Genomic DNA, 56670 nt, shown 5'->3' with positions numbered 1-56670 from the left:
GGAGGGATGCAGTGAGTGCCTCTCTCCTCTCTGCTCATCTCCAAAGTCACTGAGCTCTTACGGACTCTGGACCAAGTTGCCGAGACGCTTCGCCCCAGCCGGTGACGTCTTGATACCCAGTCAGTGACTAACTGAGTTGGTGATGCCAAGAGTGTGCTGACAGAGACGGTGCCCGGTATTGCCCGGCATGAGTCACCTCTGGGCTGTTAAAATGAGATGTAGAAACGAGCTTCACTTTTCCTTTTCCTCCCTGTTTTGCTTCTCAACCCCACACCCCAGCCTTTGCTTCTTGCTTTCTGCTCCTTCTGCCAGGACTCTCTCAGTCCCCCCCAGACCCGGCTGGGCAGTGCTGGCATCGAGCTGTGCTGTCACGCTGGGCACTCTGTGACTTCATGGCCCCGAGGGGCAGGAAGGCAGCTGGGCAGGGACTCCTCCAGCCGCCCAGGGTGGCTGTCACTGGAGGCGGAGGAAGTGACAGAGGAGGCTGCTTCTCCTCCAAAGTTCTCCCGTGCGATTTTTGGGCCGGTGAAGGAGCTGAGTAGTTGAGGAGTCTTGTTCGGAAGCACGGTGAAGGTTCAGCAGCAGCTTTAACCTCTTCATAACCGGGCAGAAGTCACTGCAGCCTGCTGAGATCCCCCAGAAAGGACTCAGATCCCCCAAAAGGGCTCAGGTAGCCTCCCTCTTGCTTCTTGGGCTGCTTGTGAGTAGCCTTGGACCACTGCACTGGCTCGATCTGGAGGAACTGGCAGTGCTGTGGTCAGTAAGTAGTTAATTGCACAGGAGGCAGAGCAGTCTAAAGTCTGTCACGGAGCAGTTTTGCCTGTCCCCATCTCTGCTGCTTGAGCTCATTTGTTTCTCCCTCTGGTCCCAGGGGAGCATCTGCTCTTCCACAAGAGAAATCAGCTCCCTCAGTGCCCTGCACAGGCTGGGTGAGCCCGGGGTGCTCAGAGACGCTGGACAGAGATGAAACCCACCTGCATTGAACAAAGCTGCTTCCATGCCCCTTCAGAAACCAAACGAACCCTTTTTGATGGCTGGGAGAGCACAAGTTTGGAGCTTTCTCCGTCCTGGAAGGTTTCTCTCCTCCCTTCCTGCACCTACAGCCTCTTCCCTTTGCTGATCCTGAGCAGGTGTAGCAGCCACCTGGAGAGCAGGGCGAGGGGGAAGCTGGTGCAAAAGCCACTTGTGTATGAGTGTGTCTTGTGGAGCTGAGCCTGAAGCCCCACCGTGTGAGTGTGTGTCCCGGCTTCACAGGTGACCAACCTGGGTCCTGTTTTAACCCAACCTGCTCTAACATGACAGCCTGTGTCTGAGAATGAAGCTGCTCTGTTTCTCCTTGAAGCCAGAGCCCTGAGTGCTGCAGGATGCCCATCCCCTGGCGATGCTGCTGCCAGAAGCAGCTCCACAGGTTGCCTGGCAGGACCCTGTCCCAGTTCCCACCGGCAGCACCGTGGGTATGGATGCTTCTGACTTCCTGCTAGCTACAGACCCATCCTGTGCAGCTCCAGTGAGCAAAGGCAAGGGCTGAGGTGAAGTTTGTTTGGTGTTTGCTTGTTCTGTGTCTGTCTCCAGTGAGCAGGGAGGGGGCATCGAGCTCAATTCCTGTTTTTAACATTCCTGTGGTGTGATTCAAACCTAACCTCCTGTGCTGTCACCTGAAGCCTTCAATAAAGAGTGCAAAACCAGTATTTGGGTGCTTCTTACCATCATCCAGGGCTGGAGAAGCAGGCTGTGCCTTTCCCAGTGGCATAGCTGATGGCTACTGCGTGCCCTGTGCCTCCCAGCTCTTGTTTTGCCTCTGTGGCCAGTGAGGATGGCTTAATGACAGCAGCAGGGTGTGACCTGCCTGTGACTCAAGCAGAAACCACAGTGCTGCTGGCTTCACCCCTGCCCAAGACCCACTAGAGATGGGAAGGGAATTCTTAACAGTGCAGGGTGAGGAGACACTGGCACAGGTTGCCCAGGGAGGTTGTGGATGCTCCCTTCTTGGAGGTATTTGAGGCCAGGCTGGATGGGATCTTGAGCAATCTGGGCTGGTGGGAGGTGTCCCTGCCCGTGGCAGAGGGTTGGAACTGGATGAGCTTTAAGGGCCCTTCCAACCTGACCTATTCTATGGTTCTATGAAATTCACCAGAGCTCAGCTGTGCCTTCATTCTGTGTTTCAGTAGCTGATAAAGAGAGTCAGATGGTGATGCTCAGCCTGGTGACAGGGGTGCTAAAAGCTCTTGCTCACAGCTGATGTTTATGGAATGCTGAAGAAGTTGTTCCTCACATCCAATCTCATTCTGCTCTGCTCTGGTTTGCAGCCATTGCCCTCATGCTGTCCCTGCAGGCCTTTGCAAACAGTCTCTCTCCATCCTTCTTGTAGCCCCTTCAGGTACTGGCAGGTTGCTATTAGGTCTCCTTGGAACCTTCTCTTCTGCAGGCTGAACACTCCAAGCTCCTTCAGCCTGTCCTTGTGGCAGAGGTGTTCCAGCCCCCTGATCATTTTCCTGGCCCTCCTCTGGACTCTCTCCATCAGGTTCATGTCCTTCTTGTGTTGAGGGCTCCAGAGCTGGATGCAGCCCTTAAGGTGAGCTCTCTCCAGAGCAAAGCAGAGGGGCAGGATCCTCTCTCACCCTCTCTACCCACACTGCTTCAGATGCAGCCCAGGCTGCCCTTGACCTTCAGGGCTGCAAATTCTCACTGCTGGAAGGATTTGAAGCGAGGCTGAGGTGTGCCCTTAGAGGACTCCACGTGCCAGGGCCTCTGTGTGCTGCCCTAAGGTTCTGTTGTCTGGTTTCAGCTGTTGGCAGGGAGCAGCCCCAGCGCTTCCGCAGCGCTCACGGAAGGGTCTGAGGCAGCTGGGGGGTAGATCCTACATGCTGAGAGCCTCACTGGAGGAGCCATGAGAGGAAGAGGAGGACATCATAAATTGTTGAAGAGGAACTCAGTGAGTTGAATGTGAGCAGGGACTTACATAATGCATCCTTTAAAAAGATACATACATATATATAAAAGGAGAGAGAGAGGTCTGCTGGCAGGAGGTTCCATTGGGAGGCAAACTTGCTCAGCCATAAACAAGACCATTTCCCAGTCTCCTTTGCTGCTTCATGATTTTGTCATTCCTCCTTTCCTTTTTTTATTTTCCCCAGGGCAAAGGAGCTGTGAGCTCAGCCTCCACCCCCAGCCTCGGCGAGGGGCAGCGGCGCAGGATGCCCTGCACCTGCTGCGCAGCTCCTCTGCCCCCTCTGCAGTGCTCACAGCGTGGCAGGGCATGGAAGGCACCTCCAAAGCTCCTCCAGTCCAACCCTCCCCTGCCAGAGCAGGATGTGACCACTGCCCCTAATTGAACAGTGAACAGACATAGAATCACAGCATGTCAGTGGATGGAAGGCACCTCCAAAGCTCCTCCAGTCCAACCCTCCCCTGCCAGAGCAGGATAATCCAGAACAGATCACACATCCAGGCAGGGCTTGAATCTCTCCAGAGAGGGAGACTCCACAACCCCCCTGGGCAGCCTGTGCCAGGCTTCTGGCACCCTCACAGGGAAAAAATTCCTCCTCATGTTTCCATGCAGCTTCCTATGTCTCAGCTTCCACCACTGCCCCTTGTGCTGGCATTGGGCATCCCCCAGCAGAGCCTGGCTGCAGCCTCCTGGCACTCACCTGCACATCTTGATAACCACTGCTGAGGTCACCTCTCAGCTCCTGCTCTCCAAGCTCCCAGCCCCAGCTCCCTCAGGCTCTGCTCCTAACAGAGCTGTTCCATTCCCTTCAGCTTCTCTGTGGCTCTGTGCTGGACTCTCTCAAGCAGTTCTGTGTCCCTCTTGAACTGGGGGCCCAGAACTGGGCACAGTGCTGCAGATGTGGCCTCAGCAGGGCAGAGCAGAGGGGCAGCAAAACCTCTCTCAACCTACCAACCAGAGCCCTTCTAATCCAGCCCAGAATGGCACTGCCCCTCCTGGTCCCCAGAGCTCATTGCTGGCTCATGGTCACCCTCCCACCCACCAGGACCCCCAGGGCCTTTTTCCCTTCACTGCCTTCCAGCAGCTCAGTCCCCAACCTCTGCTGCTCCCTGGGGTTGCTCTTGCCCAGGTGCCAGACTCTCCCCCTGCCCTTGTTGAATCCATTCCACTTCTCCCTGCCCAGCTCTCAGCCTGTCCAGGTCTGGCTGAATGGCAGAGCAGCCTCCTGCTGTGGCAGCCACTCCACCCAGCTTGGTGCCATCAGCAAACTTGCTGCCAGTGCCCTCTGTGCCAGGGACTCTGAGTCCCTTGCTCGACCCTTGGAGGAGCCATCAGCAGGCAGCAGAGCCTCGGTGGTGGCCTGGGGAGCAGATCTCCTCCCAGCCCTTCACACCTTCCCTTAGTAACCGCTGCTGCAGCCTCTGCTGGGATTGCTGCTTGCCAAAGCCTGGGGCTGGGCAGCAGTGCAAACCCCTCTGGCACTTGGGAGGAAATTCAGGGGGTTGGGAACAAAAAATATGAATTCCCAAACCCTGAGGATCTTGCAGAGGTTCACAGCTGTGAGCTGGGTGTGTTCAAGTGTCTGCAGCTGTTCCCTGCCTGGGAAATGGGGCTGGCACGGGCAGGGCCCCTGGCTGCAGAGGATGCCAAGGCTGAACATTGGATCAGACGACCTTGCCCTCTTCCCTGGAGGTGTTCAAGGCCAGGCTGGATGAGGTCTTGAGCAACCTGGGCTAGGGGGAAGGTGTCCCTGCCCATGGCAGGGGGTTGGAACTGGATGAGCTTTTAAGCTTCCTTTCAACTCCAACCCCTCTATGCTTCTAAGATCATTGAGTCCAACCAGGTCAACACTAAACTATGTCCCAGGTCAACACTAAACTATGTCACAGAAGCACAGAATCATAGAACCAAGCAGGTTGGAAGAGAGCTCCAAGCTCAGCCAGTCCAACCTAGCACCCAGCCCTGCCCAACCAACCAGACCATGGCACTAAGTGCCCCAGCCAGGCTTGGCTTCAACACCTCCAGCCACAGCCACTCCACCACCTCCCTGGGCAGCCCATTCCCAGCCACTATGTATGGATCTCTGCCTCTCTCCTACACATTCCCTCCCCTCTAGATATCATTTTAAGGGCAAAACCCCAACAGTGAGCTGAAAACAAAGCCAGAGTGGCCTAGAAGAGGGCCAGCATCATTCCCCCCTCTCCCCACCCTTGCCACAGCAGGGGGAAAAAAAAAGCTTCTCCCAGGGCATCAAATTTTAATTAGGAACAATCAGGCTGGCTCCCAAAATGGGAATAAGGAAAGAGGGGAGGGGAAAGGGAGAGGGTGGGGGGGAGGGGAGGGAGAAAAGCAAAAAGCCATCAATAAAATATTCAATGGCAGAAATGTGTTATTGACACAGCCTTTAGAGGAGATAAAAGCAGGGCAGGTATTGAGCCTGAGTTAAATAATGTGGGGGCAGGAATATAGGTCAAGCATGGGTGGGGGTCAGGAGATAATGAATGAGTTTAATTAACTCCTCTCTCCCCACCCCCACCCCCCCACCACCTCCCCAGCCTGGAGGGGGCTGCTCTTCTGCAGGCTCTCAGCCCCAGGGCTCTCAGCCTTTGCTCTTCACAGAGCTGCTCCAGGCCCCTCAGCAGCTTTGCAGCCTCCCCTGGGCTCTCTCTCCAACAATTCTCTGTCCCTCTTGAACTGGGGAGCCCAGCAAAGGGGTGGAGTGGGGGGAGAGGAGTTAATTAAACTCATTTATTACCTTTTCAAACCTTGTTGCTGCTTTATAAGCACCCCCCCAATCCCCCTCCAGCTGAAGATGCCCTCACTCAGTCTCCTCTCCCCCCAATCCCCCTCCAGCTGAAGATGCCCTCACTGTCCTCTCCCCCAATCCCCCTCCAGCTGAAGATGCCCTCACTGTCCTCTCCCCCAATCCCCATCCAGCTGAAGATGCCCTCACTGTCCTCTCCCCCAGTCCCCCTCCAGCTGAAGATGCCCTCACTGTCCTCTCCCCCCAGTCCCCCTCCAGCTGAAGATGCCCTCACTGTCCTCTCCCCCAATCCCCATCCAGCTGAAGATGCCCTCACAGTCCTCTCCCCCCAGTCCCCATCCAGCTGAAGATGCCCTCACAGTCCTCTCCCCCAATCCCCCTCCAGCTGAAGATGCCCTCACAGTCCTCTCCCCCAATCCCCATCCAGCTGAAGATGCCCTCACTGTCCTCTCCCCCAATCCCCCTCCAGCTGAAGATGCCCTCACTGTCCTCTCCCCCAATCCCCATCCAGCTGAAGATGCCCTCACTGTCCTCTCCCCCAATCCCCATCCAGCTGAAGATGCTCTCACTGTCCTCTCCCCCAATCCCCATCCAGCTGAAGATGCCCTCACTGTCCTCTCCCCCAATCCCCCTCCATCATCTGTTTCTCTCCCACCCTGCTCTCGTTGCGCTCTGCTCTGCAGCCCAGCACCATCCCCTCCGCTCGCCTCTTGTCCTGAGATGCTCCGAGCTGCTGCTGTGCATTATTAAAGTGCTGCCATGTTTCATCCAGGAGATGGCCAACCTCTGGCTGGAGATGCTCACTGGTGGGAAAGCACTTTGTGAATTGAGGAGGAGGAAAAATCCCAACCCATCCAGCAGCAGCAGCAGCAGCAGCAGAGCAGCAGCGTGGGGAAGCTGCTTTTGGCTGTAACATATTTAACAGCTTTCATTTGGCAAAGAGATGGCAGGGAAATGGCCAAGCAGAGCCTGGGCTGCAGCAGCAGAAGTGTGGCCAGCAGGGCCAGGGAGGGGATTCTCCCCCTCTGCTGTGCTCTGCTGAGACCCCACCTGGAGTCCTGCATCCAGCTCTGGAGCCCCTGGGACAAGAGGGCTGTGGAGATGCTGGAGAGTGTCCAGAGCAGGGCCAGGAGGATGCTGAGAGACTGCAGCAGCTCTGCTGTAAGCACAGACTGAAGGAGTTGGGGCTGTGCAGGCTGGAGCAGAGGAGGCTCCCAGGTGACCTTCTTGTGGCCTGCCAGGATCTGAAGGGAGCTACAAGAAATCTGGGGAGGGACTTTTGAGGCTGTCAGGAAGTGCCAGGACTGGGGGAATGGAGCAAAGCTGGAGGTGGGGAAGATTCAAGCCTGGCCATGAGGAGGAGGTTGTTGAGCAGAAGAGTGGTGAGAGGCTGGACTGGGTTGCCCAGGGAGGTGGTTGAGGCCCCAAGGCTGGAGGTGTTTGAGGCCAGGCTGGCTGAGGCTGTGTGCAGCCTGCTCTAGGGTAGGGTGTCCCTGGGCATGGCAGGGGGGTTTGGAACTGGCTGCTCCTTGTGCTCCCTTCCAGCCCTGACTGATTCTATGATCTAAATGCAGGTGGAGGGGCAGGCAAACAGCTTGGGCCTGCCCCTTGGACACTGGCCACCAGCAGCTGGTGGGGACAACTCACCCAGGGCTACAGCAGCACTCTGAGACTCACTCAGCTCAAATCCTTTCCCAGAGATTTATTGGGAAGCAGAGGCGCGGCACAGAGGGTTCCATCCGGATGGGCAATGGCAGTGTTCCGTGGCACCCCCTCTGCTTGGGCACAGTCATCTCCTTCCCCAAACCACTCTGCTTTTGTAGTTAAAAAAACCCAGGCAACCCACTAAGACCAGCGAGAAGAACAACCAAGAGCAACTACTGGCCACAGAGTGAAGCAGCAGCCAAGTGTTCACCGTCTGGTGTCACCTCCGGGCAAGGGCTGCTGCTGCTGCTTCTTCCTCTTCAAAACAAGCTGAAAACTTCAGGGGATAGAAGAAAACCACCAAGCTCCTGCTCCCTGCTCCCTGGTCCATGGCAGAGTGGAGAAGTGGAGGTTCTACTCCAAGTTTCTTAAGGGGGATTAAAAAAACCAAGAGGTGGGCAGAAAGTTGTCCCAAGCTGCTCCTGTGCTGGCAGTGCTGGAGGGTCTGAGAGTCCCCACATCCTCCAGCAAGGTGCTCTAAGACCTCTCAGCTTACTCCATCCTGGCTTCAGAGGGAGGGCATCTTCCAAGTGGTCTTCTGAGGAGGTTTCCACCAGGTGAGAGCCACCAAAGAGCTGCTGTGAGTAGCGAAAGCGCTTAGAAAAATAGAAGGAGGAGGTTGCAGCAGGAGAGGGTCGAAGGTTGCTCATTTTGGGGGCTGGTTTGATTTCTCCAGTAAAAAAAAGACTCTGTCCACATCCATCCATGGATATAAAGCAGTAAAAAATAATTATATATATATATATATATCTTATCTCTCTCTATATATATCTCTATCTTGTATGTGGTTTGTTTGTACAGTTAAGACTTGCAAGGCGACCGCCGCTCCTCCGCTGCGCTGAGCCCTTCTACCTCCAGATGCTCTGCCTGCTTGGTACAACTGCAAGAGAAGACAAAACAACCCCGTGGGGGTCTAGAGATTGATGGATTCATAGGATGGGTTGGGTTGGAAAGGATCTCAAAGGTTAGCCAGTGCCAATCATTCCTGCCATAGGCAGGGACACCTCCCATGAGCTCAGGGTGGCTCATCCAGCCTGGGCTTCAACATCTCCAGGGAGGTTGTGGAGCACAGAATCACAGAATGTGATCTATGATCATATTCTGTGCTCCACAGCCTCCCTGGGCAAGCTGTGCCAGTCTCTTCTCACCCTCACTCTGTGCTCCACAGCCTCCCTGGGCAAGCTGTGCCAGCGTCTCCTCACCCTCACTCTCTGTGCTCCACAGCCTCCCTGGGCAAGCTGTGCCAGCGTCTCCTCACCCTCACTCTCTGTGCTCCACAGCCTCCCTGGGCAAGCTGTGCCAGTGTCTCCTCACCCTCACTCTCTGTGCTCCACAGCCTCCCTGGGCAAGCTGTGCCAGTGTCTCCTCACCCTCACTCTCTGTGCTCCACAACCTCCCTGGGCAAGCTGTGCCATCGTCTCCTCACTCTCACTCTCTGTGCTCCACAGCCTCCCTGGGCAAGCTGTGCCATCGTCTCCTCACCCTCACTCTCTGTGCTCCTCAGCCTCCCTGGGCAAGCTGTGCCAGTGTCTCCTCACCCTCACTCTCTGTGCTCCACAGCCTCCCTGGGCAAGCTGTGCCAGTGTCTCCTCACCCTCACTCTCTGTGCTCCACAGCCTCCCTGGGCAAGCTGTGCCAGTGTCTCCTCACCCTCACTCTCTGTGCTCCACAGCCTCCCTGGGCAAGCTGTGCCAGTGTCTCCTCACCCTCACTCTCTGTGCTCCACAGCCTCCCTGGGCAAGCTGTGCCAGTGTCTCCTCACCCTCACTCTCTGTGCAGCAGAAGTGTGGCCAGCAGAGCCAGGGAGGTGATTCTCCCCCTCTACTCTTCCTGATCTAGGGTAGGGTGTCCCTGCCCACAGCAGAGGGGTTGGAACTGGCTGCTCCTTGTGGTCCCTTCCAGCCCTGTCTGAGTCTGTGATTCTATCCCCTGCAGCTCCCAGCTGGGCAGAGCAAGACCAGCAGCTGGCAGCAGCTGGCAGTGGCAGGGGGGCTGCCGTGGTGCCAGCTCTGCTCTCACTAATGGCCTCTATAAATAGCTCCAGCTGCCCGCTCGCTCCCCGCAGCCTGCTGCGGGCAGTGGAAGCCTCTCCTTGCTTCCAGTGCCAGGGTCCCATAGCTGTACATACCCTCAGGGTTCAGGTTGGGCACCAGGGGCTCTGGCAGGGTCCTGGGATGGCCGAGGAGCTGCTTGGTGCTGGCCCGGGGTGGTGAGTCGGTGCCGGAGCTGGGAGGAAAACCTACGGGACAGAGAGGAAGGCCTGGCTCAGGCAGGGCTCTGCGGGCACGGCCGCAGCAGCAGGGCAGCCTCAGCACCCTCCCCAGCTGCTCTGGAGGGAAATGGGTCCCTGTCTTCCCCTGGCCCACTCATGACAGACCCCACCCCACCACCTCTCAGCCCTGGGAGGGTGTGATGGCACCACGCTTGCCAAACACAGAGCCCACCCCTGCCAGCCCGCAGCCCCCCGGGGCTGATGCTGGTCATTGGCCACCTGCTTTTTGCTGGCACTGGGCTGTGCTATGAGGGAAAGCTCCCTGCAGCCAGTCTGAGCCCTGAAGCAGCAACACAGACTCTGACCCCTGAGCACCACTACAAGCAACCCCCAGGCTTCCCTTGGGAAGAGGAGCAGGAGGAAGAAGCCTGGGGGGTGGCACACTCCAGAGGCCAAGGTGGGATGGGGGGGACAGCCTCTGCTCACTGCTGCCTGGGATAGGACAAGGAGCAGTGGATGGAAGCTGTAGCACAGGAGGCTCCAGCTCAACACAAGGGGGAACTTCTTTCCTGTAAGGGTCCCAGAGCCCTGGCACAGGCTGCCCAGAGAGGTTTCTCTGGAGCCTTTCCAGGCCTGTCTGGATGTGTTCCTGTGTGCCCTGAGCTAGGTTGTATGGTCCTGCTCTGGCAGAGGGAGTGGACTCGATGATCAATTTGGGTCCCTTCCAACCCCTGACATCCTGTGAGCCTGTGGTGAGGGCCTGGGTGCCAGCACCCAACCTCCACCCCTGCTGCCTAACCTCTGCACGCCAGGCAACAACTGGCTGGTTTTGGGGGTGACCCCCATGGAGGGGGTACTGAGGCCCGTGGAGGGGAGGCAGGGGGCGGGCAGGGGTCCCACGGAGCATGCTGACCTCCATTTCTCCTGCAGGCTGGCAGCTCGCGTGGGCCAGGCTCTGGCTGGGCATCCTCCTCAGACCTAGCCTGCAGGACGGTCACCGTGGCCCCGGTCTGCTGAATGAACTGCTGCAAATTACACTGCCTCAGCTCCTTATTTAACTCCTCCAGCTCCTGGCTCTGGGCCTGCAAAATACACACCGGGGAGGGTGGGGAGGGGGACATGACGACGACAGGCTGAGCCTCATGGCGTCCCCCCAGCAACTAGCTGGCACTCACCCCTAGCGCTGCTCCCTTAGCCTGGGCTCACCCTGCTAGAGATGGGGATGGGGACCTCGGAGGGACCGCGGCTCGGCTGCTCCTCTCCGAAGGGTGGCGGTGGGGGGACGAGGGAGCGCCGCCGGACGGGGAGGGTCGAGGGACCGGCGGTGGGGAGGACGAGGGAGCGCCGGCGGAGGGGAGAAGGGAGCGCCGGAAGGGGGGGACGAGGGAGCACCGGCGATGGGGAGGAGACGAAGAGTCGGTGGAAGGCGGGGACGAGGGAGCGCCGGCCGCGGGGCCAGCCCTGTTTGCTGCGTCTCCCCAGCAGAGGGAGCGAGCAGGCGGCGGATAGCGGCCGGGAGGCGCTGGCCGTGAGCTGCGGCAGCGGAGGAGCTGGAAGCATGGCAGCTCCCATTGCCTGCCCGGCCAAAAGCTGTGCCCTTTCGCTCCGCTCAGGGGGGCCTGCTGGGTGTGGGGTGGGCACCACGCAGCACCGGGACTTCACCATGCTGGAGAGGCCAGGAGAGGTGAGCCGGGGTGTGCGTGGGGGCCAGGCTCACAGCTGCCATCAGTCCCCACCACACCAGGTTCCCCGTCCGGCTTGCGCAGGCACCGAGTGGCCCTACACTATCCACCCCCACGGCTCCTTTTATCTCGGGTGACGCTGAGCCCTGCACCAACGCCACTGACCCCACGCGTGGACCACTGGCTCCGAGGGGATGCTGTGCTCCACCTGCACCAGCCAGCAGAAAACCCCTGCCCGGCCGCAGGCTGCGTGGAGAGCGATGGGATTGTGACCCTCTGCTGGCTGGGGACGAGTGCTGCTGTGCCTCCAACGGCACTTACTGCCGCAGTGCTCACGCTGACCGTGGGACACGACCAACCCCACTCAACCCATCAGCTCCAGACTGCTAGGAAGCTGGTCCCGTCCCATCCCAAACGTCCGACCCACCCCACGGGGGCTGCTCAGCCCGGTCCTACCTACCTGCAGGTTCCTTTCTGCTTCCTCCAGGGCCTTCTCCACGCTGGCCAAGTTGCTCTCCAGCTGGGTGCCCTGCTTAACCTTGGCCTCCAGGTCCCTTTTCATCTTGGCAGCTATATCCTCCAGCTCCGTGGGGCTGGGCGCAGGGGTCTCCTTCCCCCTCTTGGCCCTCTCGGCCATCTCCCACTGGATCTCCTCCTGCAGGGCTTGGGTGCGGGCGCTCAGCTCGCGGATCCTCTGGGTGTACTCCTCCAGGCTGGCCCGCAGGCTGCGGACCCGCTCCTGCCGCTCCCGCTCGCACTCCTGCTCCAGCTGCAGCTCGCTCTGCCAGAACTCCTCCTCGCCCAGCTCCGACTCGTTCCTCCTCACCAGGTGCTCCAGGTAGAGGATCTCGTCCTCCTGGCTGGCCACTCGGTCGCGCTCCCACAGCCGCAGGTCCATCTCCAGGGTGTCCCCGTGGGCCTCCAAGGAGTGCAGCTGCTCCTGCTGCCTCAGCACCCTCCTGAACAGCTCTTCCTTGGAGGGCTGCAGGACGCCACCGCCCTCCAAGTCCAACCCTTCCCGGGTTTGGTGCCTCCAGCGGTTCACGGCCAGCAGCTCGGCAGAGCCCGTAGGGCCCAAGTTGAAGGTCATGGATTTTCTGGGCTCCCGGGAACGGGGCATATCCACGCCGGCAAGCCTGGGCTTGATGGGCAGGCTGGCCCGGATGAACGTCCTCTCAGGGGCCTGGGGGGTACCCTCCGAGGAGGGTCGCTCCACCACGCTGGGGCCGGTGCGCCGCAGGACGAAGTGGACGTCGTTGGCATACTGCCCGCACTTGGCCAGCGACTCCAGGGGGCACTCCAGCGGCAGCAGCTGCCGCTCCTTCTCCCGCAGCTTCTGCACCAGCACGTAGCGGCCGGTCTGACCTGCAGGGTGCAGAGCAGCACCTCAGCCCACACCACGCTAAGGGCTGGAAGGGACCTCCATAGATTGGGGGCAAGCCGCGGCCGGCAGCTGCCTGCTGAGGCTGCCTGCCCTCACGGTCAGCGACTGGCAACATCCTCCCCACACCCCCATCCCAGAGCAGGACCCCTCCCTGCCCACCCCCAGGGTCTCCTCTTGCCAGGAGGCGCCTGCAGATGCCTTCGCCCGCAGCAGAAGGGGATGGGACTCACCCATGGCGCGTGCCAAGGCGATGACCACTTCTTGGCAGGTGGTTTGCTCCGAGACGCCGCAGACGACCCTCTGGATGCCATCCACCCAGACCTTCAGCTCCATCCCTGCGTCTGGCGGGGCTCAGGCGCGCTGGGGCATCGCAGGGCAGGCTGCATGCGGGGAGAGAGGAAACCATGCTCCCATCCCGAGAATCACAGAATCAACCAGGCTGGAAGAGAGCTCCAAGCTCAGCCAGCCCAACCTAGCACCCAGCCCTGCCCAACCAACCAGACCATGGCACTAAGTGCCCCAGCCAGGCTTGGCTGCAACACCTCCAGCCACGGCCACTCCACCACCTCCCTGGGCAGCCCATTCCAATGCCAATCACTCTCTCTGACAACAACTTCCTAACAACATCCAGCCTAGACCTGCCCTGGCACAGCTTCAGGCTGTGTCCCCTTCTTCTGCTGCTGGCTGCCTGGCAGCAGAGCCCAACCCCACCTGGCTACAGCCTCCCTGCAGGCAGCTGCAGGCAGCAATGAGCTCTGCCCTGAGCCTCCTCTGCTGCAGGCTGCACACCCCCAGCTCCCTCAGCCTCTCCTCACAGGGCTCTGCTCCAGGCCCCTCCCCAGCTTTGTTGCCCTCCTGTGGACACCTTCCAGCACCTCAACATCTTTGACCAGTGTCCAGAGGAGCTGCAGACAATGCCTGTCTTAACCTCAAACAAAGCCTCTACCTGCACAAAACCCTGACCATAGGTGGGGTTTGGGAGGGGGTTGAGGTATGAAAGCACAGGGGGAAGCCTGAGCTGCTGGGGAAGGCTCTGCCCAGCCCCTGGGCTCCAGGCAGATTCCCACTTGTGGTTATTTCTGCCTGATCCTCACAGCCCAGAGACAGCAGCTCCTGTCTCTTCCAGCAGCTCAGCAACTGTGAGTCTTAAAAATAAAGTAGAGGATTGTAACCAACGCAGCAGAGGCTGTGAGGAACCCAAAGCTTTGGGCTTCTGGGGCTTGCAGACAGCCTGCAGACCAAGATGCACCTTCTCTACCCCTGTAATCCTGCTTTGTCAACCATCAGCTTTGGCTGAAAGCCCCAGCTGGAGGAATCATAGAATGGTTTGAGTTGGAAAGGGTCCTGAAGACCTTGAGGTTACAACCCCCTGCCATGGGCAGGGACACCTTCCACTAGATCAGGCTGCTCAAGGCTTCATCCAGCCTGGCCTTCATAGAACCACAGAGTAGCTCAGGTTGGAAGGGAGGGCACAGATCATCTGCTCCAAGCCCTGAGGGACACCTCTCAGCCAGACCTGGTTGCTCAAGCACTCATCCAGCCTGGCCCTAAACACCTCCAGGCAGGAGGCAGCCACAGCCTCCCTGGGCAGCCTGTGCCAGGCTCTCACCACCCTCACACTCAACAACTTCTGCCTCAGCTCCAAACCATTGCCCCTTGGCCTGGCTCCAGACAGCCTCAGCAGAAGTCTCTCTGCAGCCTTCCTGCAGGATCCCTTCAGGCTCTGGCAGCAGCTCTCAGGTGCCCCTGGAGCCTTCTCCTCTGCAGGCTGCACACCCCCAGCTGCCTCAGCCTGTGCTCACAGCAGAGCTGCTCCAGCCCTTGCAGCATCTCTGTGGCCTGCTCTGGCCTCACTCCAGCAGCTCTGTGCCCTCCTTCTGCTGGGGACAGCAGAGCTGGAGGTGAGGTCTGAGCAGAGCAGAGCCAAGGGGCAGGATGCCCTCTCCTGCCCTGCTGCCCACACTGCTCTGTCTGCAGCCCAGCACACAGCTGCCTGCTGGGCTGCAGGAGGGCACTGCTGGCTCCTGGGGAGCTGCTCAGCACCCAACACCCCCAAGGCTTTTCCTTCAGGACTGTTCCCAACCCACTCTGCACCCAGCCTGGATCTGTGCCTGCGATTGACCCGACCCAGCTGCAGGACCTTGCTCTGGGACTTGTTGAACCTCATGCAGTTGGCACTGGCTGCTTCTCAAGCTTGTGAACATCCTTCTGATGCCAACCCTGCCCTCAGGTGAGTTCCTTGCACCACGCAGCTTGGTGCCATCAGCAGATCACTGAGGGTGCACCTCAGAGCCACCGTCCCTGTCCCTGACAAAGAAGTTAAACAGGTCTTATACACCATGTGTAGGAAACGTTCAGGTCTTCCATCCACAGAGCCCCAAACCATTTTCCCCAGCCTACCCCAGCCCCAGCTGGCCCAAGCTGGCAGAGCCTGACCTCAGCTCAAAGCTCATTTCTTGCTCCTTTTGCTTTGTCTGCTTCAGTAATCCAAGGGAGGGCTCCAAGAGTCCCAACCTCCAGCAAGGAAGGGTTTGGAGCCATGGTGTGAGAGACGTGAAACCAGGAACTGTAGGGCTTGCTGAAACCTTTCCTCACGAGTTGCTGGGGCCCCCTCTGGTGCTCACCTCTGTGCCCACCTCCAAAACGTGGGCAAAAAAAAAGGTGGGCAGAGCTCGGCTGCGGCAAATACCTCAGCTCTGAGCTCATGTTTGCCTTGGCTGGACAGCCAGGGGAGCAGAAATGCAGGGGTGAAAGGTAACCTTGGGCTCAGCCAACCTGCCCTGGGAGCCCAAACCCAGCCGAATCTGCAGGGCTTGTCCCGGTTTCACTCCACAGCTGCCTTTTGGCCCCGCTCCCCCTCACTGTGCATTCAAGGCACGGAGCAAAGTCCGGGCACCGCCGCGGCACCACCCCAAAGCCACCATCCTCCCTGGCCCTGCCACCCCAGCGCCACCCTTAGGGGTGGAAACACATCACAGGCTCACAGGATATTAGGGGTTGGAAGGAGATCATCGAGTCCAACCCCCCCTGCCAGAGCAGGACCACACCATCCAGCTCAGGGCACACAGGAACACATCCAGGCAGGGCTGGGAAGGCTCCAGAGAAGGAGACTCCACAACCTCTCTGGGCAGCCTGTGCCAGGGCTCTGGGACCCTCACAGTACAGAAGTTCCCCCTTGTGTTGAGGTGGAGCCTCCTGTGCTGCAGCTTCCATCCACTGCTCCTTCTGCTACCCCAGTGAGCAGAGCCTGTCCCCCTCCTCCTGGCAGCCCTCAGATGCTTAGAAACATCAAATCCCCTCTAATTCTTCTCTTCTCCATCTTGGGTGCATCACATCTCAGGGTGCATCACCCTGAGCCCAGCTGGGGGATCTGGCTAGCACTGAACTGTACTTCCCCATGGCTGGAGGTGTTTAAGGCCAGGCTGGCTGAGGCTGTGTGCAGCCTGCTCTAGGGTAGGGTGTCCCTGGGCATGGCAGGGGGGTTGGAACTGGCTGCTCCTTGTGCTCCCTTCCAACCCTGACCCATCCTATGATTCTCCAGCCCCCTCCCCAGGGAGGTCAGGAGCTTGGGCAAGAAGGAAAAAGCAACCCAGGGGTGGAGCCACAACCTCTCAGCCTCACCTGGCCCCGCAGCTGCGGCGGGCACCGAACGCGGGCAGGAGCAGGAGCAGGATGGCCACCAGCACACACCAGTCCCCAGCACCTGTTTGGATTCAAACCTAGCACCAACCTGTTTAGTGCCAACCCCCAGTCCTGGCTGGGTTGGTCAGCCTGGCAATCATTTACCAGCAGCCAGCACGCTGTGTGCCCTGCCAAAAAAGCTGGGAGTGGTGGCAGACACCTTCCCTCTGGATATGGGGGAGCCCTCCCTCCCCCCCACCCCCAAAAAAAAAGGCAGCTGGTGAGTCCCTTCCCTCCCTGCTGTGCTCCCCAGCAGCCCCAGCCCCGCGGGGGTTTGTTATTCTTTCTCCAGATGCTGCAAGCACAGCAGGCTCCTCTCAACCGACTGCCTGCTGCAACTCCAGGGGGGTTGGGGTCACCCTCCCCAGCTCCCTGCCCAACACAGGCTGCCCTCTTGCAGTGGGGTGGTGAATAGGGTAGGGGCTGCTCCCTGCTCTGCCTGCCCTCCTTGTCCCTTCCCAGGACAGACTCAGCTCCCCCAGCCCACACAAAACCAGCCTGGTTGCCTCCAGTCCTGCCTGCCCTCCTTGTCCCTTCCAAGGACAGACTCAGCTCCTCCAGCTCTGCCTGCCCTCCTTGTCCCTTCCCAGGACAGGCTCAGCTCCTTCAGCCCTGTCTGCCCTCCTTGTCCCTTCCCAGGGCAGGCTCAGCTCCTCCAGCCCTCCTTGTCCCTTCCAAGGACAGACTCAGCTCCTCCAGTCCTGCCTGCCCTGCTTGTCCCTTCCCAGGGCAGGCTCAGCTCCTCCAGCCCTGTCTGCCCTCCTTGTCCCTTCCAAGGACAGACTCAGCTCCTCCAGTCCTGCCTGCCCTGCTTGTCCCTTCCCAGGGCAGGCTCAGCTCCTCCAGCTCTGCCTGCACTCCTTGTCCCTTCCACCACCTCCATGGGCAACCTGTGCCAGTGTCTCACCACTCTCATGCTGAAGAACTTCTTCCTCACATCCAATCTGAATCAGCCCTGCTCTAGCTTGGATCCATTCTCCTCTGTCCTCTCCCCACCTGACACACTAAAAATTCCTTCCTCAGCTTTCCTGTAGCCCCTTCAGATACTGAGAGGCCACAATAAGGCCTCCTCAGAGCCTTCTCTTCCCCTGACTGAACAACCCCAACTCTGTCCCCACAGCAGAGCAGCTCCAGCCCTCTGCTCACCCTCGTGGCCCTTCTCTGGACACCTTCCAGCACCTCCATCTCTTTCCTGTCATAGAGGCTCCAGAACTGGGCACAGTGCCCCAGGTGGAGTCTCAGCAGAGTGAAGTAGAGGGGCAGAATCCCCTCCCTCACCCTGCTGGCCACCAGGTAGCAAAAAGAGCTGGTTTTTTCTTGGGTTGGGGGGGGGTGGTAGAAAAGTTCCTTAGCAGCAGTCAGGTATCCAGTTGCCTCTGCTTGTTGCCTCACCCTAGGTGATGACTTTGACTGTGACCCCAGATCCTGCTGGCTGTCCCCAAGCCAGCCTGGGGGTGGCAGAGTCATAGAATCACAGAATCAGTCAGGGCTGGAAGGGAGCACAAGGAGCAGCCAGTTCCAACCCCCCTGCCATGGGCAGGGACACCCTACCCTAGATCAGGCAAACCAAAGCCTCATCCAAGCCTGGCCTTAAACACCTCCAGGTGGCTGCAAGAGCAGGAGATGTGATGGCTGCTTCCCAAAGCCTCTCTCCTTTTATACTTACTCCCTTCCCCCTCCCCAGCTCCAGGATGGCTCCCTAAATGGCTTTGATTGGAAGCCAAATTAACCAAGTGACTAATTTTCTGCTGCCTTCCCCAAGCGACGGCTCCTAAAATCGAGGGGAGGGATGATTCACGGCCACCACTCCACCACATTTCCTGATGGGGAGCTGCAGTTTCACACAACAACAATCAACAGGAACTCAAAAAAGTTACAAATTAACCATCTGGGGATTTTTGCCTCCCCCTCCCTCCCCTTGCAGCCTCTCCCTGACACTGCGCAGCAGCAGCAGTAGCAGCAGGCAACAGCAGCAGCAGCAGGCAACAGCAGCAGCAGCAGCAGGCAACAGCAGCAGCAGCAGCAGGCAACAGCAGCAGCAGCAGGCAACAGCAGCAGCAGCAGCAGGCAACAGCAGCAGCAGCAGCAGGCAACAGCAGCAGCAGCAGCAGGCAACAGCAGCAGCAGCAGCAGGCAACAGCAGCAGCAGCAGGCAGCAGCAGCAGCAGCAGGCAGCAGCAGCAGCAGCAGGCAGCAGCAGCAGCAGCAGGCAGCAGCAGCAGCAGGCAACAGCAGCAGCAGCAGGCAACAGCAGCAGCAGCAGGCAACAGCAGCAGCAGCAGGCAACAGCAGCAGCAGCAGCAGGCAACAGCAGCAGCAGCAGCAGGCAACAGCAGCAGCAGCAGCAGGCAACAGCAGCAGGCAACAGCAGCAGGCAACAGCAGCAGCAGGCAACAGCAGCAGGCAACAGCAGCAGGCAACAGCAGCAGGCAACAGCAGGCAGCAGCAGCAAGCAACAGCAGCAAGCAACAGCATTTCTGCCTGCACTGCTTTGTGCAGCTCCTGCAAACTCCATCCTGCTGCCTGCCAGGACTTGGAGGGCTTCAGTTACAGAATGGGTTAGGTTGGAAGGGATCTCAAAGCTCAGCCAGTTCTAACCCCCTGCCATAGGCAAGGACACTTCCCACTAGAACAGGTAGCTCAAGGCCTCATCCAACCTGGCCTTGAACACCTCCAGGGAGGTTGTGGAGCACAGAATCACCCAATGTGATCTTTGATCACATTGGGTGATTCTGTGCTCCACAACCTCCCTGGGCAACCTGTGCCAGTGTCTCACCATCCTCTTCCTAACATCCTCCTTCAATCTCCCCTCTGCCACTTCAAACCCATTCCTCCTCCTCCTCTCATCACCAGACCTTCTCAATAGTCCTTCCCCAGCCTTCCTGCAGCCCCCTTCACATCCTGCAAGGCCACTCCAAGGTCTCCTCCAAGCCTTCTCCTCTCCAGGCTGCACAGCCCCAACTCTCTCAGCCTGTGCTCACAGCAGAGCTGCTGCAGCCCTCTCAGCATCTTGGTGGCCTCCTCTGCACTGGCTCCAACACTTCCACGTCCTGCTTGTGTTGGGGGCTCCAGAGCTGCACCCAGGACTGCAGGTAGGGTGTGAGGAGAGCAGAGCCAAGGGGCAGAATCCCCTCCCTTGCCCTGTGCCCACACTGCTCTTGCTGCAGCCCAGCACAGGGTTGTGTCTGGGCTGCACTCACACTGCAGGCTCCTGTGGAGCTTTGCATCAGCCCAGACCCCCAGGGCCTGTTCCTTAGGGCTGCTCTCAGCCATTCCCCACCCAGCCTGGAGCTGTGCTTGGGATTGCACCCACCCAAGTACAGGACCTTACACTTGGCCTTGCTGAATGTCCTGAGGTTGGCCTGGGCACAGCTCTGCAGCCTGCCCAGCTCCCTCTGGATGGATCCCAGCCCTCTAGCAAGTCACCTGTGCCATCTGCAGACTTGCTGGACCTGAAATAAGCCACAAGGAGCCAAGAAATCTGCTTGCTGAGTCTGAGCCTCCTTACAGGATTGAGGACCAGCACTGACTCCCACTATGTCCCTCCCAGCACCTCTCAGAGAAGCTGAGCCAGCAGCTTCCAGCCAAGGACTGCAAACACTTTGCCTTTAGAATCACAGAATGGTGAGGACTGGGTGGGACCTCTGGAGGTCATCCAGTCCAACCCCCCCTGCCAGAGCAGGCGCACCCAGGGCAGGGCACCCAAGAACACATCCAGGTGGGGCTTGAAAGTCTCAACAGGAGACTCCACAACCTCTCTGGGCAGCCTGCTCCAGGGTTCTGGCACCCTGAGACCTCTGGGGATCATCCAGCCCAACCTCTGTACCAAAGCAGAGCACTCACAGCACAGTGCCCAGCAGCACAGTGCCCAGGGGGGGTTGGAAGCTCTCCACACAAGCAGACTCCACAACCTCTCTGGGCAGCCTGCTCCAGGCCTCCAGCAGCCTCACACCAAACTACTTTCTCCTGCTGCTCACAGGGAACCTCCTGGGTGCCACTTTGTGCCCAGTGCCCCTTGTGCCTTTCTCCCACACACAGGAATACAAAACCCACTCACAGTGCACCCAGCTGTAAACCCAAGCCCTGCTGCACCCCAAACACCTCCCAGCTTCATCCCAAATGCCTCTAGCAGAGCTCACAACAAGCACCCACTGGGACCAGCATGAAGGCTTGGATCTGAGCTTCCCACCAGTGCTGAGGTTTCACCTGGGTTTTGGGGGTTCACTGCGTCCAGCCCTGGCAGAGGGAAGTACAGGGCTGAGTGGGCAGGAGAGCTGCAGCATGGAGAGAGTTAAAAGTGCCTGGAAGCCAGAAGAGCAGCCAGGGTCTGGGCTGGAGGTAAGGTTCCAGACTCAAAACTTGTAGCTAGAGCTATGGCAGCAGGCTGGGAGAGTTGGGGCTGTTGAGCCTGGAGAAGAGAAGGCTCCAGGCAGACCTCAGAGGTCATTGAAGTGGAACCTCCTGGGTTCCAGTTTATATCCCTGCCCCTTGCCTTGTCACTGGGCCATCCAGGAGCCTTCAGCTGCCCAAGGATCCTCTCCACCTGTGGAAGAAGTTCTATTCTCTTCCCTTTTGGTGCCTGGAGCTGGGCTTGGTGCTGCAGCAGAGAGAAAGCAGCAGATAGCTGCTGGATGCGTCAGCACAGCAGCTGACCCCGGGCGGTGAGTCACAGGCAGCAGTGTGCCAGCAGGCAGCAGAGAGAGGCTGGCATGGGCTGCTGGGCAAATGCCCTGGTGCCACACTGCCAAAGGGGCACAGAGTCACACAATGGGCTGGGTTGGAAGGGACCTGAAAGCTCAGCCAGTTCCAAGCCCCCCCCTAGCCATGGGCAGGGCCAGGCTGCAGAGGTGGGCACAAGCCAAGCTCAGGAGGTTCAGCAAGACCAAGTGCAAGGTCCTGCAGCTGGGTGGAGGCAATGCCAAGCACAACTCCAGGCTGGGCAGTGAGTGGCTGGAGAGCAGCCCTGAGGAGAGGGACTTGGGGGTGCTGCTGGAGGAGAAGCTCAGCAGGAGCCAGCAGTGTGCACTTGCAGCCCAGAGAGCAACCAGAGCCTGGGCTGCAGCAGCAGAAGTGTGGCCAGCAGGGCCAGGGAGGGGATTCTGCCCCTCTGCTGTGCTCTGCTGAGACCCCACCTGGAGTCCTGCATCCAGCTCTGGAGCCCCTGGGACAAGAGGGCTGTGGAGATGCTGGAGAGTGTCCAGAGCAGGGCCAGGAGGATGCTGAGAGGCTGCAGCAGCTCTGCTGTGAGCACAGCCTGAAAGAGTTGGGGCTGTGCAGGCTGGAGCAGAGGAGGCTCCCAGGTGACCTTCTTGTGGCCTGCCAGGATCTGAAGTGGGCTCCAAAAAATCTGGGGAGGGACTTTTGAGGCTGTGAGGGAGTGCCAGGAGTGGGGGGAATGGAGCAAAGCTGGAGGTGAGGAGAGTCAGAGTGGATGTTAGGAAGAAGTTCAGCATGAGAGTGGTGAGAGGCTGGACTGGGTTGCCCAGGGAGGTGGTTGAGGCCCCATGGCTGGAGGTGTTTGAGGCCAGGCTGGCTGAGGCTGTGTGCAGCCTGCTCTAGGGTAGGGTGTCCATGCCCATGGCAGGGGGCTTGGAACTGGCTGCTCCTTGTGCTCCCTTCCAGCCCTGACTGATTCTGTGCTTCTAAGGGCACCTCATGCAAAGCAGCCAAGGCAGACACCTGCCCAAGAGGTCATTGTCCTCTGCTGCAGCGTGGGGAGGCAGGGCACAGGCACAGGGCTCCAGCCTGGGGCAGCAGATGGCTCACTTCATCCCAGCCCAAAGAGATGACAGGGGATTCAACAAGCTGGGGAGGTGACAAACGAGTCCTACCAGAGTGGGCAGAGCTCAGGGGAGCAGCTCTTAACCCTTCCTCCTGCACGGGCAGGGTGTGCAAGGTGCCCCAGGCCTGCCCAAGCCACCAGCTCTTGCACAAGGTGGCTGCAAACAGCCAGGGGCGAGGAAGTGGCAGGCTCAGGGCTCTAATTCACACCCAAATGAGCTATTTAAGGGTAGCCCATAATAGTCCTAGCATCCTTGGTCCACCTCCCATGCCCCATTCAGCTGCCTGTCCTGCCAGCGAGGCTCTGCCAGCAAAGCCTTGGGAAAAATCAGCAAGTTACTGAAATTGGTGGTTTGGAAACCACACAAAGGGCTTAGTGGAGGCAAATCCTCTCCTTCAGCTGCAGGAACCCCAGCTGGGGACAGGGACAACCACTGCAGACATCCCCTGGAGGGGCAGCTGCACCAGAGAGGGACCATGGGGGCCAGCCCAGGAACACTCTAGAGAGTCATGGGATGGGTTAGGGACCCTTCAGGCTCACCCACTCTGAGCCCTGCTGTGCTCAGCAGGGACATCTGCAGCCAGGGCAGGCTGCTCACAGCCCCACACACCCTGACCTGCAGTGGTGCCAGCCATGGGGCAGCTCCCAGCTCTCTGGGCAGCCTGCACCAGGTTCTGCCCAGCCTCAGGGTCAAACATTTCTCCCTTCTCTCCACTCTCAATCTCCCTCTTGCAGCTCAAACCATCCCCTCTTGGTCTGGAACAACAGGCCCTGAGAAAAACTCTGTCCCCAGCTCTCTGCTTGGCCCTTGGAGCACTGCAAGGCCACCAGAAGGTCTCCTGGAGCCTTCCCCTTTGCAGGCTGCCCAAGCCCAACTCTCCAGCCTGGCCTCACAGCAGAGCCCTTCCAGCCCTGCCAGCATTGCTGGGACCTCCTCTGGCCCTGCTCCAGCAGGTCCCTGTCTGTGCTGAGGACTCCAGAGCTGCACAGAGTGCCCAACACTGGCCCTGGCTCTTCTCCCCCTGTGCCAACAGCTCATCTGCACATGGAGCTGGGCACCACAGCAGTCATCTGGGGGCACCTCACACCTGGCAGCAAGCAGCTTCTGCTGGGGACACCTCACACCTGGCAGCAGCAGCTTCTGCTGGGGACACCTCACACCTGGCAGCAGCAGCTTCTGCTGGGGACACCTCACACCTGGCAGCAGCAGCTTCTGCTGGGGACACCTCACACCTGGCAGCAGCAGCTTCTGCTGGGGACACCTCACACCTGGCAGCAAGCAGCTTCTGCTGGGGGCACCTCACACCTGGCATCTGCATTAGTTACTCCCATGTTTGAAAAGGGCTTTTTTAACACCCAAAGGACATGGAAGAGCCAAGAGCAGGAGAACCAAGCCTGGTGACACTTGGATCACCCAAGAGCTGAAATGTCCCTTCAGCCTGAAGCCACAGCTCAGCACCAGGGGTGCCCAGCACCCCAAAGAAGATGTAGTCCATGCTAGGATCTTGCAGGAACTGCCCAGACAGAGCAGCACCAGGCCAGCAACCCCACATTAAGAGCAAAATAGAGGCTTGGGAATTCCCTGTTCCACTCCCTCCCCACAATTACAGACCCACAGTGATGTGCCCAGGGTGTTCCATGCCCAGGGTGTTCCATGCCCAGGGTGTTCCATGCCCAGGGTGTTCCGGCAGCGCTGGCTGAAGCCCAGCAAGATGGGAGGAGCTGGGGACAAATCCTGCCCAGGGCTTTGTGGTGGGATAGGGATGGGCCTCAGGGTGATGGCCTTGGACAAGGACTCAGGGCAGGGAGGCTGACAGCATGGCTGAGGCAGAAGCATCTGACCCCATGCCAGCTCCACCTGGGGGTATTCCTCCTCACCTTTCCTTCTCCCAAGCTTTTGGCTTTGCTACAGCATCAGACCCCCATGGAGGTTTCCAAAGCAGCACTGGGAAGGAGCTGAGGAGATTTGAGGTTGGACAGCAGGAGGAAGCTGTGCAGAGTGAGGGTGGGCAGAGGCTGGCACAGGCTGCCCAAGGCTGTGCTTGAGGCCCCATCCCTGGAGCCATTGGAGCTGAGCCTTGCTGTGTGCCTGTGCAGCCTGCTCTGGCTGGAGGTGTCCCTGCTGCCTGCAAGGGGTTGAGCAGGATGCCCTTGGAGGGTCCCTTCTCACCTGATGCAAGCTGTGGATCTTTCAACTTTCTTCCCCTCTTAAACCAAGATTTGTGGCCACAGTGGAGCCATCAGGGGTGACAGGCAGCAATGGCATCTCCAGGATGTTTTCTGGCCAGCCCAACCTGCTGCTGAGGAACTAACCCAAAGCTCATTAGAAATTAAAAGCAGCAACAACCTCCTCCTCCCCCCTCACCTCCAAGCCACTGCAACACACTCAGGTTACAGCCTTCCAGCCTGGAAGGGGAAGGATCACCTTGCTCACCTTCAAACATCAGCATCATCTTTCTCCCTGGGCAGCAGGAATGGGAGGGGGAGAACACAGGACCTGGCAGGAAATCTGCCATGGAGATCAGGGAATGGATTGAAGCTTGATTAAGACCCCAGATCAGCAAGAAATAGTTGGCAGTGAGGGTGGGGAGACCCTGGCTTGGCTTCAACACCTCCAGCCACGGCCACTCCACCACCTCCCTGGGCAGCCCATTCCAGTGCCAATCACTCTCTCTGCCAACAACTTCCTAACAACATCCAGCCTAGACCTGCCCTGGCACAGCTTCAGGCTGTGTCCCCTTCTTCTGTTGCTGGCTGCCTGGCAGCAGAGCCCAACCCCACCTGGCTACAGCCTCCCTGCAGGCAGCTGCAGGCAGCAATGAGCTCTGCCCTGAGCCTCCTCTGCTGCAGGCTGCACACCCCCAGCTCCCTCAGCCTCTCCTCACAGGGCTCTGCTCCAGGCCCTCCCCAGCCTTGCTGCCCTTCTCCAAACACCTTCCAGCACCTCAACATCTCTCTTGAACTGAGGAGCAATTGAACTTTCCTGGACACCAAGGCCATGAGGGGTTGAGGAAGTGTTGAGTGGTCCAGCCCTGAGCACAGAGGTGAGACTGGGTCTAGGCAGCTGACTTAGATCAGCCTTAAGGATTAGGGATTCACAGAATGGCTGGGGTTGGAAGTGAGTTCAGACATCATCTGCTCCAACTCCCTGGGCAGGGACACCTCTCAACTAGACTTTGGGTGCCCAAGGCCTCTCACCATGTCTGGTCTTGAACACCTCCAGGCAGGAGGCAGCCACAGCCTCCCTGGGCAGCCTGTGCCAGGCTCTCACCACCCTCACACTCAATAACTTCTGCCTCAGCTCCACTCTAACCCTGCTCTGCCTCAGCTCCAAACCATTGCCCCTTGGGCTGGCTCCAGACAGCCTCAGCAGAAGTCTCTCTGCAGCCTTCCTGCAGGATCCCTTTGGACACTGAAAGGCAGCTCTGAGGTCCCTCTGGAATCTTCTCTTTGGATTGGTCTTTGGAAAAGCCTTTCAGGGTTGAGCTCAAACCCTTCAAACTATTCCTTTAATTTCCAACACAACAAACATGATCTGGCTGAGAGCATCCCTGCTGCCTGCAAGGAAGCTTGGACTAAATGACCTTTACAGGTCCCTTCCACCTCAGTGCATTCCATGATGCTCTGAAAATATGCTGCTTGCCCTTCAGCTTGTGGCTGCTGCCAGCCCCAGCACAGCAGCTCCAGGATGCCCAAATAGCATCCAAAAGGTGGATGGTGACTCACAAGTCAGCTCCTGCCAGCCAGGCTCTGAGGAGGGTACTTGCCAAACCCATCCACCTGCAATCACAACTCCTGGCAGCAGGTCTAGCAGCACAGGTTCACCTCCCCCAGCAGCCAGAGCTTGGGCCAGGCTGTGAACATCTCCCTGCTGCTACACACTGAGAGTTCCCAACCTCAGGACACTGCTTCTAGTCAGTAGAGGTTCATGGAATGGGTTGGAAGGGACCTCAATGGTCAGCCAGTTCCAACCCCCTTTGCCAAGGGCAAGGACACCTCCCACTAGATCAGGTCCTCAGGGCTCCATCCAGCCTGGCCTGGAACATCTCCAGGGAGGTTGTGGAGCACAGAAGCACAGAATGGGATCTCTGATCCCATTCTGTGCTTCTGTGCTCCACAACCTCCCTGGGCAGCCTGTGCCAGTGTCTCCCCACCCTCACTGCCAACAATCTCTTCCTCCTCTCCCCTCTCACTCTCCCCTTCTCCCAGCTCAAAGCCATTGTCCCTTCCAACCCAACCCCATTCTATGCACCTTGGCTAAGGATGATGCAAGCGGAGCCAGGTCCTGACCCGCTGCTTTCCCCATCTCACCTCTAAGTGATCCAAGGATTTCATTCCCATGGGATTAGAGGTAAATTCAGGCTCTGCACCTCTCCTTTGAGCGGGATCAAGGCCATCCAAAAAGCCAAATGACCTACAAATGGTGTGTGTGTGTGTTTCCTCCCCCCCTCTCCCCTTTCCACCTGCCTTCCAGCCTGTTTCAGAAGAGCTGGCATCAGCCACCAGCTCTTTCCACTCCAATTCTCCTGCCAGGAGAGAGAAAGTCATCAGTGAATGAGCAAAATGCAAAGGGGGGGGGGGGGGGGGAAGAGGAGGAAAAAACCCTTTCCAGGTTTGATTTCCCCCCCCCAACTTCCAGCAGAGCTCACACTTTCCCCACCCTGCTCTGGGAAGTGGCCTCACGCCAAGGATGCGCTGCAGGGGCTGGGGAGGAGAGGATGTGCCAAGGGACACGCAGGTGCCTGCTGCCACCAGTGGTTATTTATAGCTTTGCTGGCCTCCAGAAGCCTCTTAATGACCATTTGAGAGCTGCACTGGCTCCTTCCTTCCCTCCTCAGGCACAGAGTGGAGCAAACAAGGGGCAGGATAATCCCAGCTGGAGCTTCTGATAGGACGCTTGGGTGGTTCCAGGGCTCATTGCTGTCGCCCTGCCAGGCACATGAGGAATGAGGAGGAGTTGTTATCAAGCCCAGAACCCACCTCAAGGTGATAAAGCACTAAAGTGGAGACAAAGCTCTGGAGAGGGACCTCAGGTCCCTGCCTGGCACTGAAACAGAAGAGGCCATCCCTTGGTGGGGACACACACACACACTCAAGGCACTGCCCTTCAGCAATGGATGGAGATGGTGGCTGCATGACCAGCTGGGGGCAACTGCTTTGAGCTGGGAGAGGGGAGAGTGAGAGTGGAGAGGAGGAGGAAACTGTAGGCAGTGAGGGTGGGGAGAGACTGGCACAGGTGGCCCAGGGAGGTTGTGGAGCACAGAATCACCCAATGTGATCAAAGATCTGAGATCCCTTCCAACCTGAGCCATTCTGTGATCCAGTGAGCACCTGGATCTGAAGATCAAGAGCTCCATCAGGCCCTGCACTGCTGCAGGGTCCCAACCTTCCAGCTCAGGGCTGATCACAGCATGGCAGGGGCTGGAAGGGACCTCCAAAGCTCCTCCACTCCAATCCCCCCCTGCAGAGCAGGAGCACCCAGAGCAGATCACACAGGAGCACAGCCAGGCAGGGCTTGAATCTGTCCAGAGAGGGAGACTCCACAACCCCCCTGGGCAGTCTGTGCCAGGCTTCTGGCACCCTCACAGGGAAAAAAATTCCTCCTCATGTTTCCATGCAGCTTCCTATGCCTCAGCTTCCACCACTGCCCCTTGTGCTGGCATTGGGCATCCCTCAGCAGAGCCTGGCTGCAGCCTCCTGGCACTCACCTGCACATCTTGATAACCATTGCTGAGGTCACCTCTCAGCTCCTGCTCTCCAGCTCCCAGCCCCAGCTCCCTCAGGCTCTCCTCCTAACAGAGCTGTTCCATTCCCTTCAGCAGCTCTGTGGCTCTGTGCTGGACTCTCTCAAGCAGTTGAACTGTACAACCCAGAACTGGACCCAGTACTGCAGATGTGTCCTCAGCAGGGCAGAGCAGAGGGGCAGGAGAACCTCTCTCAATCTACTAACCACAGCCCTTGTAGTCTGCTCCACCCATGTCTTCAGGTAAGCAGTGCTGTGGTTTAGGTTTTTATTGTTCCCCCCCTCCCCTTCATATTTTCCCTTTCTGAAGCAACAAGTTCTTCTAGATGACTGGCCTGAGGCAGCTGGAACCACCCCAAACCCTCAAGAAAGTGCTGACTCTGGTCCACCCAAAGCCAGGTAAATCAGCTGCCTTTAAGAAGCTCCCCTGAAGTTGGCAGCTGGAAACTGGGAGGCCATAAAATCGTTAGCAGTCATTTGCAGTAATGAGATTGGGTTACAGAACCTGCCGTGGAGACACGCTCCTGGCCTCAGGTCAGTGGCCAGGCTCCCAGAGGCAAGCTGAGGAACATCCCTTGGCAAAAGACAGAGTGATTGGCATTGGAATGGGCTGCCCAGGGAGGTGGTGGAGTGGCCATGGCTGGAGGTGTTGCAGCCAAGCCTGGCTGGGGCACTTAGTGCCATGGTCTGGTTGGTTGGGCAGGGCTGGGTGCTGGGTTGGGCTGGCTGAGCTTGGAGCTTTCTTCCAGCCTGCTTGGTTCTGGGATTCTAAGGCATCCACAGCGAGCTGACACTGAGGACATCTCTCATCAGCCTGCTCGGGATCAGCAGTGGTGTGGCCAGCAGCAGGGCAGGGATGGTACCTCTGTGGTCAGCACTGGTGAGGCCACAGCCTGAGTGCTGGGGTCACTTTTGGGCTTCTCACTCTCAGAAGGACATTGAGAGCCTGGAGCAGGTCCAGAGAAGGGCAGCAAAGGTGGGGAAGGGTCTGGAGAAGAGGGCTGGGGAGGAGCAGCTGAGGGAGCTGGGGGTGTGCAGTGTGGAGCAGAGGAGGCTGAGGGCAGAGCTCATTGCTCTCTGCAGCTCCCTGAGAGGAGGCTGCAGTCAGCTGGGGTTGGGCTCTGCTGCCTGGTCTCAGGTGATGGAAGGAGAGGAACTGGCCTGAACTTGTGCCAGGGGAGGGTTAGGTTGGAGAGGAGGAGAAATGTCTTTGGTGGCAGAGTGGTGAGGGCTTGGCACAGGCTGCCCAGGGAGGTGGTGGAGTGCCCATGGGTGGAGGTGTTGCAGCAAGCTGTGGCCATGGTTTGGTGGCCATGGTTTGGTGGCCATGGTGGGGCTGAGTTGATGTTGGACTGGATGAGCTTGGAGAGCTTTTGCAACACAAACAATTCTCCCCTGACACAATTCCAAGCTCTTTCCTCTCTTTCTATCACCTGAAACTGGGGAGAAGAGACCAACCCCACCTTACTGCAGCCTCCTCTCAGGGAGCCCTAGAGAGCAGTGAAGTCTTGTCCAGATCAGCTTGGGGCTTAGGTCAGTTCTGAAGCCACCACTGGAGGTTTGCCCCATAGCAGAAGACACAAATGGGGCAGGACAGAGTCGTGCTGGAGAACACAGATGGGATGAGGCAGGAGGAGTGTGGCAGAGGCACTCAAGCACAGCATGTGCTGAGGGTGAAGGCAACCATGACAGACATCTCCACTGTGCCCAGGTGAACAGCACCCACATCACTGGCCCAGACCAGCTTGCACTCAACACCATTTTTCACCCAGTCCTCAATACACCTGGGGAGAGAAGCTCCCAGGCCCAGCAAACCCCAGTGCCCCTGACCATTACACCTAGCTCCCACTTATGGCCAAGCCCTGTCACAAAAAGCAAGGCAGGGAGCACCCTGGATTGATGGACACCACTTTGGCCAGCTGCCACCTGCTGCCAACAGGTTTGGTGAAGCCTTGGCAAGCTGCCCAGCAACAGGCACTGAGAACTGTGGGCATCCAAAGCTACCAAGTGAGCCTGAGCACAGCCATAACTTGGTTTGTTTCTTCCTCAAGCATAAGGACAAAGAACACCCACAATAATTACAGATAAATCAGAGCCAGCTCTGAAGCTGTTTCATCATCTCAAGGTCAGCCTCTTGGTCACATCCTCCTCCCCCTTTCAAGCTCTGGGCAGAACCAACTCTCCTACATCTCCCTTGTGCTCACTTGCAGAGTTTGAGGCTTTTACAAGCAACCATCACCATCCTCTCACTGGGAAGTGCCAGAATGTGGCACTCCAGCTCCACAGGGCTCCACGCAGCAGCGTGCTGAGCACCCACGGGGGCTGCAAACCCTGCTGCCCAGCTGGGTGACTTTCCACCTAGAGGTGGAAGATGGATGTGCTCTGGAGGGGAAGGGAGGTTTCTTGATTTCCATGCTTGGGGAGTCACAGAATGGTAGAGATAGGAAGAGACCTTTGGAGATCACCCAGTCCAACCCCCCTGCTAAGGCAGGGCACCCACAGCAGCTTGCCCAGGAGCACGATGCCCAGAGGAGGACTGGAAGCTCTCCAGACAATGAGACTCTAAAACCACCACAGGTTCCCCAGAGAGTTTGTGGGGGTCTCCTTCTCTGGAGACTTTCAAGGCCTGTCTGGATGTGTTCCTCTGTGGTCTGTGTTAGATAGGATTGTCCTGCTCTGGCAGGGGGGTTGGACTCGGTGATCTCCACGGGTCCCTTCCAACCCCTGGCATCCTGTGAGTCTGTGAACCTCTCTGGGCAGCCTGCTCCAGGCCTCCAGCATCCTCACACCAAAGAATTTTCTCCTCATATTGCAGTGGAACCACAGTGGTGGTAGTTGGAGGGATCCTAGGTCTCCCTTAACAAAACTATAGGGTTCCATTCTGGATCCATCCCACCCTCGTCCCGTCTCTGAGCACCACTGAAAAGAGCCTGGCATCTTCAGGGAAGCCGGGGGAGGGGGGGAGCGATGCCCTCTCAGGCTCTCGCAGCAGATAACCGGGATGCAGGAGCATTCCTGGCATTCCAGCGGCAGCAGAAGGTAAGAGCATCATGCCCCCGGCTGCGCGCTGAGGCACTCCGGGGTGCCCTCGGCGGGCGCAGGACGTGCGGGCGCAGCAGCGGCTCCCGCTGCCCTCTCCCCGGCAGCGCTGCAATCTGAACCAGCCTCACCCCCACCCCACGCAGCCACCCCAGGAGGCCGTGTCCGTGTCACATCCCTGCCTGCCATCAGCGAGCCGAGCTCCGCGGCTCCTGCTGCCACAGGCTGCCGGCAAGTCTCGGCAGGGCACAGCGCCGAGCTCGCCAGCCTGCCGGGAGCAGCGGCACCCTCGGCGGGCAGCCTGCCGTACCCGCAGGAGCAGCCAAAGCTTCCTCCTTGCCTCCGCAGCTCCTTTCTCACTCGGTTCCACCTGCCTCGTCCACCTTTCTCCCCTAATCAGTCATGTCGAGCGGAGCGCCAGAGGCAGCTGCTCTGTAGCCCCTGCGTGGGTGGAAGCGACCTCTTCACGGGTGGAATACGACCCTGGAAGCCACGGTTGGGTATGAAGGTGCAATTCCAGAGCTGGACAGCACAGCCGGGCAGGGACAAGGCAGGGAGAGGAGTTTGCTCTCCCACAAGCGGAGTTACAAAACAACCTGCCGGCAGAGTTCACAGCAGGCATCAGAAGTATGCAGCCAGGAGCCAGGATCTTATCGAGGAATTTAACCCCTCTCCCCCTCAGGGAGCCGGAGACGTCTCGGAAGGGAGGAAGGACAGACGGCTTTGCTCCCTGGAAGCAGAAGGTGAGGAGAGGAGGCTCCTGGCATGGGTAGCTGAGACCTTTGGGCCACCTCAAGACCGCAGTGATACCTCTAGACACCCTAGGACCTCAGCACTGCTCCGAGACCCCAGTGCCAACCTGGAGATCCCTCACGCTACCCTCAGGTCTCCTTTACCACCTCAAGACCCAAATAGCACCTCGAGACCTCCATGACAACCTCGGGACCCCCACATCAACCTCAGGACTCTCATGTCTCCTCAAGACTCCACTCCTGGCTCAGGACACCTCGAGATCCCCACGCTACCTCCAGACTCCCGCACCACCTCAAGACCCCAACATAATCTTGGCACCCCAATACCACTTCGGCTGCTCCTCCGCCTTGAGCTCTGGTCAGCACCATGATGCTCCTCCTTTGAGCGGCCCTGAGGAGACCACCCTGGTGGCAGGAGCTGTTGGGGCTGCCTGTGCCAGCTCCCGGGGCCCCGAGCAGGTGGGAGGTAAAACCAACGTGGACAGGACCAGCTGGGCACCGGGCAGCTGGGGGGAGCTCCTGCCAGTGCCGAAAGCCGCTCCTGGTCAGCCCAGCCCAGGCTCTTTCTAAGGGGGTCAGGGGCTCTGCAGGCGCTCTGCCCCCGGTCGCCCCTCACCGTCCCCGCCCCAACCAAGCGAGTTGCCCCCCGCAGCCCTCGGGCCCTGCCTGGGGGACGCGGAGCCGGCTCGCCCAGGGGGCGACTCAGCCCAGGCAGCACCCGGCACCAGCGGCCCCACCGCCGCCACCTTCCTCGTAGGGAAACCGGCCCGGCTCGGGCAGGGCCGCGCCGCACCCCGCTACTGCCAAGCGGCCGCCCCTCGCCGGGAGGCCCCGACCCAGCCCCACCGCACCGGTGAGCGCTCACCTGCTGCCGCACCGACCGCGCCGCCGCGGACACAGCAGCAACCACAGCTTCTCTCCTCGGCTCCGGCCTCTCTTCTTCGCCCCGGTCCGTTCCGGCCCCTCCGCTCCGCACCGCAGCGCGGAGCCCTGGCCGCGCCGCGCCCCGCCCCCGGCAGGCACCACCCGCCGATAGCTCCGCCCCCGGGCAGGTGAGCCCCGCCCCAAAAGGAAACCCCGCCCCAAGCACAGCCCCCCCGCTCCTTAACATGTAAACCCCTCCTACTTACAGGCCCCTCCCCCGACAGACGAGCTCCGCCCCCTACACACAAACCCCGCCTCTAAAACTGAAGCCCCGCCTCTAAACGCAAGCCGCTCTCACTGCTATCTCCGCCCCCGGCAGGTGAGCCCCGCCCCCGGCAGGCGAGCCCCGCCCCCAGCCCCGCCCCTTCCCCTGGCTTGGAGCAAGCAGCCTCAAATCCACCTTTTATTGAGCAACCGAGGAGGAGGTTTTCAACGCTCCTCCTTTAAAACAAATCAAATCAGACTTTTTTTAACCAAAAAAAGGCTTCGATTCTCCTTCCTTAAAGGAAAAATAGCTTCGAACTTCTTCTTAATCATTTTTAAACAGTTCTGAAAGCAAAAGAAATGAAAAAAAAATCCCTAGGAGGGGAAAAAAAAAGTTAAATAGTTTAAGGTTTTTTTTCTAAATGCTTTTTTTGTTCTTTTTTTTTTTTTTTCTTTAAGAGATCAATTCACTCTGGTATGGGTCAAGAACTGGCTGCAGGGCTGGGCCCAGAGTGGTGGTGAATGGTGCCACATCCAGCTGGCAGCTGGCACCGGTGCTGTGCCCCAGGGATCAGTGCTGGGCACAGTCCTGTTCAATGTCTTTGTTGATGATCTGGAGCAGGGGATTGAGTCCAGCAGCAGTGAGTTTGCAGATGACACCAAGCTAGGAGTAGCTGTGGAGCTGTTGGAGGGTAGCAGAGCCCTGCAGAGGGACCTGGCCAGGCTGGATGGGTGGGCAGAGGCCAATGGGATGAGGCTGAACAAGGCCAAGTGCAGGGTTCTGCACTTTGGCCACAACAACCCCAAGCAGCACTACAGGCTGGGGCCAGAGTGGCTGAGAGCAGGCAGGCAGAGAGGGAGCTGGGGGTACTGGAATAACAACAACAACAACAACAACAATGACAACAACAACAGCAACAATAGTAACAATAATAACAACTATAAAAACAACATAACACCACCACCACCAACAACCCCAAGCAGCACTACAGGCTGGGGCCAGAGTGGCTGAGAGCAGCCAGGCAGAGAGGGAGCCAGTGTGCCAGTGTCTCCCTACCCTCACTGCCAACAATCTCTTCCTCATCTCCACTCTCACTCTCCCCTCTCCCAGCTCAAAGCCATTGTCCCTCATCCTGGCACTCCCAGCCCTGGTCCAAAGTCCCTCCCCAGCTCTCCTGGAGCCCTTTCAGCTACTGCAAGGCTCCTCTGAGGTCTGCCTGCAGCCTTCTCTTCTCCAGGCTGCACAACCCCAACTCTGCTAGCCTGGCCCCACAGCAGAGGCTCTCCAGCCCTCTGAGCATCTTGGTGCTCTCCTCTGGAGCCTCTCCAGCAGCTCCAGGTGATGCTTGTGCTGGGTTCCCAGAGCTGGAGGCAGTGCTGCAGGTGAGGTGTGAGCAGAGCAGATTGGAGGGGCAGAATCCCCTCCCTGTGCTGCTGCTCTGCCTGCTCTGGCTGCAGCCAGCACACAGCTGGCTCTGGGCTGCCAGCCACCAGTGCTGGCTGCTGGGCACACTGGCACCAACTGACACCCCCAAGGCCTTCTCCTGCAGGCTGCTCTCAGCCACTCCTCCCCCAGCCTGGATCTGTGCTGGGGATTGCCCTGCCCCAGCTGCAGGACCTTGCACTTGGCCTTGGTGAGCTTCCTCACCTCTTTGGTGTGGGAGAGCTCTGCCTGGTCAGGGAGGAGGCTGCAACCTCTGTTCTCCATGTTCCCAGCCATCCCTGTGGACCTGAGGAGGTGCACCACACAGTCCCCATCCCTATGGACCTGAGGAGGTGCACCACACAGTCCCCATCCCTATGGACCTGAGGAGGTGCACCACACAGTCCCCATCCCTATGGACCTGAGGAGGTGCACCACACAGTCCCCATCCCTATGGACCTGAGGAGGTGCACCACACAGTCCCCATCCCTATGGACCTGAGGAGGTGCACCACACAGTCCCCATCCCTATGGACCTGAGGAGGTGCACCACACAGTCCCCATCCCTATGGACCTGAGGAGGTGCACCACACAGTCCCCATCCCTATGGACCTGAGGAGGTGCACCACACAGTCCCCATCCCTATGGACCTGAGGAGGTGCACCACACAGTCCCCATCCCTATGGACCTGAGGAGGTGCACCACAAAGTCCCCATCCCTGTGGACCTGAGGAGGTGCACCACAAAGTCCCCATCCCTGTGGACCTGAGGAGGTGCACCACAAAGTCCCCATCCCTGTGGACCTGAGGAAGTGCACCACACAGTCCCCATCCCTGTGGACCTGAGGAAGTGCACCACACAGTCCCCATCCCTGTGGACCTGAGGAGGTGCACCACACAGTCCCCATCCCTATGGACCTGAGGAGGTGCACCACACAGTCCCCATCCCAGGCGGAGCTGAGCAGGTTTCCACCAGCCTTGAGCCCTCTGCAGGTCCGAGCTGCAGTGCGGCGGAGCTGCCGCAAGCCCCGAGCCCTCAGCCGGCAGCGTTCGCTGGGCTGGCAGTGAAAGTCCTGCTGCTGTTCCGACACACTCCTGGTGCTAGATGAGCTCCTAAAATCAGCTAAGCCAGCTGGCACCCGTGCCAGGGGCCGTGCCCTGCAGACCTTAGGGCGCAGGAGGAACAAAGGGCTCTGGAAGGAGACAACAAAAGCTGTTCTCAGGAGATACAGATCACATCGATTAGCTTGGATGCACCTCTGAGATAGTCATCGGCCACAGGCTGAGCAGAGCTTCCTCTGCCACTGCCTGAGTCTCCCACAGAGGCTTCTGAGCTTTCCATCTCTCTCTGCCTTCATCCTAACTGCTGCTTCCCAGCTTAACTTCTCGAGGGAGTCCAGCCCCGAGCCACAAAGATGCTGAAGGGAATGGAACAGCTCTGTTAGGAGCAGAGCCTGAGGTGTGTGGTTAGTAGGTGAAGGTGCCCTGCCCTGCTGAGGCTACATCTGCAGCACTGTGCCCAGTTCTGGGTCCCACAGTTCAAGAACAACACAGAACTGCTTGAGAGAGTCCAGCCCAGAGCCACAGAGAAGCTGAAGGGAATGGAACAGCTCTGTCAGGAGGAGAGCCTGAGGGAGCTGGGGCTGGGAGCTTGGAGAGGAGGAGCTGAGAGGTGACCTCAGCAGTGGTTATCAAGATGTGCAGGTGAGTGCCAGGAGGCTGCAGCCAGGCTCTGCTGGGGGATGCCCAATGCCAGCACAAGGGGCAGTGGTGGAAGCTGAGGCAGAGGAAGCTGCATGGAAACATGAGGAGGAATTTTTTCCCTGTGAGGGTGCCAGAAGCCTGGCACAGGCTGCCCAGGGGGGTTGTGGAGTCTTCCTCTCTGGAGGTGCTCCCACCTCTCTGCTCTGCCCTGTTGAGGCAACATCAGGAGCACTGTGCCCAGTTCTGGGCTCCCCAGTTCAGGAGGGACAGTGAAAGTGTCCAGGGCAGGCTGCAAAGCTGCTGAGGGGCCTGGAGCAGCTCTGTGAGGAGCAAAGGCTGAGAGCCCTGGGGCTGAGAGCCTGCAGAAGAGCAGCCCTAGAGGGCAGCTGAGCAGTGCTCAGCAACAGCTAAAGAAGCTGTGGGGGGCAAGAGCCTGGGGCCAGACTCTGCTCAGTGGTGCCCAGGGACAGCACAAGGGGCACTGGGCACAAAGTGGCACCCAGGAGGTTCCCTGTGAGCAGCAGGAGAGAGCAGTTTGGTGTGAGGGTGCTGGAGGCCTGGAGCAGGCTGCCCAGAGAGGTTGTGGAGTCTGCTTGTGTGGAGAGCTTCCAACCCCCCCCTGGGCACTGTGCTGCTGGGCAAGCTGCTGTGGGTGCCCTGCTTTGGCAGGGGGCTGGGCTGGGTGACCTCCAGAGGCCCCTTCCAACCTTCTCCAGAATCCCCTCCCTTCTACCCACACAGCTTTTGGCTCCTCTGGAGATCCTCCAAGCCCAGCTGGATTTTGTGCTGCTGGGCGAGCTGCTGTGAGTGCCCCTTGCACTGGGAGGGAGAAGTGGCTGCCCTGCTATGGCACAGTGACTTTCTCTTCAGCATCTTCTCATGTAGCTGGGCTGGAAGCTGCCTCTTGACCCTTGCAGCACCCTCAGAACTTTGGGAAGGTTTGGAAAGTGTGAAGCTTTTTCTTTGGAAGGTTCTGGCCCCAGCCCTCGTTCTCCTGGCAAAGGGTTTGTTATGCAACCAAGCTCTGCTTTGCTAGGAGACAGAAGCTGCTGCCTCCAGTCTAACAAAAGGGCCTCTCTGGAAGGATTTTTTTCCCCTCTGTTTCTAGGACAACAAGAGACATGAGAGAGAAAAGATGCTGCAGCATCACAGGAAAGCCAAACTGGGGCTCAGCACCGCAGAGCCACTGCAGCTGAGCGCCAGCGTTCCATGGACCACATCCCACCACTCACTTGCAGCCCTGGGTGGGTGAGGGCCTGAGGGAAGCAGAGAGATGGGTCTGGTGGGAAGATATTGCTCTGTTGAGAAGACCTTGGTTGTGGTGGGAAGGCCTTGGTGTGGTAGGAAGACCTTGGTGTGGTAGGCAGTGTGGTAGGAAGACCTTGGTGTGGAGGGAAGACCTTGGTGTGGTAGGCAGTGTGGTAGGAAGACCTTGGTGTGGAGGGAAGACCTTGGTGTGGTAGGCAGTGTGGTAGGAAGACCTTGGTGTGGAGGGAAGACCTCAGAATCACAGAACTGTCAGGGTTGGAAGGGACCACCAGGCTCATCCAGCTCCAACCCCCTTGCCATGGGCAGGGACACCTCTCACTAGATCAAGTTGCCTACAGCCACATCCAGCCTGGCCTTAAAGACCTCCAGGGATGGGGTTTCCAGCACCTCCCTGGGCAACCTGTGCCAGTCTCTTACCAACCTCATGGTGAACAACTTCTACCTAACATCCATAGAATCAGAGAATCAGTCAGGGCTGGAAGGGAGCACAAGGATCAGGCAGTTCCAACCCCCCTGCCATGCCCAGGGACACCCTACCCTAGAGCAGGCTGCACACAGCCTCAGCCAGCCTGGCCTCAAACACCTCCAGCCATGGGGCCTCAACCACCTCCCTGGGCAACCCATTCCAGCCTCTCACCATTCTCATGCCCAACAACTTCTACCTAACATCCAATCTGAACCTACCCACTTCCAGCTTCACTCCAGTCCCCCCAGGCTTGCTGAGGCCTTGAGCAACTTGGGCTAGTGGAAGACTGAAGATCATCCAGTGCCAAGCCTTGGCACTAGATGATCTTCAAGGTCCCTTCCAACCCAACTCATCTTATGAGTGCCTTGAGCAGCCTGTGCTGGTGGGTGGTGTCCCTGCCCATGGCAGGGGGTTGGAAATGGCTGAACTTTAGGGTCTGGTCCCTTCCTACCCATTCTATGATTCCATAACAGGGGAGGAGAGCACAGTGGATGGGAGTGAGAAGAGATAAAATGGACTGGGGGAACAGAACAGGTGTTGGGGGAACAGACCAGAGTTGTTGGGGTGGGGGACAGGATGCCTGAGGCACATCCCTCAAGCTTTGGTTTCTATGACAGGGGAGGAGAGCACAGTGGATGGGAGTGAGAAGAGATAAAATGGACTGGGGGAACAGACCAGAGGTGTTGGGGTGGGGGACAGGATGCCTGAGGCACATCCCTCAAGCTTTGGTTTCTATGACAGGGGAGGAGAGCACAGTGGATGGGAGTGAGAAGAGATAAAATGGACTGGGGAAACAGAACAGAGGTGTTGGGGTGGGGGACAGGATGCCTGAGGCACATCCCTCAAGCTTTGCTTTCCCCAGGCAGCTGCTGGGGGGGATTGTCAAGGTCTCCCCTTCCCTTAAGAAAGAGCCCCAGCAGTGCTCAGGGAAGGCAGCAGCTCCCTGGGGCAGGCTGTGGCTGGAGCTTCCAAGGACTCCCAGCACTTATTGCTGTGGCCATGCTAATTGAGTTGGGTTTTCCTTTCCAAAGGCTTGCCAGGAGAAGTCTTCTCCTTCCCAGAGCCATTGAGAGGTCTGACCTCTTGGCCCTCCTTTTTACTGGGAGCTTGAAAAGCAGCAAAGCAGCTGTTAGAAGTTTTTCTTTCATGCCTGCTTGATCCTCCAGCAGGGGCCCGGGCTGGTGTTTATCTAGGCTTGACCTCTCTTCTTTGAGCACAAGGATGGCTCTTTCTTGTGGTGCTCCAGGCAGGGCAGTGGGGGGAACCTCCTCTCTCCTTGCCTTTTCATTCCCTCCCTGCATGCAAACCGCCCAGACCCGTTACTAATCTGCCCCCCTCAGGAGCTCCTGGCACTGATCCCATTTGTCCATCAAGCTGCAGACTCCTTTACACCTAATCCAGCCGTGCCCCGTGGGTGAAACATGACCCTCCCCTTGCTCTGGTGCTGCCACCCGTTTGGCTTCCAAAAGCCACCTCCTGGTTTCAGAGCAGAAGTTAAACCTCCCTCCCGGCAGGCTGCTGCTGGCCTCATGTGGACCTCCAGTGGCTCATCCTCCCCTCTGCTGCCAAGGTTCACCATTGCCAGCAGACTTCTTCCCTTTCAACTGCCACACATCACATCCAGAGTGCCAGGACCTCCTCTTCCTCATGGACCAACATCCACCAGCACCTCAACATCTCTCTGCAATTCAGCAGCCCAGAACTGGACACAGCACTCAAGGTGTGGCCTGAGCAGTGCTGAGCACAGGGGCACAAGAACCTCCCTTGTCCTGCTGCCCACACTGCTCCTGAGCCAGCCCAGGATGCCATTGGCTCTGCTGCCCACCTGGGCACTGCTGCCTCCTCTGCAGCTCCTCTCTCCCAGCACCCCCAGCTCCCTCTCTGCCTGCCTGCTCTCAGCCACTCTGGCCCCAGCCTGCAGTGCTGCTTGGGGTTGTTGTGGCCAAAGTGCAGAACCCTGCACTTGGCCTTGTTCAGCCTCCTCCCATTGGCCTCTGCCCACCCATCCAGCCTGGCCAGGTCCCTCTGCAGGGCTCTGCTACCCTCCAACAGCTCCACAGCTGCTCCTAGCTCGGTGCCATCTGCAAACTCACTGCTGCTGGACTCAATGCCCTGCTCCAGATCAGCAATAGAGCATCTGGGGCTCTCCCCAGCCCTACATCACCCCAGCACCTGCACTCCAGCCTCTGTCTCTGTGTTTGTTTGCCCTACACAGCCACCAGTGGAGAAGCCAAAATTGCTTTGCCCTCTTTGCTCGTGGAAGGGAGGGCTGAAGACTCCTTAATTGCCACCTTCTGCCACCCTGGGCAGGAGCAAGCCCCAAAGCAGTGGTGACACCTGAGTCCTCTAATGCTTCATCAGCAGGCCCTGGGGGGCTTTGGGAAGGACATTTTGCATCTGGGGTCTGTTTTCCAGAGGGAAACAGACCCTCCAGAGCTCCACACCTGCTCCCAGTTGGGTGTCACCTGCAAACTTACTGATGCTGGACTCAACCCCTTGCTCCAGATCACCAATAAAGATACTGAACAGGACTGATCCTTGGGGAACACCACTAGTGACAGCTGCCAACAGGATGTGGCACCACGAGAGGGTGAAGGCTCATGAGAGGGTGAGGCTCCAAATTACCCTGGATTAGGTCCCCAACACCCACTCTGCCAAGCCCTTTGCAGAGAGGTGCCTGTGGTAGAAGCTGGGCTAGGGACCTGCTCTCCACCTCACTCATTGTCTCCTAGGCTGAGCTCAGCTTCCCGAGCAGCAGACCTGGGATAATGTTGACTTGGCTTGCAGGGGTGTGGAGGGGTAATTAATTAATGAATGGTTGTGGAGATGCCCAGAGGAGAGGGCTGAGATAAGCAATGAGGCTTCGGGAGGTTGGTGCAAGGCATCGGGGTGAATTACTGCCAAGTGCTGCTGCTGCTGCTGCCCTTAGCCTTGGACAACCTGGTCCCTAACTCTGTGTCCTCCTCCCCTCTCACCCAGAGCTTGCTTTCAGCCCTGCTGCACACAGCCAGCTGACTGGCAGGGGAACCCACAGGCTGCCCCACCTGGCCCATCTCCTGGTGGGCAGGAGAAGCATGGTGCCAGTCATGGGAACTGCAGTGGGGCAGCACCAGCTTGCACCGCAGCCACCAGCTTTGCCCTTGTGATCTGGGAAGGGGGATGGGCAGAAGACTCTGACTCTGCAAGGAGGAGCATCCCCAGAAGCACAGAAACACTCAGGTTGGTGAAGCCCCTCAGGGTCACCAAGTCCAACCTGTAACTCTACTCTGCAGGGTGCACCCTAAGCCTTATATCCCCAACGACCCTAAGCACACCCAGGCTGGGTGACTCCACCACGCTCCCTGGGCAGCTCATTCCAGTCCCTGACCACTCTCTCCATGTAAAACTTCTTCCTAATGTCCAACCTGTGCCTGACCACTCTTGCTGGGGAAAACATTCTTCCTACTACCCAGTCTCAACCTACCCTGTGGCAGTTTGAGGCCATTCCCTCTTGTTCTGTCACTAATTACCTGTGAGAAGTAGACCTGTGGGCATCACAGAGTCACAGACACAGGCAGGTTGGCAAAGCCTTTCAGCATCACCAAATACAACCTAGAGCCTACAAGGTTCACCTTAAACCATCTCCCCAAGCACCACACCCAGGCTGGGTGACTCCACCACCTCCCTGGGCAGCTCTTTCCAGTCCCTCACCACTCTCTCCATGTAAAACTTCTTCCTAATGTCCAACCTAAACCTCCCCAGCCTCAGCTTGAGGCCATTCCCCCTTGTTCTGTCTCCAACCACCTGTGAGCAGAGCCCAGCAGCAGCCTCTCCACAGCCTCCTTTCAGGCAGCTGCAGACACAATGAGCTCTGCCCTCAGCCTCCTCTGCTCCACACCAACCATCCCCAGCTCCTTCAGCCTCTCCACAGCCTCCTTTCAGGCAGCTGCAGACACAATGAGCTCTGCCCTCAGCCTCCTCTGCTCCACACCAACCATCCCCAGCTCCCTCAGCCTCTCCACAGCCTCCTTTCAGGCAGCTGCAGACACAATGAGCTCTGCCCTCAGCCTCCTCTGCTCCACACCAACCATCCCCAGCTCCTTCAGTCTCTCCTCATCAGATTTATTCTCCAGACCCTTCACAGCTTCCTTGACCTCCTCTGGACCCTCTCCAGCACCTCCACATCTCTCTTGAGATGAGGTGCCCAAACCACCTCCTGCCCAGCTTCGCAATCAGTGGACTTGCTGGGTAAGGTCCTTCAGAGGCTGCTACAGGTCAGGAGGTGTGAGCCTGCAGATGCAGCCTCACCACTCCATCCCCCTAGCCCAGCCCTTCCTTGGAAGGACCTCAGTTTTGGGGAGAACTTGCCCTGGCAGTGGGTTAGGAGAGCTTGGGGACAGTGCCAGAGCAAAGAGGGACACAGAGGGCTCGGTCCTGTCCTGAGCTGGGCTGAAAACAGTCTCTAGGCAGCTTGGGCACCTCTGCCTTGAAACCAAAGTGAAGCTGACCTGCTTTAAACCACTGTGAGTAATGTGAATCCCTGGCTGCTGGGGAGCAGGTTTTTCTGGTTCTCAGCAGCCTTTCCCTCTCCTTCCCTGCCTGGCCTCCAGTTTCACACTGGGAGGGCGCTGGAGCCTAGTGAGGAGCTTCCAGCCTTCAGGACACCTCTCCCTGCTCTCTACCTGCTGGTCCCAAGCTGCTTTTCCAACACAATGCTCTTAGAAGCCCCCAGATCACAGCTCCCATTCTGTGCTTCTGTGCTCCACAGCCTCCCTGGGCAGCCTGTGCCAGTCTCTCCCCACCCTCACTGCCAACAATCTCTTCCTCCTCTCCACGCTCACTCTCCCCTCTCCCAGCTCAAAGCCATTGTCCCTCATCCTGGCACTCCCAGCCCTTCTCCAAAGTCCTTCCCCAGCTCTCCTGGAGCCCTTTCAACTACTGCAAGGCTGCTCTGAGCTCTGCCTGCAGCCTTCTCCAGGTTGCACAGCCCCAACTCTCTCAGCCTGGCCCCACAGGGCAGCAGGGACATCCTCCACTAGAGCAGGCTGCCCACAGCCCTCTCCAGCCTCACCTGCAATATCTCCAGGCATGGAGCCTCAACCACCTCCCTGGGCAACCTGTTGCAGTGTTGCAGCAGCCTCCTGCTGCAGAACTTGTTCCTCACATCCAATCTCAATCTGCTCTGCTCTGCTTTGCAGCCATTGCCCTCATCCTGTCCCTGCAGGGCACTGGGAACAGTCCCTCTGCAGCCTGCTTGTAGCCCCTTCAGGCACTGCCAGGCTGCTCTGAGGTCTCTCTGGTGCCTTCTCTTCTCCAGGCTCAGCTCCCTCAGGCTGTCCTCACAGCAGAGCTGCTCCAGCCCTTGCATCATCTTCATGGCCTCCTCTACACCATCAGCTCCATGTCCTTCTTGTGCTGAGGGCTCCAGAGCTGGATGCAGCACTCCAGGTGAGGGCAGAGTGATGTGTGGGGCTGGGCAGCACTCAGGTGAGGGCAGAGTGATGTGTGGGGCTGGGCAGCACTCAGGTGAGGGCAGAGTGATGCGTGGGGCTGGGCAGCACTCAGGTGAGGGCAGAGTGATGCGTGGGGCTGGGCAGCACTCAGGTGAGGGCAGAGTGATGCGTGGGGCTGGGCAGCACTCAGGTGAGGGCAGAGTGATGCGTGGGGCTGGGCAGCACTCAGGTGAGGGCAGAGTGATGCGTGGGGCTGGGCAGCACTCAGGTGAGGGCAGAGTGATGCGTGGGGCTGGGCAGCACTCCAGGTGAGGGCAGAGTGATGCGTGGGGCTGGGCAGCACTCAGGTGAGGGCAGAGTGATGCGTGGGGCTGGGCAGCACTCAGGTGAGGGCAGAGTGATGCGTGGGGCTGGGCAGCACTCAGGTGAGGGCAGAGTGATGCGTGGGGCTGGGCAGCACTCAGGTGAGGGCAGAGTGATGCGTGGGGCTGGGCAGCACTCAGGTGAGGGCAGAGTGATGCGTGGGGCTGGGCAGCACTCAGGTGAGGGCAGAGTGATGCGTGGGGCTGGGCAGCACTCAGGTGAGGGCAGAGTGATGCGTGGGGCTGGGCAGCACTCAGGTGAGGGCAGAGTGATGCCAGGAGAGCAGATTGGCTCTCCCATCCCCTGAGCATCTCGAGGTCAGCTAAGGTACCCCCAGCTGATTGGGATGGATCTGTGGAGCCACGGAGAGCACTGCCTCCCTGCCCAGCCCAGCTAAGAATAGCGAGCTCACGGTGCCCACCAGCGCTGCTGCTGCGTGCTGAACCCGAGGCTCGCTGGGGGCTACAGAAAGCATGCAAAGTGGCTCTGCCACTCGTGTTGTCAGCAGGGGAGGCCTGAAATAGAACGCTCAGGCAGCAGATGCACATTCAGCCTGCCGATGGGAGAGGCACTCAGCCGGCTGTGGCTCCCACAGCGCTCGGCTCCTGGCAGCCCGCAGCGCAGCCGCGCTCCGGCCACAGGGGATGCTGAGCCACGCTGACCTCGCTCGCTGAGGTTTGGCACCTCTGCACAGGCAGGAGTTACCTTTGGGCTGTGGCTTAGGCAAAGGTAAGGGCAAGCCAAGCATCCCTGAGGCTCTGCAAAGAGCTGCTGGTCTCAGGCACCTTGTGTGAGCCCCAGGCGGCAGCCCCGGAGAGGACACGGAGCAGAATCCCAGCTTGAGTTGGGCTGGAAGGGACCTTTCAAGCTCATCCAGTCCAAACCCCTGCACTCAGCAGGGACATCTGCAGCCAGGGCAGGCTGCTCACAGCCCCACACACCCTGACCTGCAGTGGTGCCAGCCATGGGGCAGCTCCCAGCTCTCTGGGCAGCCTGGGCCAGGCTCTGCCCAGCCTCAGGGTCAAACATTTCTGCCTTCTCTCCACTCTCAGTCTCCCTCTTGCAGTTCAAACCATTCCCCCTTGGCCTGGCACGACAGGCCCTGAGAAAAACTCTGTCCCCAGCTCTCTGCTTGGCTCTTGGAGCACTGCAAGGCCACCAGAAGGTCTCCTGGAGCCTTCTCCTCTCTGGGCTGACCAAGCCCAACTCTCCAGCCTGGCCTCACAGCAGAGCCCTTCCAGCCCTGCCAGCATTGCTGTGGCCCTCTCTGGCCCTGCTCCAGCAGGTCCCTGTCTGTGCTGAGGACTCCAGAGCTGCCCCAGCACTGCAGGTGCCCACACTGGCCCTGGCTCTTCTCCCCCTGTGCCAACAGCTCATCTGCACATGGAGCTGTGCACCTCAGCAGTCATCTGGGGGATCTGATAGCAGGGAGGGTCTCAGCAGAGCACAGCAGAGGGCAGAACCCCCTCCCTGCCCCTGCTGCCCACACTGCTGGGGATCAGCCCCAGGACAGGCTGGGGCTGGGCTGGCAGCACTCAGTGCTGGCTCATCTCCAGCTTTGCACCCCCCAGCACCCCCAGTCATAGAATCACAGAACTGAGCAGGTTGGAAGAGACCTCCAAGCTCCTCCAGTCCAACCTAGCCCCCAGCCCTGGCCAATCAACCAGGCCATGGCACTGAGTGAGTAAATCCTCCTCCACAGGGCTACTCTTCAGCCCTTCACCCCCCTCCAGCCTGGATTAACACTGGGGGGAGGGCAGGGCCTTGCTGAACCTCATGTGGTTCACATGGGCTCAGTTCTGCAGCTCACCCCAGGTCTCTCTCTAGCTGGCATCTGGTCCCTCAGGCATGTCACCTGCAGGAAAGCAGGAAAGAAGTGACCCACAGACACTTCAGAGAGGAAAGAGCCTGGGGGGTGGGGGGGATGAGTTTGCCCTCAACCAGGGGTGGGGAGGGAGTTTCAGAAACCAGCACCTTTGTGACAGCAGCAGCAGAAGGCAACGGAGAGCCTGGCAAAGGCAAGGAAATCTCTATGCACCTAGGACCTCTGCCAGCCCTCTCCAGCCTCCCCCCACCTCCTGCTTTTCCATCCAAGGGGGCCTTGGTCTAGGACCTCTCCCAGCCCTCTCCACCTCCTGCTTTTCCATCCAAGGGGGCCTTGGACTAGGACCTCTCCCAGCCCTCTCCAGCCCTCTCCACCTCCTGCTTTTTCATCCAAGGGGGCCTTGGTTTAGGACCTCTCCCAGCCCTCTCCAGCCCTCTCCACCTCCTGCTTTTCCATCCAAAGGGGCCTTGGACTAGGACCTCTCCCAGCCCTCTCCACCTCCTGCTTTTCCATCCAAAGGGGCCTTGGACTAGGACCTCTCCCAGCCCTCTCCAGCCCTCTCCACCTCCTGCTTTTCCATCCAAGGGGGCCTTGGACTAGGACCTCTCCCAGCCCTCTCCACCTCCTGCTTTTCCATTCAAGGGGGCCTTGGACCCCATCCAAAAAGCAAACAAAAAAAGATGCAAGGGAACAAAAGTAGCCCTTGGCAACCTCAACCGGGGCAAGAAGGAACAAAGAAGACCCCAACCCCCCCTTGCCCCTCCTCCTCCTCCTCCTCCTCTCCAAGGCTGGTTTCCAGTTTTAATCCTTATCTCTCTCCCTATCACCCCCACGCAGGGCAAGAGGCTTCCCAGCCCCGAGGGATTTGCATTGCTATGGGAGCTTGAAGTGATAAAAGTTTGTGGCCTGACCCCATTCAGAAGCAAATTTGTGATTCTAAGCAGCAGGAGAGGTCTTAGAGGGGGCCCTGGGTTGTTGGTTTGGGTTTTTTTCCGCCCCCTTCACCAAGGGACAGGTGCCAGGAGCTGACTTCTGGGGTGGAAAATGGAGTTTTAGAGAAAAGGAGTCACTGGCTCCTATTTTTTTGGGGGTAGGGGAAGCACTGCAGAGAAAATGCCAGCTTGAGGCTGGCAAAACCTAGGAGGAGGTGGGCAGAATGGGCTCGGGTTACAGCGCTGGTAGGAGCACATGGCTGGGGGGGTGGTGTTGGAAAGGACTTCTGGAGGTCATCTACACCAACCCTCACCCTTCACCCTCTCAGCCAAAGAAGGGGCACCTGGAGTAAATCACACAGGATGGATCCTTTTCGTTCCCCCTTCCTCCACCAGCAGCAACGAGGGCACTGCCATCCTCCACCGATGCTGCCAGCCCAGCCCCAGCACAGCATCACCTCCCCCCATGCAGAATTTGTGCCACAGGTCTCCTGCCGAGGCAGAAAGTAATTTTCTTTGGGGGTTGGTTGTTGTTGTTTTGGAGTAGTTTTGCTCTTGAGACCTTCTAAATCTACCCAGAGCCTCAGCTTGAGTGCTGGCACCAGTCAGTGCCAACCTCCTGCCATAGGCAGGGACACCTCCCACTAGAACAGGCTGCTCAGGACCTCATCCAACCTGGCTTTGAACACCTCCAGGGAGGATGTGGAGCACAGAATCACCCAATGTGATCAAAGATCACATTGGGTGATTCTGTGCTCCACAACCTCCCTGGGCAACCTGTGCCAGGGTCTCACTGCCCTCAACCTGTGCCAGGGTCTCACCACCCTCAACCTGTGCCAGGGTCTCACCACCCTCAACCTATGCCAGGGTCTCACCATCCTCTTCCTAACATCCACTTTCAATCTCCCCTCTGCCACTTCAAACCCATCCCTCCTCCTCCTCCTCCTCTCATCACCAGACCTTCTCAAAAGTCCCTCCCCAGCTTTTTTTGGAGCCCCCTTCAGATGCTGCAAGGCCACAAGAAGGTCACCTGGGAGCCTCCTCTGCTGCAGCCTGCACAGCCCCAACTTCTTCCAGTCTGTGCTCACAGCAGAGCTGCTGCAACCCTGATGGATTTCATTGCAGCTCTCCCTGCCCAGCCTCCAGCCTGCCCATGCTCCTAGCATCAACGAAGCCCAGCAGCAGCCACTCTCCTAGGATCCCATGGAAGCCTTGAGACCACACAGCAGGCACTTGGGGGGGGGGGGAATAAAACCCAAAGAACTCACTAGACAGGAGTCAAGAGGAGAAAGAGACCTGGAAGTGCTGCAGGAGGCCACCTCCATCCCTGCTGGCAGCGGTTTCCCAAGGGAAGTTTCCGGCCACTCACCGGTGGGACAAGTTTTTCCTCCTCTGCCCCTGCCTAGGTGTGACTTTGTCAGCTCTTTCTCAGCCAAGAGGATGCTTCAAACTGAAAGGATCCGCTGACAGGCCTTGTAATTAGGAGGTGGGTGCCGCCCACCAGTTAACCCATCCTCCCCCTCCTCCTCCTCCTCCTCCTGCTGCTGCTGCCTGGGAGATGCACAGCCAGGGCTGTCGGCATCGCCCCTGCAACCTCTCACGGGTGCATTGCTGCTTTCCACCTTCAAAGCACTTCAGCAGGTGTTTGGCAAGCTTGTCCCCAGCCCTTGAGGGACAAAGTCTTTGGGAAGAGGGCAGAAGGGGGAGCAGGGCAAAGGAAAGCTGCAAGCAGTTTGCCCCAGGGACAGTAAGAGCTGGCAGCTGAGCCAAGATCAACACTCAGCAGCTCCTGCCTTTGAACCTCCTGCTCTGATCTTTGCCTGTAGCTCAGCACCTTCAGCTTCCAAAACACCTCGCAGCCTGCTGCTCGTAGAATCACAGAACTGTGTGGGTGGGAAAAGCCCTCTGAGATCATCCAGCCCAACATCAACCCAGCCCCACCGTGGCCACCAACCCATGGCCCCAAGTGCCATGGCCACAGCTTGCTGCAACACCTCCAGCCACGGGCACTCCACCACCTCCCTGGGCAGCCTGTGCCAAGCCCTCACCACTCTTGCAAAGACATTTGTCCTCCTCTCCAACCTAACCCTCCCCTGGCACAATTCCAGGCCAGTTCCTCTCCTTCCATCACCTGAGACCAGGCAGCAGAGCCCAACCCCCAGCTTGCTGCAGCCTCCTCTCAGGGAGCTACAGAGAGCAATGAGCTCTGCCCTCAGCCTTCCCAGAGATGCAGAAGCTCCTGGAGTCTCCAGCCAGGGTTTGGTGGTCAGGATGAGCAGCTCTGTGCCTTCCCTTCCCCCTTCCTCCTTCCCTTCCCTTCCCTTCCCTTCCCTTCCCTTCCCTTCCCTTCCCTTCCCTTCCCTTCCCTTCCCTTCCCTTCCCTTCCCTTCCCTTCCCTTCCCTTCCCTTCCCTTCCCTTCCCTTCCCTTCCCTTCCCTTCCCTTCCCTTCCCTTCCCTTCCTCCTTCCCTTCCTTTCACTTCCTCCTTCCCTTCCTCCTTCCCTTCCCTTCCCACTTCCCTTGGGGCACAATTTTAGCCCCTTTCTAGGGAGCAGAGGCCAACCCTAACCTCACTACACCCCGAGAGCAGATTTCAGCTCAGCTGTGCTCACAGCCACTGCCCTGAGTTGTCCTGCACCAATGATGAAACTAAATCACCTCAAACATCTGGCAGTGGTTAGTAAAACCACGATGAGCATCTGTTGCCCTTAAGAGCATCACAGGAGAGAGAGAGAGAGAGAGAGAGAGAGAGGGGAAAGGCTCCACCCCTTACCACTCATCCCAGCTGGCATTTTGGAGCAGCTGAAGCAAGCAGTGGTGGCCCAGTAACCTCTGCTGACCTCTCTGTGTCACAGTGACACTACTCTGGGTGCAGATAATAGGACCAAGGTCTAATCCAGCTCTAGGTAATCCCCAGGGGAGAAAATCTCAATGCTAAGAGTTGGGTGGGACCTCTGAAAACCATCCAGTCCCACCCCACCTGCCAAAGCAGGGGCACCCAAGGCAGGGCACACAGGAACACATCCAGGTGGGGTTGGAAGCTCTCTACAGAAGCAGACTCTACAACCTGCTCCAGGCCTCCAGTACCCTCACACCAAACATGTTTCTCCTCCTGCTGAGATGGAATTTCCTCTGACTGCCTTTGTAATGCCAGGCTGGTGCCCCTGCACCAGGCAACAGGGGAGCAAAGGAGAAGGTGGAGGAGCAAGTGCCTGGATTAGGCTAGGGGATGAGAACAGCTTAAATGTGTGGGCAGCAGGACAAGGGAGGTTCTTGTGCCCCTGTGCTCAGCACTGCTCAGGCCACCCCTGGAGTGCTGTGTCCAGTTCGGGGCTGCTGAATTGAAGAGAGATGTTGAGGTGCTGGAAGGTGTTGAGAGAAGGGCAGCAAGGCTGGGGAGGGGCCTGGAGCAGAGCCCTGTGAGGAGAGGCTGAGGGAGCTGGGGGGGTGCAGCCTGCAGCAGAGGAGGCTCAGGGCAGAGCTCATTGCTGCCTGCAGGGAGGCTGTAGCCAGGTGGGGTTGGGCTCTGCTGCCAGGCAGCCAGCAGCAGAAGAAGGGGACACAGCCTGAAGCTGTGGCAGGGCAGGTCTAGGCTGGATGTTAGGAGGAAGTTGTTGTCAGAGAGAGTGATTGGCATTGGAATGGGCTGCCCAGGGAGGTGGTGGAGTGGCTGTGGCTGGAGGTGTTGCAGCCAAGCCTGGCTGGGGCACTTAGTGCCATGGTCTGGTTGGTTGGGCAGGGCTGGGTGCTAGGTTGGGCTGGCTGAGCTTGGAGCTCTCTGCCAACCTGCCTGGTTTTGTGATTCTGTGCTGGGGCTGGGTGAGGACTCCCAGCTCTGAGTGTGCCCAGGCTGTGTAACACCCTGAGGAGCCCAAAGCCATGTGGAGGTGGCTGCCACCTGGCAAGCCTGGCCCAAGGGCTCAGAGGGCTTGAGCCAGTGACCGCAGGACCTGCCGTGCATCCCACACTCATTACAGGGGAAATTAACGTCTGCCTTTAACAAGCTCATTAATGCTCTCTGCCCTCCCAGGAACCAGCACTGCTCAGGGCTCCTGGCTCTGCAGAGGATCTGAGCTTATGCTGGGAGTGAGCTTTTGCCAGGTGCCTTTGCTGGGAGGACTTGCTGGTGTCTACCGGAGGTTGAATCACAGAATCAAACAGGTTGGAAAAGACTTCTTGAGCTCATCGAGTCCAACCTAACACCTAACACCTTCTAATTAACTAACCCATGGCACCAAGTGCCTCATCCCATTCGTGGGGGCAGTGAGTGGCTCTGCTTTTCCCTTTCCTCTCCTCAAGCCCTGTTTTTGGGACATCTGTAGGTGTCCCACTTGTAGGTGGACAGACTGAAAGAGTTGGGCTGGAGCAGAGGAGGCTCCCAGGTGACCTTCTTGTGGCCTGCCAGGGTCTGAAGTGGGCTACAAAAAAGCTGGGGAGGGACTTTTGAGTCTGTCAGGGAGTGGCAGGACTGGGGGGAATGGAGCAAAGCTGGAGGTGGGGAGAGTCAGAATGGATGAGAGGAGGAAGTTCTGCATCATGAGAGTGGTGAGAGGCTGGACTGAGTTGCCCAGGGAGGTGTTTGAGGCCCCATGGCTGGAGGTGTTTGAGGCCAGGCTGGCTGAGGCTGTGTGCAGCCTGCTCTAGGGTAGGGTGTCCCTGGGCATGGCAGGGGGGGTTGGGACTGGCTGCTCCTTGTGGTCCCTTCCAACCCTGGCTGATTCTGTGATTCCTCAAACAGAAGACTTCTCGACAGCGTTTGGAGGGCACGAAGAGAAGGAAGGGGCACAGCCTGCCAGGGGCACAGGTCTCACCACCAGTGTCTCCTCTTTAAGAAAGCAGGAGGAAAGAACAACAGCCCAAGCCCTCTTTTGCTGGCTGAGGAGGGCTCATCTGCTGGCCATGACTCAACCCTGGCCTCTGCAGACAGTGTCTGTCCCCTTACACACCTCCCAGCTCTGCCTTTCAAGTGCCGCCCATTGCCAACGCAGCTCTGCAGCTAGGCTGCAATTAACCTGGGAGTTCACTAGCTCCTGGCCAGCAATTACCCGGCTGCCTTGTGTGCCATCAAGCCACCCTAATCACCACATCATCACCATCATCATCATCATCATCATCATCATCATCATCATCATCATCATCATCATCATCATCACCATCACTGCCAGCTCCCACCACCACCAGTAAATAACCCTCATTAGCCAGCCGGGAGGGGATTTGCCACCTGCAGCCCAGCGCTGGGGCTGCTGCAAACAGGCCAGACCCAGCAGGGCTGCCATAAACTGGAGATCCCACCCCAATGGAAAAGCAGCTGCTGGGAGTGAGCAGCAGGCAGCCTTGCTGCCATGAAACACCGGGAAAGGCAACGTCACTTAATGACTGTCTTGGGACAGTCCTGCTTGCCTGGGACCAGCACTCCCCCTGCAGCAGCTGCCTCTGTTAGGAGACACAGCGAGAGCTGGTTGGGATCCTGTCGGTGGACTGCGAGGTGTGGCTGTGTTCTCCTCTCACTTGTCTTTCAGCCTGGCTATGGCTGCTCCTGGCCTTAACAAAGGCTGAAGAATGTGCTTGGCTTAACCCTTGGGAGATACGAGGCTCCTCTGAGCTGCCCCGGAGCAGGGAGAGCTGTTGGTGCAAGCAGGAGGAGCAGCAGCAGCAGCAGCAGCCTTGGAAGTGTTTGAGATCAGGTGAGAGAGGCTGGACTGGGTTGCCCAGGGAGGTGGTTGAGGCCCCATGGCTGGAGGTGTTTAGGGCCAGGTTGGAGGAATCATAGAATGGTTTGAGTTGGAAAGGGTCTTGAAGACCTTGAGGTTACAACCCCCTGCCATGGGCAGGGACACCTTCCACTAGATCAGGCTGCTCAAGGCTTCATCCAGCCTGGCCTTCATAGAACCACAGAGTAGCTCAGGTTGGAAGGGAGGGCACAGATCATCTGCTCCAAGCCCTGAGGGACACCTCTCAGCCAGATCTGGTTGCTCAAGCACTCATCCAAGCTGGCCCTAAACACCTCCAGGCAGGAGGCAGCCACAGCCTCCCTGGGCAGCCTGTGCCAGGCTCTCACCACCCTCACACTCCACAACTTCTGCCTCAGCTCCACTCTAACCCTGCTCTGCCTCAGCTCCAAACCATTGCCCCTTGGCCTGGCTCCAGACAGCCTCAGCAGAAGTCTCTCTGCAGCCTTCCTGCAGGATCCCTTCAGGCTCTGGCAGCAGCTCTCAGGTGCCCCTGGAGCCTTCTCCTCTGCAGGCTGCACACCCCCAGCTGCCTCAGCCTGTGCTCACAGCAGAGCTGCTCCAGCCCTGGGATCACCTCTGTGGCCTCACTCCAGCAGCTCTGTGCCCTCCTTCTGGTGCCTGGGTGGCCTCTGTGCCACATCAGCCCACTGCAGGGACAGATCCTGCTCTGCTCTTGCTGAGGAGGTAAACAGGACCCTCCCTCTGCCCCAGCTGCCAGCAAATCCCTCATTTGGTGATGCCCTTCTGCCTTTGCCTGCCACCAGCACGCTGAGGAACTGCTCTTCTGCAAGGAGGCATCTCTGAGCCTCCTGCTGCCTCCAGGTCTGTGGGAAAGGCTTGTTCGGGGACCCTCCAGCCCCATGCCCTGACAAACACACAAGTCACGACCCGAAAAGCCTTGGCATTGTCAGCCTCCTTCCATCCCCCACCGCTTGCAGCGCCAAGAATCCCCTGAGCTGCCCTGGAGCTGCTTTTCAGCACACAAATCCACGCCGGGCACCAGGTCCTTTGCCACCGAGCCAGGAGGATGCTTCGGGATGGAGAAACCCTCCCGCGGAAGGGGTTTCTCCTGTCGGGGCAGCTCGGAGCTGCTCCACCATCGGCTGGCACATGGATTCCCACGTGTGGCACCGCCAGCTTTGCTCCGTGAGCTGCGCCGGGTGCCTCCGCCTCGTGTCCAGCCCTCCCACTGGAGAAGTGGGAGCAGAGCTGGTAGCTGCCTGCATCCCCGCTCCCACCCATCCCCACACCCTTTGCTTCTCGGCACGCAGCTGTGTCCTAGGGGGGACTCTGCCCCTCCTCACCCGCCCAGGTGCGGCGGGGCTGGACCTCGGGTGGGTCACAGCCAGCTGCTCTCTCCGGCAGCGCGAAAATCTCTTTCCCTTCAACCCAAACCTTCCGGCACATCTTCTCGCGGGGCTGACATCGCTTTGCTCAACCAGAGGAACCCTGTCCTGCCCAACAGCACCTGCCCCTTCCTCCCCCCACGGCCCCTCACCCTCCCTCTCCTGGCACAGCTTCTCCCCGAGCATCCCTCCAGCAAGCTCCACTGAGCAGTGAGTTTCTAGACCCGCACCCCCGCTCCAAGCCCCCAGTGACTTCCCTGCCCTCCTCCCACTTAACCTCAGCTCCTCTGCAGGGCAGGAACGCAGATGCCCGCTGAGGAACGGGCAAAGCCGGCACCGACAGCACTCGCTTGCCACTGGGCACGACTCATTCGAGCATCCGAGCAGGACGGCGCAGGGGGTACCTGGAGGAGGCTGGCGGCAGCTTCTGGCTCCGTGTGCCCTGCCTGTGCCCGGCAGCTCCTGGCTCCGTGTGCCCTGCCTGTGCCCGGCAGCTCCCGGCTCCGTGTGCCCTGCCTGTGCCCGGCAGCTCCCGGCTCCGTGTGCCCTGCCTGTGCCCAGCACCCAGCGGGCTCCCGGGAGCAAGGACGGCAGAGTCTGGCTGCTGCGCTTCTCGTTGCCAGGACACCTTCGGCGTTCAAACCTGAGCCGGGACCAATCAGCCCCGGGGGCCGGGGAGCACCAGCCCCACGTCATCCTCCCTTTCTTTGAGTCACAAAAGCGTGCCCGTGGTCGCACGGCCCGTGGGGAGCTGCCTTTGTGCGCCTGGCCCCGACGAGTCTCCCCCCACCCCGGTCCCGCCGCGCCCCTGGCCCCGCCGCTCGCTGCCGGCCGCCGCCGCTGCTGCTGCTGCTGCTGCCAGGCTGCTGCCAACAAAGGAGCCGCCGGGAAGGGAAAGGGAAGGGGAAGGGGAAGGGGAAAAGGGAAGGAAAAGAAAAGGGGAAAAGGAAAGGAAGGGAAAAAGGGAAGGGAAGGGGAAGCAGGAAAGGAAGGGAAGGGACGGCAGAAAGGGGAGAGAAGGGAAGGGAAGGGAAGGGGAAGGGAAAAAGGGAAGAGAAAGGAAGGGAAAAAGGTAAGGTAAGGGAAGGAAAAGGAAGGGAAAAAGAGAAGGGAAGGGGAAAAGGGAAGGGAAGGGGAAAAGGGAAGGGAAAGGGAAAGGAAAAGGGAAGGGGAATGGAAGGGAAGGGAATGAGTTTCTAATCCTGACCATCGAACCCTGGCTGGAGACTCCAGGAGCTTCTGCATCTCTGGGAAGGCTGAGGGCAGAGCTCATTGCTGTCTGCAGCTCCCTGAGAGGAGGCTGCAGTCAGCTGGGGGTTGGGCTCTGCTGCCTGGTCTCAGGTGAGAGGAGAGGAACTGGCCTGAAGCTGTGCCAGGGGAAGATTAGGTTGGAGAGGAGGACAAATGTCTTTGCTGCAGGAATGGTTAGGGCTTGGCACAGGCTGCCCAGGGAGGTGGTGGAGTGCCCATGGCTGGAGGTGTTGCAGCAAGCTGTGGCCATGGCATTGGGGCCATGGTTTGAGTTGATGGTTGAATCTTAAAGAGCTTTTCCAACAATACTGTGATTCTCTTGCTCTAGCAGGGGGATTGGACTGGGTGATCTCTTTGGATCCCTTCCAACCCCTAAAATCCTCTGATGCTGTGTGATCCTGTGATTCCTTTCTCTCCACCTCCAGCTTAGACCTGCAGTCACCTCTTGTTGAGGACAGCCTGCAGTGGGGCCACCTCTGGATCTTGCCCAGCACTGACAATGTGCTCCTGGTGCCCCCAGCACAGGCACTTCCACCTCCCTAGCTCTGCCCCAGACCACACAGCATGCCCATGGACCCACAGGCTCATGTCTTCAGTGCTGGCTGCTGGGCACTCAGGCACCAACTGACACCCCCAAGGCCTTCTCCTGCAGGCTGCTGTCAGCCACTCCTCCTCCAGCCTGGATCTGTGCTGGGGATTGCCCTGCCCCAGCTGCAGGACCTTGCACTTGGCCTTGGTGAAGTGCATGAGGTTGACATTGAGCCAAGTCATTCTAGATGGCACTTCTGGCACATGGGTTAGAAGTGTTGCCCTCTACTCTCCCTACCCAAGTCAGGAGGGAACTTCCAGCCCTCAACTCACCTTCTCTTAGCTGAGGTTTCACCACAGGCAGCTCCTCCTGGGTCCCAGTCTTCTGGGGAGATGTTCAGGCACTGGCAAAAGCAGACTTGAGAGCCACTGGTGTCTGACTCAGCCCCTGGAGGTGCCATCTCCTCCGTGTAGGAGGGAGCCAGGTATAAGCAGGCAGAGCCACGTGCCTCATCTTGGGTGGGAGATGAGTCCTGCCTCCAGGCACAACCAAAGCATGTGAGACACCAAAATACTCCAGAGGACCTGGGTCTCCTTCTTTAGCTAAGAGCCACTGCTGCCCAGCCCCACTCTGCCCTCACCTGAGTGCTGCATCCAGCTCTGGAGCCCTCAGCACAAGAAGGACATGGAGCTGATGGTGTAGAGGAGGCCATGAAGATGATGCAAGGGCTGGAGCAGCTCTGCTGTGAGGACAGCCTGAGGGAGCTGAGCCTGGAGAAGAGAAGGCTCCAGAGAGACCTCAGAGCAGCCTGGCAGTGCCTGAAGGGGCTACAAGCAGGCTGCAGAGGGACTGTTCCCAGTGCCCTGCAGGGACAGGACGAGGGCAATGGCTGCAAAGCAGAGCAGAGCAGATTGAGACTGGATGTGAGGAACAAGTTCTGCAGCAGGAGGCTGCTGGAACACTGCAGTCATAGAACCATAGAATCAAGCAGGTTGGAAGAGACCTCCAAGCTCATCCAGTCCAACCTATCCACGTGTCCAGGGGGAACAGAAAGAGATCCTTCACATCTCCAGCTCATGAGTGAAATGCAGACCCTGACCTCAAGGCACTCAGAGAATGAGTTGGGTTGGAAGGGAGCTTGAAGATCATCTAGTGCCAAGCCCCCTGCCATGGGCAAAGCCTTGGAACTTGAGGATCCCCAATCTTCCACTAGCACAGGTTGCTCAAGGCCTCATCCAGCCCAGAGGGGACATCCACAGCCTCCCTGAGCAGCCTATAAATATCTGAGGTTTGGGTGTCAAGGCTCTGTTCAGTGATGCCCAGGGAGAGGATGAGGGGCAAAGGGCACAAATTGGAACTGAGGAAGTTCCACCTCACCATAAGGAGAAACTTGTTTGGTGTGAGGGTGCTGGAGCATGCCCAGAGAGGTTGTGGAGTCTCCTTCTCTGGAGACTTTCAAACCCCACCTGGATGCATCCCTATGGGAACTCCCCTGGGTGATGCTGCTCTGGCAGAGGAGTTGGACTGGATGGTCTCTGGAGGTCCCTTCCAACCTCTAAAGTTCTGTGACTCTGTGATCTCCA

At 58.7% G+C, this 56670-nt stretch overlaps 1 protein-coding gene across 2 annotated transcripts; it reads right to left on the bottom strand.

The window, feature by feature from the left end:
• Positions 1–7393: 7393 nt before the first annotated feature.
• RASSF7 (Ras association domain family member 7) lies at positions 7394–54107 on the bottom strand. Of its 2 annotated transcripts, none has more exons than XM_064163117.1 (6): positions 53712–54107; positions 12924–13073; positions 11770–12674; positions 10541–10709; positions 9544–9654; positions 7394–8295 (listed from the first exon to the last, which is right to left on the bottom strand). In XM_064163117.1, the coding sequence occupies exons 2-6, from the start codon at positions 13024–13026 to the stop codon at positions 8264–8266; spliced, it is 1320 nt and encodes a 439-aa protein (XP_064019187.1). In that variant the 5' UTR covers positions 13027–13073; positions 53712–54107; the 3' UTR covers positions 7394–8263. The 2 variants fall into 2 exon arrangements, with proteins under 2 accessions (XP_064019187.1, XP_064019186.1); XM_064163116.1 differs by lacking the exon at positions 53712–54107 and adding an exon at positions 32556–32668.
• Between the last annotated feature and the right edge of the window lie 2563 nt (positions 54108–56670).

This window comes from Pogoniulus pusillus, chromosome 24, assembly GCF_015220805.1.
Source record: "Pogoniulus pusillus isolate bPogPus1 chromosome 24, bPogPus1.pri, whole genome shotgun sequence".
Lineage (NCBI taxonomy): Eukaryota > Metazoa > Chordata > Aves > Piciformes > Lybiidae > Pogoniulus > Pogoniulus pusillus.
This window is presented reverse-complemented; position numbering and strand designations above follow the sequence as displayed.

Excerpts from the sequence above, each read along its gene's own strand:
- RASSF7 (XM_064163117.1), bottom strand. The coding sequence starts at position 13,026 with ATGGAGCTGAAGGTCTGGGTGGATGGCATCCAGAGGGTCGTCTGCGGC. Across the intron at positions 12,675-12,923 it reads CGCCTTGGCACGCGCCATGG|GTCAGACCGGCCGCTACGTG; the intron begins GTGAGTCCCATC and ends TGCACCCTGCAG. Across the intron at positions 8,296-9,543 it reads GCCCAACCTGAACCCTGAGG|TTGTACCAAGCAGGCAGAGC; the intron begins GTATGTACAGCT and ends CTTCTCTTGCAG.